At 44.9% G+C, this 71449-nt stretch overlaps 3 protein-coding genes and 1 long non-coding RNA gene across 5 annotated transcripts; 3 read left to right on the top strand and 1 right to left on the bottom strand.

Annotated features, from left to right (window-relative positions):
- Positions 1-40490: 40490 nt before the first annotated feature.
- On the top strand, positions 40491-42653 carry LOC123147566 (protein argonaute 4A-like). Its single transcript, XM_044566836.1, has 7 exons — positions 40491-40623; positions 40732-40817; positions 40901-40998; positions 41192-41327; positions 41409-41513; positions 41593-41700; positions 42488-42653. The coding sequence occupies exons 1-5, from the start codon at positions 40560-40562 to the stop codon at positions 41430-41432; spliced, it is 408 nt and encodes a 135-aa protein (XP_044422771.1). The 5' UTR covers positions 40491-40559; the 3' UTR covers positions 41433-41513; positions 41593-41700; positions 42488-42653.
- A 92-nt stretch (positions 42654-42745) lies between these two features.
- LOC123154469 (uncharacterized) lies at positions 42746-48216 on the top strand. 2 transcript variants are annotated; one of them, XM_044573198.1, is made up of 7 exons: positions 42746-42843; positions 45286-45740; positions 45955-46042; positions 46135-46403; positions 46510-47005; positions 47498-47664; positions 47810-48216. In XM_044573198.1, exons 1-6 carry the CDS (start codon positions 42756-42758, stop codon positions 47500-47502), a joined length of 1401 nt encoding a protein of 466 aa, XP_044429133.1. In that variant the 5' UTR covers positions 42746-42755; the 3' UTR covers positions 47503-47664; positions 47810-48216. The 2 variants fall into 2 exon arrangements, with proteins under 2 accessions (XP_044429133.1, XP_044429132.1); XM_044573197.1 differs by lacking the exons at positions 47498-47664; positions 47810-48216 and having other exon boundaries at positions 46510-47358.
- Positions 48217-50339: 2123 nt separating this feature from the next.
- On the top strand, positions 50340-53159 carry LOC123149120 (uncharacterized). The gene is made up of 3 exons (XM_044568654.1): positions 50340-51995; positions 52072-52318; positions 52689-53159. The coding sequence occupies exons 1-3, from the start codon at positions 50472-50474 to the stop codon at positions 52976-52978; spliced, it is 2061 nt and encodes a 686-aa protein (XP_044424589.1). The 5' UTR covers positions 50340-50471; the 3' UTR covers positions 52979-53159.
- A 2163-nt stretch (positions 53160-55322) lies between these two features.
- LOC123154471 (uncharacterized) lies at positions 55323-57612 on the bottom strand. Its single transcript, XR_006476859.1, has 3 exons — positions 57142-57612; positions 55997-57033; positions 55323-55874 (listed from the first exon to the last, which is right to left on the bottom strand). It is a non-coding gene; the product is annotated as an uncharacterized lncRNA (long non-coding RNA).
- Positions 57613-71449: the final 13837 nt, after the last annotated feature.

A 71449-nucleotide genomic window follows, 5' to 3' on the forward strand; every position in this document is an offset into this window, starting at 1 on the left:
GGCCGGGCATTCCTAGCCCTTGTCGTAAGTCCTCGAGACGGGGCAACGGGGTCACATCTTTCGTGAGTCTCTGCTTGTTACCGCGCGTTCCTAATCCACTACGATTTGGATATTTGATCCGAGGGGCCTCTGGCCCGATAGCACTAACCATCACGTGGGCATAGTATTGGCATTTTGCGTCGTATGCATCAGCCGAAGCTTAATAGACATCAGCGTCTGAGCGGCGCGCGCCGGGTTGGACTGCGTAAGCGCCTGCCTTGTTGAAGGAGGTAGCTAGGTCTGCTCACCGGCCGCGTACGCAACGTGCAGGAGTTCCCGGGGAGATGGCCCATGACCCCTGGGGGCATAGGTTTAGTCCAGCGTGCTGGCCTCTCTATTAAGCCTAGGTCGGGTTGCGGCGTATTGTTTGGCCGAGGCCGGGCATGACCCAGGAAAGTGTGTCCGGCCGGAGTTAAGCGAGCATGGTGGGTAAGTTGGTGCACCCCTGCAGGGAAGAAAACATCTATCGATAGCCTGTCCTACGATAACGGACACTTGGAGTTGTATCCCGATCGATACAACTAGAACTGGATACTTGTGATGAGAACTGGATGGTGATGAGCATTGGATTGTGATGATAACTGGATAGTATGGCTCTGGGATGCCTTTCTCGCAGGGGGTCGAGAAAGGATCTCTGGCCGAGGTTGATAACACTACTACTACTTTACTTTATGCTACTCTACTCCCTCCAGTTGCTGCAAGATGGTGGTTTCCAGAAGATGCTAGTCTTCGATAGGTTTAGGCCTTCTCTTTATTCTTGCATTTCTGCAGCCCAGTCCACATATACAGCCTTCCTTTGATAATGTTGCATATGTAGTGTAGATTCTTGCTTGCGAGTACTTTGGATGAGTACCCACGGTTGCTTTGCTCCCCCTTTTCCCCCTTTCTTCTTCTTTTCGGTTGATGCAACCAGATGTCGGAGCCCAGGAGCCAGATGCCACCGCCGATGCCTACTACTACATTGGAGGCCGCCGACGACCAGGAGTAGTTAGGAGGCTCCCAAGCAGGAGGCCTTGCCTTTTCGATCGTAGTTGCTTTTGTGCTAGCCTTCTTAAGACAAACTTGTCTAACTCATGTCTGTACTCAGATATTGTTGCTTCCGCCGACTCTTGTGTTTTCGAGCTTATGTATTCGAGCCCTCGAGGCCCCTGGCTTGTAATATAAAGCTTGTATTATTTTAATTTGTGTCTAGAGTTGTGTTGTGATATCTTCCCGTGAGTCCTTGATCTTGATCGTACACATTTGCGTGCATGATTAGTGTACGATTGAATCGAGGGCGTCACAGTTATGATAAGCGAGACTTTGTTGCTAGGAAACATGGTAAAGAAAGAGAACCATGGGTTCAGAAACCCATGCCTTTTCCTCCCAAACCATCCAAAAAAAGGATGATGAGGATTTTGAGCGCTTTGCTGAAATGATTAGACCTATCTTTTTGCGTATGCGATTAACTGATATGCTCAAAACGAATCCTTATGCTAAGTATATGAAAGAAATTGTTACTAATAAAAGGAAGATACCGGAAGCTGAAATTTCCATCATGCTTGCTAATTATACTTTTAAGGGTGGAATACCAAAGAAATTTGGAGATCCAGGAGTACCAACTATACCATGCTCCATTAAAAGAAACTATGTTAAAACTGCTTTATGTGATCTTGGAGCCGGTGTTAGTGTTATGCCTCTCTCTTTATATCGTAGACTTGATTTGAATAAGTTGACACCTACTGAAATATCTTTGTAAATGGCTGATAAATCAACTGCTATACCTGTCAGTATTTGTGAGGATGTGCCTGTTGTAGTTGCAAACGTTACTATTTTAACGGACTTTGTTATTCTTGATATTCCCGAGGACAATAGTATGTCTATTATTCTTGGAAGACCTTTTTTGAATACTGCAGGGGATGTTCTTGATTGCAACAAAGGCAATGTCACTTTTCATGTTAATGGTAATGAGCATATGGTACACTTTCCGAGAAAACAACCTCAAGTTCACAGTATCAATTCTATTGGAAAGATTCCATCGATTATTATTGGAGCTTTTGAATTTCCTCTTCCTACTGTCAAGAAGAAATATGATATTCTTATTATTGGGGATGTGCATATCCCCGTTGAGGTAACATAGTGTTATTCGAAATTTCTCCGGTTCCATGTTATTCGGAATGAGTTTGTTAACAAGACCCGATCAATCTTGTTAGTGGATTCCTTTTGATGAGCATGAGATGGATGAAATTAGAAGGCACAACCTTCTGTACCGTCTTTTTACTTTCTGTTATTTAGATGAAATAAAGTAAAAATAGTATTTTCTTGTCTGTTTTCTGATTTATCCGTGCAGTATAAAAATACCCCGAAAATAAAAGTTCTTCAAATGCCCTAAAATTGAAATATGATTTTTTCTGAAATATTTGAGAATATCTGGAACTGAGAACACAGCAGGGGGAGCTGGCACCTGTCCACGAGGGTGGAGGGCGCGCCCTACCCCTGGGCGCGCCCCCTGCCTCGTGGGCCCACGATGGCCCCCCTCCAGTTATTCCTGCACCCACACACTTCTTCTTCCTCCCAAAAAATCACTATCCAGCTCAAGCACGAGTTCTAGCTCACTTTGCTGCGATTTTCGATCTCCTTGCTCAAAGCACCTCTCACAAAACTACTTGGGGGGATTGTTCCTTGGTATGTGACTCCTCCATTGGTCCAATTAGTTTTAGTTCTAATGCATGATATAGGCTCTAGGCACTTGTAGGAGTAGTTGCGATCAATTTTGTTGAGCTTGGTTCACTTTTATTTGAAGTTACTAAAAATTTCAGAAATTTTTCAGAGGAAGAAATATGCTTAGGAAAATGTACCAAGGTGGTTCTTCAAGGAAGCAAGGACCCAGGCTTGCAATTGGTGATGCAGACGAGGAGCCACCAAGGGACGCTCCAGTGTGGCCTTGTGAATGGCCTTCAGAAAACTTTATGGATCGAGCGGGAATCAAGGAAGAATTTAACGCATATTTGCGTAACGCTGATCTTGTGAGCTTCGAGGCAGAAAAATGCTGCCAGTACCACTATCTCACTAGTTCCTTTGTGAGGAGGTTTGAATTTTCATCTTCACGTAATTCTCCAACTGTCCTGTTTGATCTTTATGAAAAATCTTATACGATGGACTTAGAGGATTTTACCACTGCTTGCAAACTTCCACAATGGGGTAGTGCTAGTGAACCTCGCAAATCTGAATTTAGAAAATTTCTTGCTAGTATAACTGTGGGGGAATCTAGAGATATAGCACAAGCTACCATAGGGAGCATTCATTTTCCTGCTATACATTATTTTGCTCTCTTCATAGGTAGGTGCATAAATGGTAAACATGAAGCATGTCATATGTGTGTCCCTGACCTCAGTATTTTTAGGAGTGCTGTGTTAGGAGACAAATCTTATAATTTGGGAGCCATTGTTGCACGTAGGTTGCATAATAGTAGATTTAATGGAGATTTCTTCGGAGGAATTTATGCAACCCGCTTAGCTGATTTTCTTGGTGTAACCATACGTAATGATGATATTGAATTGCCTCCCGCTTACCTAGACTTTAATGCTATGGTTCACCACCAGTTTGTTGAGAGGAATGAATCACCTCTCTAGTATCGCTTAATCTTTGACAGACGTCGTGCTGTCCGTATTACTCTCCCTGTTCCTGCCTTCTTTGATTATCAGGCAAAAACAAGATATGTTATTACTAGAGAGGAGGCAGATGAGTACGAAAGAAGGGCGGAGGCAGCTCGCCGCCACGCTGCAGCTCAGGAGGCGATAGCCGCTGCATCGCAGTACAACCCCGGCTACACCTATGGATATCCGCCAGGCCATCCGTGGCAATAAACCAACTTAGGCCAAAATCCTAAGCTTGGGGGAGTATGTATTTCCCACCGACATTACATTTATGTTCACACACACTCATTGCTAGATGTCGGTGCTCATACTCTTTCACTGTAATATACATGCTAGTTTATTTTATTTTTTCTTGCTTTCTTCTTGTGTGCTTGTTAAATCTTAAGAAAAAATTAGTAATAGCTTCTAGCTAGTTTACTTTCTTGCTGTAGTAGTAATAATTAAAAAGAAAGCCCAAAAATAATTCCCGTTCTTCTTTTGCTTGTTGGGAGCTTTCCCATGTAAATAGTTTTATTTCTTTTCTTTTCTTTGGGGGTCGATAGGAGAAGACCATAATTAAATTGTTGAAGTGGCTCTTATATGCATTATTGTTAATATAACCAAGAGCCCATATTGCCTTCCCTTCTCCTGTTTATTGAATGCTCGCAGATTCCAACTTAGTCCAATGCACGTGCACTCTTATTATTATTCACATCATTTTGTCGTGCAAGTGAAAGGCAATTATGACGATATATGATGGACTGACTGAGATGAGAAAAGCTGGTATGAACTCGACCTCTCTTGTTTTTGTAAATATGATTAGTTCATTGTTCCTGATGCAGCCTATTATGAATAAACATGTTTGCAATGAAAATTAGAGATCATAGTTACTCGTGCCATGCTTGATTAGATATGAGTTATAATGGTTTACCTTGCGTGCCAACATGCTATTAAAATGATTGTGATGTGGTATAGTGGGGTGGTATCCTCCTTTGAATGATTTAAGTGACTCGACTTGGCACATGTTCACACATGTAGTTGAAACAAATCAACATAGACTTCACGATATTTATGTTCATGGTGGATTATATCCTACTCATGCTTGTACTCAATGTCTATTAATTTTAATGCATGTTCATGACCGTTGTCGCTCTCTAGTTGGTCGCTTCCCAGTCTTTTGCTAGCCTTCACTTGTACTAAGCAAGAATACTGCTTGTGCATCCAATCCCTTAAACCCCAAAGTTATGCCATATGAGTCCACTATACCTTCCTATATGCGGTATCTACCTGCCGTTCCAAGTAAATTTGTATGTGCCAAACTCTAAACCTTCAAATGAAATCTGTTTTGTATGCTTGAATAGCTCATGTATCAACTAGGGTTGTCCGTATATTCCATGCTAGGCGGGTTATTCTCAAGAGGAGTGGACTCCGCTCCTCACTCACGAGAAAATGGCTGGTCACCGGGATGCCCAGTCCCATGCTTTATGCAAACTAAATCAAATTAATCGCAAACAAAACTCCCCCAGGGCTGTTGCTAGGTCGAGGCACTCGTTGTTTCGAGCAAGCCATGGATTGATGCTTGTTGGTGGAGGGGGAGTATAAACTTTACCATTCTGTTTGGGAACCGCCTATAATGTGTGTAGCATGGAAGATATCGCCATCTCTTGGTTGTTATGTTGACAATGAAAGTATGCCGCTCAAAATATTATTTATCTCTGCTTTAAAATCGAGCTCTGGCACCTCTACAAATCCCTGCTTCCCTCTGCGAAGGGCCTATCTATTTACTTTTATGTTGAGTCATCACCCTCTTATTGAAAAGCACTAGCTGGAGAGCATAGCCGTCATTTGCATCCATTACTATTAATTTATATTGGGTATGACTATGATTGGATCTCTTTTACCATGAATTACAATGTCTAGTCAGTCCTTGATCTTTAAAGGTGCTCTGCATTTATGTTTTGCGGTCTCAGAAAGGGCTAGCAAGATACCATCTTGTTATATCATATCATGATTATTTTGAAAAAGTGTTGTCATCCGAGATTTATTATTATTGCTCGCTAGCTGATTATGCCATTGATATGTGTAAACATGAGACCTAAATGTTATTGCGAATATGGTTAGTCATAATCTTTGCTGAAATCTTGAATGCTGGCTTTACATATTTACAACAACAAGAGTAAACAGAGTTTGTAAAAGTTTTTCTTTATCACTTTCAGTTTATCAACTGAATTGGTTGAGGAAAAGCAAAGGTTTAAGCTTGGGGGAGTTGATACGTCTCCGTCGTATCTACTTTTCCAAACACTTTTGCCCTTGTTTTGGACTCTAACTTGCATGATTTGAATGGAACTAACCCGGACTGACGCAGTTTTCAGCAGACTTTCCATGGTGTTATTTATGTGCAGAAACAAAAGTTCTCGGAATGACCTGAAACTCCATGGAACATCTTTTTGGAAAATATAAAAAATACTGGAAGAAAAATCCACGTTAGGGGGCCCACACCCTGTCCACGAGGGTGGAGGCGCGCCTGCCCCCCTGGGCGCGCCCCCTACCTCGTGGGCCCCCTGACGCTCCACCGACCTCAACTCCAACTCCATATATTCACTTTCAGGGAGAAAAAAAATCAGAGAGAAGGATTCATCGCATTTTACGATATGGAGCCGCCGCCAAGCCCTAAAACCTCTCGGGAGGGCTGATCTAGAGTCCATTCGGGGCTCCGGAGAGGGGGATTCGTCGCCGTCGTCATCATCAACCATCCTCCATCACCAATTTCATGATGCTCACCGCCGTGCGTGAGTAATTCCATCATAGGCTTGTTGGACGGTGATGGGTTGGATGAGATCTATCATGTAATCGAGTTAGTTTTGTTAGGGTTTGATCCCTAGTATCCACTATGTTCCGAGATTGATGTTGCTATGACTTTGCTATGCTTAATGCTTGTCACTAGGGCCCGAGTGCCATGATTTCAGATGTGAACCTATTATGTTTTCATGAATATATGTGAGTTCTTGATCCTATCTTGCAAGTCTATAGTCACCTACTATGTGTTATGATCCGGCAACCCCGAAGTGACAATAATCGGGACCACTCCCGGTGATGAGCGTAGTTTGAGGGGTTCATGTATTCACTATGTGTTAATGCTTTGTTCCGATACTCTATTAAAAGGAGGCCTTAATATCCCTTAATTTCCATTAGGACCCCGCTACTACGGGAGGGTAGGACAAAAGATGTCATGCAAATTCTTTTCCATAAGCACGTATGACTATATTCGGAATACATGCCTACATTACATTGATGAATTGGAGCTAGTTCTGTGTCACCCTATGTTATGACTGTTACATGATGAACCGCATCTGGCATAATTCTCCTTCACCGATCCAATGCCTACGAGCTTTTCACATAATGTTCTTCGCTTATTTACTTTTCCGTTGCTACTGTTACAATCACTACAAAACCCAAAAAAATTACTTTTGCTTCTGTTACCGTTACTTCCATATTACTTTGCTACTAAATACTTTGCTGCAGATACTAAGTTATCCAGGTGTGGTTGAATTGACAACTCAACTGCTAATACTTGAGAATATTCTTTGGCTCCCCTTGTGTCGAATCAACAAATTTGGGTTGAATACTTTACCCTCGAAAACTGTTGCGATCCCCTATACTTGTGGGTTATCATGGCATCCTCGAAAAGTTCAAAGAATTTCAGAGTGAAGTGGAAAATCATCGTAACAAGAAAATAAAGTTTCTACCATCTGATCGCAGAGGCGAATATTGGAGTTACAAGTTTGGTCTTCAATTAAAACAATGTGGAATAGTTTCACAAACTCATGCCACCTGGAACACCACAGCGTAATGGTGTGTCCGAACGTCATAACCATACTTTATTGGATATAGTGCAATCTATGATGTCTCTTACGGACTTACCACTATCGTTTTGGGGTTATGCATTAGAGACAGCTACATTCACGTTAATAGGGCACCGTCTAAATCCGTTGAGACGACACTGTATGAACTATGGTTTGGCAAGAAACCTAAGCTATCGTTTCTTAAAGTTTGGGGTTGCGATGCTTATGTGAAAAAGTTTCATCCTGATAAGCTCAAACCCAAATCAGAGAAGTATGTCTTCATAGGATACGCAAAAGTTACTATTGGGTACACCTTCTATCACAGATCCGAAGGCAAGATATTCGTTGCTAAGAATGGATCATTTCTAGAGGAGTTTCTCTCGAAAGAAGTGAGTGGGAGGAAAGTAGAACTTGATAAGGTAATTGTACCTTCTCCGGAATTGGAAAGTAGTTCATCACTGAAATCAGTTCCAGTGATGCTGACACCAATTAGTGAGGAAGTTAATGATGATGATCATGAAGCTTCGGATCAAGTTACTACCGAACCTCGTAGGTCAACCAGAGTACGATCCGCACCAGAGTGGTACGGTAATCCTATTCTGGAGTTCATGTTACTTGACCATGACGAACCTATGAACTATGAGGAAGCGATGATGAGCCTAGATTCCGCAAAATGGCTTGAGGCCATGAAATCTGAGATAGGATCCATGTATGAGAACAAAGTGTGGACTTTGGTTGACTTGCCCGATGATAGGAAAGTCATAGAAAATAAATGGATCTTCAAGAGGAAGACAGACGCTGATTGTAGTGTTACTATCTACAAAGCTAGACCTGTCGAAAAAAAGGTTTTGACTCATAGCGATGCTTAAGTCTGTCCGAATCATGTTAGCAAAATGCCACATTTTATGAAACCTGTCAAATGGATGTCAAAACTATATTCCTTAATGGATTTTGTAAGTGCATCTAGTGCCACCCCTAGTTGGTTTTGGAGTATTGACGACAAATTTGGTTGAGGGACTAATGTGTTTATGAGAATTGCAGGATAACACAGGTAGTGTCCCTCATTGATTCGGTTTACCTACCGGAGATGACCCCCAAAAATGTATGAAGACATTGATGATAATGGTGGTATGTGAAGATACTCATATTGAAGACTATGACATGAGAATACATTCAGTGAAGACTATGGAGCGCGAAGACTTAGTTGTTTCGTTGTTTCCTTTTCTTCTTTGTTGAGTCATAGGAACCACCGCACTGTTAAGTGGGGTCCAAGTGAACAAAGTCAGAATGACTGAAGTGATGCTCAACTCAAATCCTATGTCTTCGAGTGAAGACAATGAGAGAAAATCTTATCCAGAGCTGGATAAGTCAGCTTTGCTTGTAGCCCAAGTAAAGTTGCCGTGTGTGTTTGAAATCTGACCGTTGGAACACGCGTCAGTTCCTTAGTGACCCAGGGTCATTTCGGACATATCAGGTCGGGTTGCCTAGTGGCTATAAATAGCCCACCCCCTACACCATAAATTGGTGGCTGCTCAGAGTTAGTGCACGGCTTTTGTCGTTTGAGAGCAACCCACCTCGAAGCCTTTGAGAGAGAGAAATCCTTGCGAGGACAAAGCCCAAACACCCAAAGCCAAAGAGTGTTAGGCATCACTAAAGTCTTTCTGTCTGTGTGACCTGAAGACTTATTACACTTGAGGACTGTGAATCCTCCAGTCGGTTAGGCGTCGCGTTCTGAGCATCCAAGAGTCATTGTGGATCGCCGGTGAACGAAGTCTGTGAAGGTTTGGAAGTCTACCTTGAAGACTTACCAGAGTGATTGGGCGAGGACTGTGTGTCCTTAGCTCAAGGGGAATAAGGTGAAGACGCGGTCTTCTGAGTTGAATCTCAGCCTCCCTAACCAGACGTACAGTTGTCACAGCAACTGGAACTGGTCCAACAAATCACGTGTCTTCAACAAGTGACTGGTTCTATCCTCTTCCTCTCTTTACTTAGAGTTTATCTTCGTGAAGTCATTGCTTGTTTGTCATACCTGTTTGACTTCATTGCTTGACTACTATTGTTGTTTGGCTTCATACCATCTTCCATCCCGATCCTTACTATCTAGCTGCTATTAGTCTTCATACGTTCACACTATTGCTTACTTGACCATGGCTTGCTTAGTATAGTTTATCTTCCGCTGCATATCAATTGGTTCATTTCTACTGTTTGTCTTTGAAACTTCCATGTTTTGAAGACTTTCATAAAAATCGCCTATTCACCCCCCTCTAGTCGATAACTAGCACTTTCAATTGGTATCAGAGCAAGGTACTCCCTTGTTCTGTGTGATTCGGTTTAACCACCTGGAGTTTTAGCTATGTCGACTGCGGGGATAATCAAAGTCTCCGCTGCTTGCCCCGTCTTCGATGGAACTGAATATCCCTACTGGAAGAATAAGATGCGCATGCATCTTGAAGCCATTGATGTCGACCTCTGGTATGTCGTCAAGAACGACGTTCCCAAGACTGGTGAAGGTGTCACCCCTGCTGATGTCAAGAAGTTCATTCAACTGGACTACTGCCAAGAACATCATCTGTGGTCATCTGACCAAAGGACAGTATGGCCGTGTGAGTGCTCTGGAAACATCAAAGCTAGTCTGGGACTGGCTATCCAAGGTCAAGGCGTCTCAACTCAGAGAGATCAAAGGATCAGTGTTCTTCGCAACCTCTTCAACCGCTTCAAGAGAAACGACAATGAGAATGTCCAGCTCACGTTTGATCGCCTCACCGACATCACAAATGAGCTTCGTGCTCTTGGCGCCACTGAGATTACCAAGCATGAAATCGTCAAGACACTACTGAGATCACTTGACAGCTCCTTTGACACCCTTGCCCTCATGATACAAGAACGTCCTGATTTCAAGGCACTCAATCCGTCTGATATACTTGAGAGGCTCAACACACATGAGTTCCAGCTTTCTGAGAAAAGAGATATCTATGGTCCCAACTATGGCCGAACTCGCGCTTTGAAGTCAAAAGCTGTTTCCTCATCTCAAGAAGAATCTGACTGTAGTTCTGATGATCCTGAAGACATTGGAAAGGAACTTTCTATGCTTGTGAAGAAGTTCCAGAAGTTCACTAAGAAGAAGGGCTTCAGAAAGTCTTCACGATCCAGCTCAAGAAATGATGAAGCTTCCACTCATGACTACAAGAAGAGAACCTGTCACAAGTGCAAGAAACCTGGACACTATATCTCTGAGTGTCCACTGTGGGACAATGAGAAGAAGAAGAAGAAGAAGAGCAAGGAATATGATTCTGATGACAAGAAAAAGAAGAAATCTTCAAAGTCTTCTTCCAAGTCCTCATCAAAGTCTTCATCTCATAACAAGAGCTCATCTGGCAAGGCTCGTGCTTTTGTTGGCAAGGAGATGGATTCAGAGGAGGAGTCTGCTTCTGAGGAGGCGGAGGTGGAGTCTGAGGAGGAGTCCGACCCTGGCGTTGCAAGTCTGGCTCTAGCCACAGCCTATGTTGCCAAGTCCATCTTAAACACTGAAGACAATGACTTCCACACAAACGCTGAAGCTGATGACAAGGACGACCCTGCTCCCACCTACTGCTTCATGGCACGTGGTGCCAAGGTAAAATCACGCGATGCTTACTTTCAAATATCTAGTGAAGATGACTCTGATTGTGAATCCAAGCCCAGCTACAAAACACTTGCTAAAATTGCAACTGAACAACAAAAGGCTATGGAACATACTCAAAAACTGTTAGACAAAAGCGATAACCTGTTGGACGCGGAAATGACTCGTTCACAGTCCTTAGTTGAAGACATAAAAAATCTTCATGCTAAGTACCAAGAACTTGAAAGTCATCATGAAACGCTCTCAACCACTCATGAAAAGCTCTCCTATGATTATCTTCAAAGGAAGCAAGAGCTTGAGAAATTGAAAGCGGCTCATGAAGATCTTCAAAAAGAGAATGAGTCACTTCGCGCTCAACAGATCAGTCCCGCTCAGGATGGATTTGAACCACCATGTTTAAAATGCCTTGAGCGTGACAACGCTACCTCTGTTGCTGAATGTTCTACTGCTGCTGCTGCTGTTGCATTGTCTTCAACTACTGATGTGGTAACTAACCCCTCTGCGAAGGATACCACTACTATTGCTGATGAAAATGCTAGGTTGAAGACATTGCTTGAAACAGGGATGTATAAAAGTCTGAAAGGGCATCAGACACTTTGCGATGTCCTCAAAAAGCAGATTCTGAACCGAAACCCTAGGAAAGAGGGTGTTGGGTTCGAAAGGAAAATGAATGTTAATGGCTCCTACTGGAAGCCTGTGCAATATCCCAAAACCACATGGGTTGCTGCAAAGGGACCTTCAGTCGATCCATCCACCTTATCTGGCTTTACCTGTGCTAACCATGTTGTCAATGATGAATCCTTTGATGCAAACTATAAACTGTTCAAGAATCAGAATGGTGAAGTGTTTGCCAGATATATTGGTACTAACTGCAGGAATGGGCCACCTATGAAGAAGATCTGGGTTCCCAAAAGCTGTCTTGAGAATCTTCCAGTGAATGTCATCATGACACCACCTGGGAAGAAGACAAACCCCAGACCTAAGGCTTCATATGGTCCAAAGGCTTCATATAGACAGAGGACTCACCTGAGTCACCCTAACGCCAATGTTTTGCAGGGAAACCATACTCAAACTTATGAATATGAGCGTGTGTCTTCAAACCGCTATGTTCATAGAACTAAGAACTTTTCTACCTATTCATATGAGTATCATTCATCTCCTGGAAGGCTATTTGCTAGGGCTCCAAAGCCAAAGTTCTCAGATGCTGCACTTAGACTCATTGCTTCTAAGCCACCCTTGAAGATGTGGGTGGATAAGAAGAATTAACTTTCTCTTGCAGGGAAAGGTCTCCAGCCGAAAATCAAAGGCGTCTGATGCTATTGCTGGGGACCTAAAACATCTTGTAGGGCGCAAGATCAAATGCCCAAATGGTCTCACTATGTATTTTGTTCCTGAATCGTTTGCCATTCATCCTATCAGTCCTAATCTTGATCTGAGCTTCAATAATCCTCTTGCCCGTCAAATGTTTAGGCTTCACAATACTCTTGGTGAAGCATGTCCCCCTAACTGTACTGTAGGGTATGACACCTCATGCTTCAGAATGGATTATGGACAGCGGATGCACTAATCATATGACTGGTGATCGAAGTCTTCTCATGGACTCAACTTTACGTCCATCTGATAAGAGTCACATCACGTTTGCTGACACTGGTAAAAGCAAGGTATTGGGTCTAGGTAGAGTTGCAATCTCAAGGGATCAGCACATGGATAAAGTGATGCTTGTTGAATCCCTTGGTTTCAACTTAATGTCTGTCTCGATGCTTTGTGACCTGAACATGATTGTGATATTTGGAAAGTATCGTTGCCTTGTACTTATGGAATCTGACAAATCTCTAGTCTTTGAAGGGTACAGGAAAGATGATCTGTACATGGTAGATTTCTCAGCAGGACCACAGCTTGCAGTATGTCTTCTTACAAAAGCTTCAGAATGCTGGCTATGGCATCGGAGGCTGGGACATGCTGGCATGAGGAACTTACACACTCTCGCCAAGAAGAAGCATGTCATAGGCATTGAGGACGTCAAGTTTAAGAAGGGTCATTTGTGCGGTGCCTGCGAAGCTGGAAAGATGACAAGGGCCAAGCATCCCTCGAAGACAATCATGACTACTTCTCAACCCTTCGAGCTGCTACACATGGACTTATTTGGTCCTACTCACTACTCCACCCTCACAACAACTGCCTGTCTCTATTGCTTCGTCATTGTTGATGATTGCTCAAGATATACATGCGTGCACATAATTCTCTACAAAACCGAAGTGCAAGATGTCTTCAGACGCTTCGCAAATCGAGCCATGAACAACTATGGCGTCAAGATCAAGCATATCAGAAGTGACAACGGCACTGAATTCAAGAATACCAGACTTGATCTTTATCTGGATACAATGGGAATCACTCATGAGTTCTCTGCTCCATACACACCTTAGCAAAATGGCATCGTAGAGCGCAAGAATAGAACCCTCATTGAGATGGCTCGGACGATGCTCGACGAATACAAGACACCAAGAAAGTTCTGGCCTGAAGCTATTGATATAGCATGTCACTTCATCAACCGTGTTTACATCCATAAGCTTTTGAACAAAACATCCTATGAGCTCCTCACTGGCAAGAAGCCAAATGTCAGGTACTTCAGAGTATTCGGAGCTAGGTGCTGGATCAAGGATCCCCATCACAAGTCAAAATTTGCACCTAAAGCTCACGAAGGCTTCATGCTCGGTTACGGAAAGGATTCGTACTCTTACAGAGTCTTCAACCTCTATCTCTACAAAATCGTTGAAACTGTGGACGTGCGGTTTAATGAAACCAATGGTTCACAAATAGAGCTCCTGCCAAGTACACTAGAAGAAGCTCCACCCAGCGAATCTATCAAGCTAATGGGAACTGGTGAAATCATGCCTTCGGAAGCACAACCTGAAGAGGAACTTATCATTTCTGCTCCTAACCAACCTGAAGACAATGCTCAGCCTGAAGACAATCCTCCCAATGATGACAATGATCAGCAAGAGCAAAGTCTTCGTCCAGTTCATCCTCGTGTTGCAAGTGAAGTACAGATTGAGAAGATAATTGATAGTATCAATGCACCTGGTCCACTTACTCGCTCAAGAGCAACGCAGTTAGCAAATTTCTATGGGCATTTTTCTTTTGTGTCAATATCAGAACCCAAGAAAGTTGTTGAAGCCTTCATGGAACCTGAATGGATTCAAGCTATGCAAGAAGAGATTCAATAGTTCAAGCTGAACAATGTTTGGGAACTTGTCAAGCGTCCTGACCCTCGCAAGCATAACATTGTAGGCACAAAATGGATATATCGAAACAAGCAAGATGAGCATGGTCAAGTTGTCAGAAACAAAGCACGTCTCGTTGCTCAAGGATATACTCAAGTTGAAGGAATTGACTTCGATGAAACATTTGCTCATGTGGCTAGGCTTGAAGCTATTCGCATACTGCTAGCTTATGCTAACCACCACAACATCTTGCTATTTCAAATGGATGTGAAGAGTGCATTTCTCAACGGCAAGATTGAAGAAGAAGTATACGTCGCTCAACCACCTGGCTTTGAAGATCCGAAACATCCTGATATGGTGTACAAGCTAAACAAAGCACTGTATGGCCTCAAACAAGCTCCTCGCGCTTGGTATGATACGATCAAAGACTTCCTGAAGAGCAAGGGCTTCAAACCTTATCTTCTCACACTCTTCACGAAGACATATGATGGTGAACTGTTTGTGTGCCAAATATATGTCGATGACATTATCTTCGGCTGCACCAACCAGAAGTATAGTGATGAGTTTCGATATATGATGCAAGAGCAATATCAGATGTCCATGATGGGTGAGCTGAAGTTTTTCCTTGGTCTTCAAATTCGTCAGCAAAGGAATGGCATCTTCATATCTCAAGAGAAATACCTCAAAGATTGTCTGAAGAAGTTTGGAATGCAAGATTGCAAAGGTTACACGACGCCAATGTCAGCCAAACACCATTTGGGTCCCGACGACAATGGTAAAGAGTTCGATCAAAAGGTATACCGCTCCATGATTGGTTCTTTACTTTACCTATGTGCATCTAGGCCAGATATTATGCTTAGTGTTTGCATGTGTGCTCGATTCCAAGCGGCACCAAAGGAATCGCATCACTTAGCTGTGAAGCGAATTCTTTGATATTTGGCTCACACCCCAACACTAGGATTATGGTATCCAAAGGGCTCAGAATTTGATCTGGTTGGATTTTCGGATGCTGATTATGCTGGTGACAAGGTGGATCGCTAGTCCACATCAGGCACATGTCACTTTCTGGGACGATCACTTATCTGTTGGTCTTCAAAGAAGCAGAACTGTATATCACTCTCAACTGCTGAATCTAAATACATTGCTGCTGGATCTTGCTGCGCTCAGCTTCTATGGATGAAGCAAACTCTCAAGGACTATGGCATCAATCTGAAACAAGTACCTCTCTTCTGTGACAACGAAAGCTCCATCAAGATTGCCAACAACCCAGTCCAGCACTCAGAGATCATGTTATGAAGAAAGATATCGATATCATTCACGTCAACACTGAAGAGCAATTGGCAGATATCTTCACAAAGCCCTTGGACGAGAAAAGGTTTTGCAAGTTACCGTGTGAGCTAAATATCTTGGAATCCTCAAATGTCCTGTGATCAGGCACACATCCTAACACTTATGCATGTTGATGACTTAGATGTGCAACACACGAAGTAAAGTATATCTTCAATCAATGAAGACTTACATTCTGAGTGTGAATACATTAATGTGGAATTTGACTTCGGAGCACCACGATAATTGTGCGCCGTGTCTGGGTCTAATACTTCCTATACTATGGGTAACGCCACCACCACATTTCTCTGTTTGAAGTGTTTCACTCATGGCGTTACTTTTGCTATGTCTTTGCAATGTTCGCATTTGGTTTGTCTTCAATTTCAACTTGTCTTCATGATTATCTTCACTATGTTGATTTGATTGCTTTCTGATATATATATACTAGTATTTTTGTCCTCTACAACATTCACTCATAGCTATGTCTTCTAGTTGAATCTTTTGAACTAAGTGGATGTGATCGGACCCTAATCTCTCTATGCTTTCTATCTCTAACTCTTTCTGTCCAAATCATATGCATTCTATTGAAACTGTCGAATGTCTTCTATGCGTCCTTGTCAGCAGAAGATACAGAGACAAACATTAAGTATATTTTAAATGATTCATCCTTATTGCCTGAAATCCGGAGAAGCCGGAACGACCATCCGACAAACCTGGCGGGCGTGGGAACATGGGAAAACTCCAAGTATGTTGCATGCCTGCCATGTGTTCCTCAGATGTGAACCGCCAGGGGCACCTGCGTAATTGCGTTGTGCCGCACTCCTCCTTATAAATACATGTTCCCTGCGGTAAAGAAAACCTTCTTCCACCTCTTCACCTCGTCAAAACCCTAGCGCCACCGCCAGCTCTTGACGACGCCGGTGACGAAGCGCTTAGCTGCCGCGACGTCTCCGACGCCGTCCTCACGCCAGCCGCGGACATCGTCCTCTCCGCTGCCGCCGTAGGTGTCCTCCGTCGCCAAGTTAGGGCACGGTGGATTGAACTGCTTGGTCTCCTACTCTTCCCATCTAGCAGTTCTTCGTGTGGTAAATACAACTCTATTTTTACCGTCTTTTTGATCCTCAAAGATTCATCCTGTGTACCAAAATAGGTTTCTGCCTATACAATGTTAGATCTATCCTGTCTGCATCTCATACTGCCTAGTATATTCACTTAAGCTTCATATCTAGTTAGATTCCTCACTTGTACTTATTCACGGATTCGTACAAATCTGGAACCAACTCTCAACATATAAGTGAATGTCTTCGCATCATGAGGTCAATGTCTTCAAACTGATTTATCTTCAAAATCTTTTGAGAATGCATATGACCTCTTCCCCTTCCCTCGCATCTCTAATGCTGTCACAGGTACATGTCCGTGGGAGAATCCCTTGGTTCTCATAGTCTACATTCGTTTGCAGAATTCTTACAGCATCACATTAACTCTCCCGAAGCCAGTTCCTGTTTGTCCAGCAAGCGAAAGCCTTTGAAGCCTTTGAACGTGTTGAAGCCATTCATTTTGAAGTTCATGGCTGCAGAGAAATCAGTAAAGAAGGGTGGCAGACAGCGTCGTGGAGGAACATCAAGAGATTTGTCTGATGACCTCTCAGAGCTTTACAAGACAGATCCTGAAGAGGATTACAATCAGCGCAAGACACGAATCCAATGGATTCGAAGATATTGGGATGAACAATGGTTCAAGTACAACTTCATCACCCAAGAATACGCTGAGAAGAATTCTATCAAAAGTCCTTGGGGTGATATTCTCTTTCAGGCCTTCCACCCAAGAACAGAGCTGAAGCTATTGCACAGGGTTTCTATCCCTGTATGGTCCGTGGACCTCAGCCTAATAATGCCGACCCATCATCATTGCTCTGGTGTCGTGACGGCAATCTCTTCAAGCGCAACTTCCAGCACGCAAAGGCATCGGCCAAGGAAAACAAGAAGTCATTGGGATTAGACTTCAACCGTGGTCCCTCTGCTCCCCGTGCTGACGGCTCACGTGATGCAGAACCCAATGTCATCGGTCCCTTCTACAACCTTGATGGTCTCATCGCTCACATCACAGTCCAAGGTGCCAAAGTGGATCACTCTGATGATGATGCTGACACTGATGAAGCCCCAACTCCTACTCCAAAGCCGCAGAAGCCAAAGAAGGCTAAGGCTTCAAGGTCAGCTGCTCCTCCAAAAGCTTCACGTGCGAAGCCACTGGCCACTGCACCTCCTGAAGACAGTGTGCAGTCTGAAGATCTATCACGCATCTCCAAGAAGACGGAGAAGAAGAAGAAAATCGTCAAGAATACTGATCAGACATTGACTCCTGCTGCCATTCTGCGAGAAGAGCACATTGATCTGTCCAGCGATGAAGATCTTCAGATGACGCTCTTGAGCAACTGATCAAGAGCAAGGAAGAAGCAAAGATCTTCAATGATTTGCCTCTCTTTGATGTGGCAATCATCCATAACTTCATTGATGAGTGGTTTGACACCCCAAATCTCAGCTTTGAAGATCTGCAACTTCCCATTGGCCTTAGCGTCTCCTTCAATGGCGCCATTGCTTCTGAGCTAGCACTTGCTCAGCGCATCGTTGAGCTGAAGCACAAGATCGACTATGAGAAAGCTCAGTTCAAGAAGCATGTGGCAAAGCTCAGCGTGCAAGATGTCAAAAACTTCAAGATCATGCTGCATGAGCTCAAAGAAGCCTTTCTCAAGAAGCATGAAGAAGCTAAATGTTCTCGTGAGCGCATGAAGATCCTGGCTGACAAGTGTGTGCAAGGCTACAATGAGGCTGAGAAGCGCAAGGCTCTTGGTCGTCCTGGCATTGACCCCAGAATGGCTGCAAAGAAGAAGAACCATCAACTGACAAATCTGCACCTTCAAGGCGGGAGGAACCACGCATAGTCTTCCCAAGCAGCATGACTGGCTCGAAGCCAAAGGTCAAGTCAACCGCTTCAGATCTGAAGAAGACAAGGGCTGCCGAGGCTGAAGCCAGAAAAAGGAAAAATCCTGATGCTTCTGATGCAGCTCCCTCCAAGAAGAAGCGCAGAACCAAGAAGGATAGGGCTGCTCCCACAGAGCCCTTAGGTGTTGAACCAATCTCCATGGTTCGCCCTACATCTAAACACCAAGAACGATGATTGATTGTTCATGAGCCTGCTTCCACAGAGGCTCATGAAGCTGAAGACATTCCAGCAGTTGACCCCACCGCTGCTGAAGACATTGGTCATCATGACAATGTTAAAGATGATGAAGTTCTTCCTTAGATCGAACACAACTTGGTATCATCGCCCGTTCTCACGAACAGCGAACTCATCAGCATTGGTCGTCCTCTGACGCCAATTGCTCAGGATGCTTCGTGGGCTGATCACCCACAACAACAAAACACTCCAAGTACTCCCCAACAACAAGCTACCCCATCTGTGCAATAAGAAGATGATGACTTCGAGGCCCAGCCAACTCCATCTCCAAAGGCGTCGCCAGCGTTGCGCGGGCTTCGCAAAGGACCAAGGCCTCAAGTCCCTCTCTCGAGCAATCCAGAAGGAGAAGAGCACCACCAATCTGTTGCACGTCCAGTGTTTCCAGATGCCACTCCCACTGTGAATGTCTTCGAGTCTGAAGCTAAAGCAGCTGAAGACAATCCGGCTGCATCAGCCGATGACCAACAAGAAGAAGAACGTGTTCCTACTCCCCCCATTACTCAAGAAGTTGTTCCTGAAAGGAACATGCCAGTGCCATGTAACGCTCGGATAATCAAGCTAAAGTAATCCCCTACTAATGATGCCAAGTCATCACTATTACTGTTGCTAATCTCACGTTGATTCAAACCCAATTCAAATTCAGTTTTAAATTAAAGTCAGATAAATTATTTCTCCAAACAGTAAAACAAAAATGTTCGTTGGGTTGCAAATATTCACTAACTAAATGTCATGAGTGATTCAACATCATTTGTGGTAGCTAATTTCCCCTGGGAATTAAAGCAGTTCAAAATAAGCATTTTTAATGCTTTTCTGTTTGTGAAAAAATCCAAATCAATTCAAACTCCTCCCAAACCTTTTATGGCAGGTGCCAAATATTGTAATGTATTTATTTGGCCAAGTCCCACATTTTACAGAACTCCTTTTGGCAGCTCAAATATAGCATAACATTTATTCCTGTAAAAAAGAAAAGAGCAAAAGAAAGGAAAAGGGAAAAGAGAGAAGCCACCCCACCCCCTTTGCCACACCGGGCTTTAGCCCAACCCAACAAGCCAGCCCACTTTCCCCGCACGGTCGATCCCCTCCCTCACTGCTCCTCCGACCGGGGCGCATCCCCGCCGGACCAAGTGCGCCGCCCCGTACTGCCACGTCATCGGCGAAGGGATAAGGGCAGCCTCGACGACTCGCACTCCCTCCCCACTCACCTGCCCTCCACCCAGAACCATTCGCCCCCTCTCCTCGCAGCCCCCCCTCTCAGATCCCCTTCCTGGCCTCTCCCTCTCGCTCGGATGCCCGCCCAACATAGTCGTCGCCGCCGTCCTTCATCATCTCCGCGGCCACTGTGCCTTCGAAGTGGCCTGGCCGTGCTCGTCGGCATCACCGTGAGCTGCCGCGTCTTCTAGAGCCACTGGAAGGAGCCGAGGAGCTCTGCATCTCCGACCACGTCGTCGTCTTCCTCGGGTCGTCGGCGATCCCTTTCTTCCCCGACGATGTTCTGCAGCTCCTAAACCGTCACGGGCCTACGTGTGAGCCGCGCGGTGAGCCTCTCCATCTCCTGCCATCGTTAGCCTCTTCGCGCGCCGTAGCTACCTCGTCGCCGTTGCCCTCGAGCCCGACCAGCCACGCCTTCTGTTGCCACCGGTCCTCGTCGTTATGGTCATCTCCGGCCACCATCGCGCCCGCCTGCGCTCACCACTGCCCCGACTGCCACCTGCCGCTTCTGCTCCGCTCCGCTGCCCCGCGCCGCGACCCCCTGTGCTTTCCTCCGCGTCACTGGCCGCCCTAGTTCGCCCCCTCGCGCGTGTGCATCTGCCCGGGGCACGCCCCCCTGCTCTGCGTGCTTGCTCCGCAGCCGCCCGCTACCGTCTTACCCGCTCGCCTCTGCTGCTCCACTGTCGTTGTCGCCTTGCTCGTCGCGCGCCTGCACCTAGCTGCTTGCCGCCGTGCCTCGTCGCTCATGGCCGGGCCCGACTCCGTGACGATGTTGATGCCCCTGTGATCGACTACGTCACCGATGACCCCTCCTTCTCGTCTGAGCAACCAGGCAAGCCCCCCCCCTTTGACCATCCCGATATCGCCCATTCCATTCTCTCATGCTTGCATTAGATTTTGCTACTGTTATTGTTTGCTCCTATTCTGATGCATAGCCTGCTTTTGTATCTACTGTTGTACCTTGCCTGCTTATCCTAAACTGCTTAGTATAGGTTGGTTAGAGATCCATTAGTGACCCCCACTTGTCCTTGTTTCCCCTTCTTCATCATCGATGACTCGATCTATGTGATCGAAGACCAGGCCCTGACACCGCACATCACTTCCCCTTAGTTGCTCGACACTACTGGGTTACTATCGAGTACCGAGGGTGAACCTCTTCAGCACTTCTGATGTTAACCCTGTAGTGTAGTCATTCGGTCGTGGTCATCGAGGGTGATTTCCTCCTTAACCACTTTCAATACGACTCTGTCGTGCAACCCCTCAAGTGTGAACCTCGGGGGTGATTCCTCTTACGTTCACCTTGATGATTACATCTAGTGGAATTCATCGGGGGTGATTCCTCGAGTTTTCCCCTTGATGTTTGGACACATGGATACTTGGACTTTACCACTGTTACTTGGAAAGATGGGTCGACCCTGAGGGGTACCCACGCGAGCTTAATTGCAAGTGATGTGGAGTCGGGCGGACCTGGAAGGTGCCCGCGAGATAATTACGAGACGTGGCCGGGCATTCCTAGCCCTTGCCGCAAGTCCTCGAGACGGGGCAATGGGGTCACATCTTTCGTGAGTCGCTCCTTGTTACCGCGCGTTCCTAATCCACTACGATTTGGATATTTGATCCGAGGGGCCTCTAGCCTGATAGCACTAACCATCACGTGGGCATAGTATGGGCGTTCTGCGTCGTATACATCAGCCGAAGCTTAATAGACGTCAGCGACTGAGCGGCGCGCGCCGGGTTGGACTGCGTAAGCGCCTGCCTTGTTGAAGGAGGTAGCTAGGTCTGCTCACCGGCCGCGTACGCAATGTGCAGGAGTTCCCGGGGAGATGGCCCATGACCCTTGGGGGCATAGGTTTAGTCCGGCGTCCTGGCCTCTCTATTAAGCCTAGGTCGGGTTGCGGCGTATTGTTTGGCCGAGGCCGGGCATGACCCAGGAAAGTGTGTCCGGCCAGAGTTAAGCAAGCGTGGTGGGTAAGTTGGTGCACCCCTGCAGGGAAGAAAACATCTATCGATAGCCTGTCCTACGGTAACGGACACTTGGAGTTGTATCCCGATCAATACAACGAGAACTGGATACTTGTGATGAGAACTAGATGGTGATGAGCATTGGATTGTGATGATAACTGGATAGTATGGCTCTGGGATGCCTTTCTCGCAGGGGGTTGAGAAAGGATCTCTGGCCGAGGTTGATAACACTGCTACTACTTTACTTTATGCTACTCTACTCCCTCCTGTTGCTGCAAGATGGTGGTTTCCAGAAGATGCTAGTCTTTGATAGGACTAGGCCTTCTCTCTATTCTGGCATTTCTGCAGCCCAGTCCACATATACAGCCTTCCTTTGATAATGTTGCATATGTAGTGTAGATCCTTGCTTGCGAGTACTTTGGATGAGTACGCACGGTTGCTTTGCTCCCCTTTTCCCTCTTTCTTCTTCTTTTCGGTTGATGCAACCAGATGTCGGAGCCCATGAGCTAGATGCCACCGCCGATGCCTACTACTACGTGGAGACCGACGATGACCAGGAGTAGTTAGGAGGCTCCCAGGCAGGAGGCCTTGCCTTTTCGATCGTAGATGCTTTTGTGCTAGCCTTCTTAAGGCAAACTTGTCTAACTTATGTCTGTACTCAGATATTGTTGCTTCCGCTGACTCTTGTGTTTTCGAGCTTATGTATTCGAGCCCTCGAGGCCCCTGGCTTGTAATATAAGGCTGGTATTTTTTTAATTTGTGTCTAGAGTTGTGTTGTCATATCTTCCCGTGAGTCCTTGATCTTGATCGTACACATTTGCGTGTATGATTAGTGTAAGATTGAATCGAGGGCGTCACAAGTTGGTATCAGAGCCGACTGCCTGTAGGTAGCCCCCTTTCCAACTCCTTGGCCGAAGTTGAGTCTAGTCACTGAAAAACTTTTACTAACATTGGTCGTGTGTCTTACGGGCCCACGTCGCCATTGGGTGGTATTAGGATCTTTTACTCCTCGTCTATGCTCTGGGATTCTGATCTCTCTTCTATTCAGATTAAAGATTTTACTAACTCTGACTCTAGGATCTTGTACCCACTTTCTCCCGGAGAGCCCCTTCAGTCCAGATGGTCGCTTGCTACTTCAGAAGATTTCGAAGATACTCTCCGATGTTTCCCGAAACCCTTGTGCCCTTCGCCATTGCAATTCATTATCATCCATAAACCCCCTCTGGATAACTACATACACCTGTCATTCATGTTGTCATCCCAAGTTGATCTTGTTATTACAAGATGCCTAGTAATACTTTCAGGTATTTCGGAAATCCACTATGCCTGCTACGTTGTAGCTCCTTTTCCGCCTGAATACATGTACAAATAATTCCTCACAATTATCGAGGATTCGTTCATCCCCAATTGTTTAGGTATTTCACAAAAGTCTTCGAAATACCATTCGATCTTCCGAAAATCCTCAGCAGCCTATTTGTTGTTGAAATTCTTGTTTGCTTGCATTATGGTTAATTCCATATTTCTAGTAATCTTCATTCACATCCTCTGTCACTATTGTTCTGAGTCCCTTGATCCAGTATGTCGCGAATGCTCATAATCCTTAATCAGATCCTAGCATTCATCCTTCCGGCTCAGACGTCACTCCAAACATGAGCTTGTTCTTGTCAAATCAAACCTTGATTGATTGTCGATCTGTATCGATTCAACTCAATTATCTTTTGATCAGAGCCTCTGCTTCAGATCTTCTGATTTGAAAATCGTAATTCCTTTGTATTCAAGCTTGGAAGTTATCTAGTTATATCTATAACCCGATGCCTTTGCATTCATTCTTCTTCTGGATGAGTATCAATTCTCACCTCAGATCTTTTTGGACCGCCATATCCTTGGTTGGATTATTATCCAACAATGTCCTTCATATTCATTAAACTGGTGAGTTTTTCCCTGACACATAATGCCTTTGGTAATTTCTATCATCTGCTTTTGTCAACCATGCTCTGCTTTCGAGCTGGTATATTTTAATCCTGAAGTTAGTGGTATATGTTCCAAAGATACCCCTACGGGTTGAACCTTTGCCTTTCCTAATACGTGTGAACTCGAAAGAGATGTGAGTCATACTCTTCTAGTGCTTCACCAGATAAATCTTCCGCACTACAAATTCTTCGAAAACAAGGAGTGAATGAAAGGTTATGCATTGAAGAAGTGGGAGTCGACCTTGAACCTTTGTGTTCATGCCCATGGACCTAATGTGGATCTTATCATGGAAGCTTCTTGTGATATAATAATCCCCTTATTATAAGTTCATATGGTATCTATGTTTGGTCCTCTTCAACTGTGGTTCTCACCATGATTGTTCCCCTTTGATTCCATTTCTCGGACAAGTTAAAGCACTTGTCTTCTGCAGATCAATGCATCTCCGCAACCTTTATTTTGATCTTCCTTCGAGTATTACCCTTCGGTACCTCGAGAATAACAAAGAACCGTGTTGCTTCCTACGAGTCTTCATTTGGTATTGCTTCTCATCGATTTCAGATTTCCCCGGGTTTTGAGTTGTTAGTCACTCGAGAACGCCGATAAGTGAATCGATTCCACACTCGGATTCTATAACTCTTAAGTAATTTTTGTTGCTTACGAGTTTAATAATCCTTTAAGTCATTCCTAGCCTGATCGGCTGTATCATTACCGTGCTAAATTTTAACTGTGCTACCTGGTCCATCTTCCCGGAGCACAATTTTCGATGATGAGCTAAGCCTACGTCGATCTTCCTCGTCATATCATTTCGCCTTGAACAGCAAACTTGATTTCAAGTTTGTGTTGTACCCGTGGTTCCAATAACCTTTCGCTTCATCATTCCTTTGACTTGATGTCATCGCCGATCGATTACATCTTCATGAAATCTCTCGACAAATGTGTCATGATCATCATCAGCATTCTAAGCTCTTCCAGGATATTAGTTGAATTCATGATGAGAAATACAATCCTTGCCCCTCGATGATTTGTGTTATCATCGACAACATTCTTACCTTCCCCAACACAAACTTGTTCATATAATTTTGGAAATACATCCTTTTTGGCATGTCGATGGGTTGTTGCTGAGCCCGTCGGCCACACCCTCATCTTTTCCTTGCTGAAATTGTATGACTTATTTTTCTAAGTTGTTTCCGATGGATCCTTTGTGTTCCCAAGGTCTGACCTTTACCTGATGACCATGCCAATGCTATCCAAAAGTATGACTGTGTTACTCCGAACATCATTAAGAACATTGAAGGCGCAATGATAAATGTTTCTTAATCAATTATCCAAACACCGTTGTATGGGTAAACATCATGATTCTCCTTGCCCCATTAACTAAATGGATAAGTACTTGATGTCCTGTCATGTATATCATGCTCTATTTGTTCTTGGGAAGCATATACTCTAATACTTTTGTATAAGCCCCCTTTTCATTTCCATTGGTCTGGTTAAAATAATAACCACATTTCCCTTTCCATTGTTTTGTTTAACCTTTCTTGTGATCTATATGATCTAAGCAGTAACAGTTCCAATTTGTCAGTAAGACCTTGTTATCATTGCTGTTGACATTCCGGTAACCACCGATGGACGAGAACTTTGCCTATTGGTCCGCCTCGTTCAACGAGAAGGAAAATAGTTCTCTTCGTCCCTCGCCCTTGGTACCAACATTGTTGACAACATGACTGATAGTCTATCATGTGACATGCCTTTCTATCGGCCCCCTTTCTACTTTTAACCCACATGGTGGGGTCATAACCCACAGTTCCGCAGGATGGAACCTAACTCTCATGTATATCCTTTATTCCGAAGTATCATTTGCTCTTGGCCTTGTGTGTTGTCACGAGCCACCGTCCGAGAGATGATCTATTCCCGATGCTCTGAACCCCCTTCTCACACTCTGTTCAGGTATCGATCGTTTTTCCATTCGCTTGAAACTTCCTATTGCACCTTCGTACTTTGCTCTTGGTGTTTATTAAGTTTCAACTCGAGAGATACTTCTGCCTCATTCCCTGAATTGTTCACCGGATAATTAACCCTATAAGGGTCCGTTCTCCCGCAGTTACCCCTTACTCCACCGCTAAAATCTCGGGACGAGATTTCTTGTAGTGGAGGAGATTTGTAACGCCCGGATAATCAAGCTACAGTAATCCCCTACTAATGATGCCAAGTCATCACTGTTACTGTTGCTAATCTCACGTTGATTCAAAACCAATTCAAATTCAATTTTAAATTAAAGTCAGATAAATTATTTCTCCAAACAGTAAAACAAAAATGTTCATTGGGTCGCAAATATTCACTAACTAAATGTCATGAGTGATTCAACATCATTTGAGGTAGCTAATTTCCCCTGGAAATTAAAGCAGTTCAAAATAAGCATTTTTAATGCTTTTCTGTTTGTGAAAAATCCAAATCAATTCAAACTCCTCCCAAACCTTTTATGGCAGGTGCCAAATATTGTAATGTATTTATTTGGCCAAGTCCCACATTTTACAGAACTCCTTTTGGCAGCTCAAATATTGCATAACATTTATTCCTGTAAAAAAGAAAAGAGCAAAAGAAAGGAAAAGGGAAAAGAGAGAAGCCACCCCACCCCCTTTGCCACACCGGGCTTTAGCCCAACCCAACAAGAAGGCCCACTTTCCCCGCGCGGTCGATCCCCTCCCTCACTGCTCCTCCGACCGGGGCGCGTCCCCGCCGGACCAAGCGCGCCGCCCCGTACTGCCACGTCGCCGGCGAAGGGATAAGGGCAGCCCTGACGACTCGCACTCCCTCCCCACTCACCTGCCCCCCGCCCAGATCCATTCGCCCCCTCTCCTCGCAGCCCCCCCTCTCAGATCCCCTTCCTGGCCTCTCCCTCTCGCTCGGATGCCCACCCAACATAGCCGTCGCTGCCGTCCTTCGTCGTCTCCACGGCCACCGTGCCTTCGAAGCGGCCTGGTCGTGCTCGTCGGCATCACCGTGAGCTGCCGCGTCTTCTGGAGCCACTAGAAGGAGCCGAGGAGCTCTGCATCTCCGACCACGTCGTCGTCTTCCTTGGGTCGCCGGCGATCCCTTTCTTCCCCGACGATGTTCTGCAGCTCCTAAACCTTCACGGGCCTACGTGTGAGCCGCGTGGTGAGCCTCTCCGTCTCCTGCTCCCCTCCGTTAGCCTCTTCGCGCGCCGTAGCTACCTCGTCGCCGTTGCCCTCGAGCCCAACCAGCCACGCCTTCTGTTGCCACCAGTCCTCGTCGTTATGGTCATCTCCGGCCACCACCGCGCCCGCTTGCGCTCACCACTGCCCCGACTGCCACCTGCTGCTTCTGCTCTGCTCCGCTGCCCCGCGCCGCGACCCCCCAGTGCTTTCCTCCGCGTCGCTGGCCGCCCCAGTTCGCCCCCTCGCGCGTGTGCGTCTGCCCGGGGCACACCCCCTGCTCTGCGTGCTTGCTCCGCAGCCGCCCACTACCGTCTTACCCGCTCGCCTCTGCTGCTCCGCTGTCGTCGTCGCCTTGCTCGTCGCGCGCCTGCACCTAGCTGCTTGCTGCCGTTCCTCGTCGCTCGTGGCCGGGCCCGACTCCGGCCGCCGCCGCTGCCTAGCGCCGGCCAGGCCCCACGAGCCCCCCCCCCCACAAGTCGCAGCCCCAGCCGGCCGGCCGCGCCCATGGCCGCCGGTGCCCACGCGCTGTGTGCGGGTGTGTTTGGGGACGACCCCCCCCCCCTTTGCTTATTAGTACTAATGTTGATTAGTGCTAACCCCCCTCTTCTAAATCTCCACTTAAAAAGATATACTAAATCTATGAGAATGACACCTGGGTCCCACTACCCAGGTTTGACCAGTCAACAGTTGACTAGTCAACTATGACTGGACTAATTGACTGGGTCAACCAAGCCCCCGGCCCCACGTTCATTGGCTGTGGCTAGCCCGTGCTGTGTATAAAATGTATATTCTGTTTCTAATTCTATTTAATAATAAATCTAGGATCTTCAAAAAATGCTAAAATCTCTAGAAATTCGTAGTAAATAAACTGTAACTCGGATGAAAATATTTTCTACATGAAAGTTGCTCAGAAAAATCCAACGAATCCGAATATGTGGTCTGTTCATCTGTCACATGCCCCTAGCATGCTGAACATGGAGCTTTCCTCCTCCGGTTATCTGTCCGACACAGGTCCGGAACCGGGAAAACATTCCCGGTTGACTTCCCCCTTCGCCGGTATCGTGTAGCACCGCATTAGAACACGTCTAGCTTTGTCTGTTGTCCTATTATGCACTTGCTTGCTATGTATTTACTGTTTCCCCCTCTTCCCTTCGATAGACCCCGTGATGATGTTGATGCCCCTGTGATCGACTACGTCACCGATGACCCCTCCTTCTCGTCTGAGCAACCAGGCAAGCCCCCCCTTTAACCATCCCGATATCGCTCATTCCATTCTCTCATGCTTGCATTAGATTTTGCTACTATTATTGTTTGCTCCTATTCTGATGCATAGCCTGCTTTTGTATCTACCGTTGTACCTTGCCTGCTTATCCTAAACTGCTTAGTATAGGTTGGTTAGAGATCCATCAGTGACCCCCACTTGTCCTTGTTGCCCCTGCTTCATCATCGACGACTCGATCTACGTGATCGAAGACCAGGCCCCGACACCGCACATCACTTCCCCTTAGTTGCTCGACACTACTGGGTTACTATCGAGTACCGAGGGTGAACCTCTTCAGCACTTCTGATGTTAACCCTGTAGTGTAGTCATTCGGTCGTGGTCATCGAGGGTGATTTCCTCCTTAACCACTTTCGATACGACTCTGTCGTGCAACCCCTCAAGTGTGAACCTCGGGGGTGATTCCTCTTACGTTCACCTTGATGATTACATCTAGTGGAATTCATCGGGGGTGATTCCTCGGGTTTTCCCCTTGATGTTTGGACACACTGATACTTGGACTTTATCACTGTTACTTGGAAAGACGGGTCGACCCTGAGGGGTACCCGCGCGAGCTTAATTGCGAGTGATGTGGAGTCGGGCGGACCTAGAAGGTGCCCGCGAGATAATTACGAGGCGTGGCTGGGCATTCCTAGCCCTTGCCGCAAGTCCTCGAGACGGGGCAACGGGGTCACATTTTTCATGAGTCTCTGCTTGTTACCGCGCGTTCCTAATCCACTACGATTTGGATATTTGATCCGAGGGGCCTCTGGCCTGATAGCACTAACCATCATGTGGGCATAGTATGGGCGTTCTGCGTCGTATACATCAGCCAAAGCTTAATAGACGTCAGCGACTGAGCGGCGCACGCCGGGTTGGACTGCGTAAGCGCCTGCCTTGTTGAAGGAGGTAGCTAGGTCTGCTCACCGGCCGCGTACGCAACGTGCAGGAGTTCCCGGGGAGATGGCCCATGACCCCTGGGGGCATAGGTTTAGTCCAGCGTGCTGGCCTCTCTATTAAGCCTAGGTCGGGTTGCGGCGTATTGTTTGGCCGAGGCCGGGCATGACCCAGGAAAGTGTGTCCGGCCGGAGTTAAGCGAGCGTGGTGGGTAAGTTGGTGCACCCCTGCAGGGAAGAAAACATCTATCGATAGCCTGTCATACGATAACGGACACTTGGAGTTGTATCCCGATCGATACAACTAGAACTGGATACTTGTGATGAGAACTGGATGGTGATGAGCATTGGATTGTGATGATAACTGGATAGTATGGCTCTGGGATGCCTTTCTCGCAGGGGGTTGAGAAAGGATCTCTGGCCGAGGTTGATAACACTGCTACTACTTTACTTTATGCTACTCTACTCCCTCCTGTTGCTGCAAGATGGTGGTTTCCAGAAGATGCTAGTCTTCGATAGGACTAGGCCTTCTCTCTATTCTGGCATTTTTGCAGCCCAGTCCACATATACAGCCTTCCTTTGATAATGTTGCATATGTAGTGTAGATGCTTGCTTGCGAGTACTTTGGATGAGTACTCACGGTTGCTTTGCTCCCCTTTTCCCTCTTTCTTCTTCTTTCCGGTTGATGCAACCAGATGTCGGAGCCCAGGAGCCAGATGCCACCGCTGATGCCTACTACTACGTGGAGACCGACGATGACTAGGAGTAGTTAGGAGGCTCCCAGGCAGGAGGCCTTGCCTTTTCGATCGTAGATGCTTTTGTGCTAGCCTTCTTAAGGCAAACTTGTCTAACTTATGTCTGTACTCAAATATTGTTGCTTCCGCTGACTCTTGTGTTTTCGAGCTTATGTATTCGAGCCCTCGAGGCCCCTGGCTTGTAATATAAGGCTGGTATTTTTTTAATTTGTGTCTAGAGTTGTGTTGTGATACCTTCCCATGAGTCATTGATCTTGATCGTACACACTTGCGTGTATGATTAGTGTACGATTGAATCGAGGGAGTCACATGCCAGACCCTCCAGCTCATCAAGTGGAGGTTGAAAATATTAAGGCTGCCACCACCAACACTGATGAAGCCAATGACGTAGTCATGGCTGAAATAAATGTGGAGCCTGCACCAACTAGTGTGCCAGAAGTGAATGAAGCCAATGATGCGTCTCACCTGAAGCCTCTGTTGTGCAGCCTGAAGCCACTGTTGATGCCACTGCTCCTGTTCCACCGCCAAGGCCACACACTATCGAGCAAGCATTCAACTATGGCCAGCTTATCACTGTCAAATGGCCTGTTCTGACTCCTCCGCCTGCTGCTGGTCCTCAGTTTGATTACCACGTTGAGCACAGGCCTCGAGTTCGGAAGCCAAAGCCAAGGTTGCCCAGGTTTCCAGGTACAGCATCAGCACCCGGATCTTTTAATATCAATGGATTCAAGGCACACAACACTTTCTTTAACAGAGCCAAGAACCCCTACTCAAGGGCAAGAATTTCTTCTGATCGGTTCTGGAGTTATCAGCAGTGAAGTTATTACTCATGCATTCTGTACAATCAAGGTCGCATTTTCCCACATATGCGTCTTGATACTGAAGCCATAACTGGTCTACCCTGTTTGGAAGAAGCTCTGGACTGCTTCAGAGAGTCTGGCTTGCTGCAGTTCGTCACAGATAAGGAGCACTGGAATGAAGAATTACTGCTCCAATTCTATGCCACTCTGCATATTCGTGGCTACTACAGGGATACAAAGACATGGGTTCTCGAGTGGATGACAGGCAATGTTCATCATGAAGCCAAAGCCTTTGATGTCATTGAGCTTACTGGCCTGCCCACTCCAGGTGAACTTTATGAACCTGGTTGTCAGCTTCACAATGATGCTATGGAGAGCATCTTCCACAAGCCTGAGCCCAATATGAGTCAGATGCTCAGCATGATGAAGCCTTTGCCTCCAGATGCTGAATATCCTAAGGAGTTCTTTGTTGAAGACCTTGAGTATCTGCCACGTACTATCTATCACATCATAAGGCAAACTCTCTGGCCCATCAAAGGATATTCTCCTAATGCAAAGCTGGAAGGCGCAATGAAGACTTTGGTCTTTCATATTCTTCATGGCAAAAGCTTCAATGCACAAGATTTATTTATCCGCCAACTTGCTGCATCAGGGTCTGACATATTTGGTCTGAAGTTCTATGCTCCCTGGATCATGCGTCTGATCAAGCTCCACTCTGCCTTCAACTATCAACCCTCTGCACGCAATCATATCATCTTTTTGCCAGAAGTTGATTTGTCTGTTGAAGCCATATACCCAGAGCCTGCAAAGGAGCCCCTTAGTCTTTAGAATGCTGACCATCAAAGCTTCACCCAAAACATTGAAGGAATTCAAGCTGTTGCTCGAGTCTATCCATTGGCTGGGATTACTCGCTTGCCTCACCGAGCACAAACTGAAGCTACTAAGAGCACAATTGCCCAAAGGCCTAAGAAGCGCTCCCGCGTTCTCAATAACCGAGAGCTTCTGGTTGCCCTTCATCAGAAACAAGATAAGCATCATGACTGGCTGAAGCGCCAAATGCAAAGCCTCTTGGTGGACGTCAATCGCATTCGCAATCTTGTCACTAAGAATGCTTTTGTCACTCACGAGACCTGTCGGTGATCATGGAAGAGTTTGACACTGCTCAGTGCTGAAGCAGATCTTCAAGACGATGGCTTCACTGAAAGATTCAAGTTTGACTCCACTCCTCCATGGAATGTTGTCCTACGTCGAACTCCATCTCTTGAAGACTCTGACTATTCTTCCTCTGCTGCAACTGTGAATGCCAAAGTGATCGATGAGGAAGACGATGCTACTTCACCGCCCCCTACTTCTGCAAGAATCAACACTGCACCAAGCTCGTCTGCACCGCCAAACAACAACGACAACCCTGCTGCTTCACCTACTCCTCATGGGGACGAGTAGACGCTTTGTGTCTTCAAACCTTTTTGGTCATTACTGACAAAAGGGGGACAAGCATATGAGTTTGATAGTCTTCAAGCGGGTTCATATGGGCGGTTGCTTTATATTTTGCCTAGTGTTTACAACTCTCGTTTTTGATACATTTGGTTCTTTGAGTTGTAACACTTAAACTCGATGGTCGTCTGCTACTTATTTGCTATTCTGTGATGTGATGATAAATTCCGCATGTGTGATGATAACTTCCGCACTTAGGTCATTCTATAGACGTCCATTTTTCATTATCCATGTCATTATCTTCGTTATATCTTATCATGCATGATGAAGTGTCGTCATAAGTTGAAGAGGATCTCCACAAGTACAACCTGCCATGTGCATTTGCATTCCAAAAGCAAATTACTTATATGCACATCTTCAGGGGGAGCCTTTGTAACTTATGAAGACAATGCTCTATCCTTTACAATTTCACACACTTTATCCCCGTTGAAAACTTCCACCAGTTTGTCATCAATCACCAAAAAGGGGGAGATTGTAAGTGCATCTAGTGCCACCCCTAGTTGGTTTTGGAGTATTGACGACAAATTTGGTTGAGGGACTAATGTGTTTATGAGAATTGCAGGATAACACAGGTAGTGTCCCTCATTGATTCGGTTTACCTACCGGAGATGACCACCAAAAATGTATGAAGACATTGACGACAATGGTGGTATGTGAAGATACTCATATTGAAGACTATGACATGAGAAGACATTCAGTGAAGACTATGGAGCGCAAAGACTGAGTTGTTTCGTTGTTTCCTTTTCTTCTTGGTTGAGTCATAGGAACCACCGCACTGTTAAGTGGGGTCCAAGTGAAACAAGTCAGAATGACTGAAGTGATGCTCAACCCAAATCCTATGTCTTCGAGCGAAGACAATGAGAGAAAATCTTATCTAGAGTTGGATATGTCAGCTTTGCTTGTAGCCCAAGTAAAGTTGTCGTGTGTGTTTGAAATCTGACCGTTGGAACACGTGTCAGTTCCTTAGTGACCCAGGGTCATTTCGGACATATCAGGTCGGGTTGCCTAGTGGCTATAAATAGCCCACCCCCTACACCATAAATTGGTGGCTGCTCAGAGTTAGTGCACGGCTTTTGTCGTTTGAGAGCAACCCACCTCGAAGCCTTTGAGAGAGAGAAATCCTTGCGAGGACAAAGCCCAAACACCCAGAGCCAAAGAGTGTTAGGCATCACTGAAGTCTTTCTGTCTGTGTGACCTGAAGACTTATTACACTTGAGGACTGTGAATCCTCCAGCCGGTTAGGCGTCGCGTTCTGAGCATCCAAGAGTCATTGTGGATCGCTGGTGAACGAAGTCTGTGAAGGTTTGGAAGTCTACCTTGAAGACTTACCAGAGTGATTGGGCGAGGACTATGTGTCCTTAGCTCAAGTGGAATAAGGTGAAGACGCGGTCTTCTGAGTTGTATCTCAGCCTCCCTAACCAGACATACAGTTGTCACAGCAACTGGAACTGGTCCAACAAATCCCGTGTCTTCAACAAGTGACTGGTTCTATCCTCTTCCTCTCTTTACTTAGAGTTTGTCTTCGTGAAGTCATTGCCTGTTTGTCGTACCTGTTTGACTTCATTGCTTGACTACTATTGTTGTTTGGCTTCATACCATCTTCCATCCTGATCCTTACTACCTAGCTGCTATTAGTCTTCGTACGTTCACGCTATTGCTTACTTGACCATGGCTTGCTTAGTGTAGTTTATCTTCCGCTGCATATCAATTGGTTCATTTCTACTGTTTGTCTTCGAAACTTCCATGTTTTGAAGACTTTCATAAAAATTGCCTATTCACCCCCCCTCTAGTCGATAACTAGCACTTTCAGATTTCTTAAAGAAGAGTCGTATATGATGCAAACCAGAAGGTTTTGTCGATCCTAAATGTACTAACAAAATGTGCAAGCTCCAGCGATCCATCTATGGACTGGTGCAAGCATCTCGGAGTTGGAATATACGCTTTGATTGATGAGTTGATCAAAGCATATAGTTTTATATAGACTTGCGGTGAAGCCTGTATTTACAAGAAAGTGAGTGGGAGCACTACAACATTTCTGATAAATATATGTGAATGGCATATTGTTGATCGGAAATAATTTAGAATTTTCTGGAAAGCATAAAGGAGTATTTGAAAGGAGTTTTTCAAAGAAAGACCTCGGTGAAGCTGCTTACATATTGAGCATCAAGATCTATAGAGATAGATCAAGACGCTTGATAAGTTTTTTCAATGAGTACATACCTTGACAAGATTTTGAAGTAGTTCAAAATGGAACAGTCAAAGAAAGAGTTCTTGCCTGTGTTACAAGGTGTGAAATTGAGTAAGACTCAAAGCCCGACCACGGCAGAAGATAGAAAGAGAATGAAAGTCATTCCCTATGCCTCAGCCATAGGTTCTATAAAGTATGCCATGATGTGTACCAGATCTATTGTGTCCCCTACACTGAGTTTGGCAAGGGAGTACAATAGTGATCTATGAGTAGATCACTGGATGGTGGTCAAAATTATCCATAGTGGAATAAGGATATGTTTCTCGATTTATGGAGGTGACAAAAGGTTCATCGTAAAGGGTTATGTCAATGCAAGTTTTGACACTGATCCAGATGACTTGCATCGACATATTGAAAGTAGGAGCAATTAGCTAAAGTCTCAATCTGGATACATATTGAAAGTGGGAGCAATTAGCTAAAGTAGCTCCGTGCAGAGCATTGTAGACATAGAAATTTGCAAAATACATACTGATCTGAATTTGGCAGACCCATTGACTAAACTTCTCTCACAAGCAAAACATGATCACACCTTAGTACTGTTTGGGTGTTAATCACATGGCGATGTGAACTAGATTACTGACTCTAGTAAACCCTTTGAGTATTGGTCACATGCCGATGTGAACTATGGATATTAATCACATGGTGATGTGAACTATTGGTGTTAAATCACATGGCGATGTGAACTAGATTATTGACTCTAGTGTAAGTGGGAGACTGAAAGGAAATATGCCCTAGATGCAATAATAAAGTTGTTATTTATATTTCCTTCTATCATGATAAATGTTTATTATTCATGCTAGAATTGTATTAACCGGAAACTTAGTACATGTGTGAATACATAGACAAACATAGTGTCACTAGTATGCCTCTACTTGACTAGCTCGTTGAATCAAAGATGGTTAAGTTTCCTAGCCATAGACATGAGTTGTCATTTGATTAACGGGATCACATCATTAGAGAATGATGTGATTGACCTGACCCATTCCGTTAGCTTAGCACTTGATCGTTTAGTATGTTGCTATGCTTTCTTCATGACTTATACATGTTCCTGTGACTATGAGATTATGCAACTCCCGAATACCGGAGGAACACTTTGTGTGCTACCAAACGTCACAACGTAACTGGGTGATCACAAAGGTGCTCTACAGGTATTTGTTGAGTTGGCATAGATCAAGATTAGGATTTGTCACTCCGATTGTCGGAGAGGTATCTTTGGGCCCTCTCGGTAATGCACATCACTATAAGCCTTGCAAGCAATGTAACTAATGAGTTAGTTGCGGGATGATGCATTACGGAACGAGTAAAGAGACTTGCCGGTAACGAGATTGAACTAGGTATTGGGATACCGACGATCGGATCTCGGGCAAGTAACATACCGATGACAAAGGGAACAATGTATGTTGTTATGCGGTTTGACCGATAAAGATCTTCGTAGAATATGTAGGAGCCAATATGAGCATCTAGGTTCCGCTATTGGTTATTGACCGGAGATGTGTCTCGGTCATGTCTACATAGTTCTTGAACCCGTAGGGTCCGCACGCTTAACGTTCTGTGACGATTTGTATTATGAGTTATGTGATTTAATGACCTAAGTTTGTTCGGAGTCCCGGATGAGATCGGGACATGACGAGGAGTCTTGAAATGGTCGAGACATAAATATCGATATATTGGAAGGCTATATTCGGACATTGGAAAGGTTTTGAGTGGTTCGGGTATTTATCGGAGAGTTACGGGAATTCGCCAGGGAGTATATGGGCCTTATTGGGCTTTAGGGGAGAGAGAGAGAGGCAGGCCGCGCGCCCCCCAAGGCCTAATCCGAATTGGACTAGGGGGAGGGCGGCGCCCCCTCCTTCCTTCTCTTCTCTCTTCCCCTTCCTTCTCTCCTACTCCTACTACTTGGAAGGGGGGGAATCCTACTCCCGGTGGGAGTAGGACTCCCCAGGGCGCGCCATAGAGAGGGCCGGCCCCTCCCCTCCTCCACTCCTTTATATACGGAGGAGGGGGCACCCCATGAAAACACAAGTTGATCAGTTGATCTTTTAGCCGTGTGCGGTGCCCCCCTCCACCATAATCCACCTCGGTCATATCGTAGCGGTGCTTAGGCGAAGCCCTGCGTCGATAGCATCACCATCACCGTCATCACGCCGTCGTGCTGAAGGAACTCTCCCTCAAAGCTCTACTGGATCGGATTTCGTGGGACGTCACCGAGCTGAACGTGTGCTGAACTCGGAGGTGCCGTGCGTTCGGTACTTGGATCGGTCGGATCGTGAAGACGTACGACTACATCAACCGCGTTCTCATAACGCTTCCGCTTACGGTCTACGAGGGTACGTGGACGACACTCTCCTCTCTCGTTGCTATGCATCACCATGATCTTGCCTGTGCATAGGATTATTTTTTAAATTACTACGTTCCCCAACAAAACCTATGGCCCCCGGGTCTATTTTCCATCATATAAGTTTCTAACCTATTTTACTTTGCAATCTTTACTTTCCAATCTATAACATAAAAATACCAAAAATATTTATATTATTATCTCTATCAGATCTCACTTTTGCAAGTGGCCGTGAAGGGATTGACAACCCCTTTATTGTGTTAGTTGCAAGGTTCTTATTTGTTTGTGCAGGTACAAGGTGACTTGCGTGTAGTCTCCTACTAGATTGATATCTTGGTTCTCAAAAACTGAGGGAAATACTTACGCTACTTTGCTGCATCACCCTTTTCTCTTCAAGATAAAATCAACGCAGTGCTCAAGAGGTAGCAGTGGGTTGTGCTCTCCTCGAAGCACCCCCGGACGCTACCTTTGCCCATTAGGTGTCTTCTGGTCCATAAAAAATCTCCGTAAAATTTCGCTGCATTTGGAATCCGTTTGGTATTGATTTTCTGCGATGTAAAAAAAATACAAAAAACAGCAACTGGCACTTGGCACTATGTCAATAGGTTAGTACCAAAAAATGATATAAGATGACTATAAAACATCCAAGATTGATAATATAACAGCATGGAACAATAAAAAAAATATAGATACATTGGAGACGTATCACCATACTACAGGCAGGGTCCTCTTGCCCAAGTTGATCACCAGCTACCGGCAACCTGGACTGCCTACCTCAATATGTTAGGAGATCCGAGACCTAAAGGTGCATCAACAACTACAGCAGGATCTGGTGGAGCACCTATGGAGGCTCAAGGGCAACGCCTAGCTCGACGCGTGATGAAATATGAGTTTTTATTTGTTGAACTATATAATTTGTATTGAACTATTTGATTTCTATTGATTTTCTGTGATGAACTATGTGATAAAAAATACTTCTGTTGAATTCAAGCAGAACCACGACAAATATGGGCCGCTTCGCATCGATACCGAGCCATTTTTCGCCGAAAGTGGGTCGAAAAGCGGGCACATTTGCGCCAAAAAGGGCCGATATCAGCGTCTGGGTGTGACCTGGGGGCGATGGCTGGGTGCCCAACCGCCCCAGAGCCGATTATACCGCCGGCTCGCCCCAGGTGGCGCTTTTTGTGCCTCCGGGGGGGGGGGGGGGCAACGGCTGGAGATGCTATTAGGAGAGCCAGCGATGGGTGGATCCATGGGGCATGTGCCGTGCGGAGGTGGCGGTTTAAGAGAGAGAGAAAATCAGTCGGTTGTTTTAAATGGTTTCCCCTGTTTTAAGGCACGAAAAAGCACCCGGAATAAATCTCAGGGCATGAAAAAACATTTTTTTTTGGGCATGAAAAAGTGATGGCTCCAACAAATGTCATAAAATAGGACACAACTACTCGAATAGCTACCCTACAATAGGCAGCACTTCTTTCTTCTACATGTATCATCAAACACATGCAAGGCTCAACTGGCTCGTTCTTTTACTGATTCAGACACAAGTTCATATGTTTGACACAAACACAAAATATTGGTGGATAGTTGAGTAGCCTAGTAGTATTTCCTCCTAACTAGCGGGCGAAGGTGCGGCAGCACGCCGTGCCCGTGCAAGTGCCGAGCCACACCAAGACCAGCGACACTCCTCCAACAACGCGACCAGATCGCCGTAGAGGGGACCACTATCCCCTCTCGCCCAGGCCGAGGGCGTCGATGAGACAAATTTGCTAATGAAAAAGGAAAAAGTACAATTATGGGAATACATTGTATTGGCCAGGTGAGACAAATTTGCTAATGAAAAAGGAAAATCCAGTGAAGTGCAATTGTTTCTTTACAAATAAGCTATCATAAGAAAATGTGAAAATAGAAGATTGACAGGCTAAAACAATTAGATCTTCCAGTAACACGGATGGTTTGACTCTCCAGTTGTGATAGTACATTTTCCGAATGCATAGATTTTTCTGAATTCACAAAGATTTTTCCAACTTGCGAACACTTTTCATATTCGCGATTAGTTTTTCAATTCATGGACACTTTTTGAACTTGCGAATATTTTCTGAATCATAAACATTTTTTAATTTTGCCCTATTTCCCAATGTACGATCATTTCATAAATTCATGAACACTTTTTTTAATTCATGCACAATTTTTCCTAAATCATGAACAATTATTGAATTGGCGACCAATTTTGAAATCATAAACATTTTTCAATAATCACCATTTTCCCAATTTGCTTATATTTTTCGAATTCGTAGACATTTTTCTGATTCGGAGATATTTTCTGAATTCAGGAACAATTTTCAAAGTCAGAACATTTGTGGAAGTAGTGCACATTTGTTGAATCCACAAGCATTTTATTACTTCATAATATTTTGGAAAATAGTAGAATTTTTTTTAAAAAATCCATGTGCACGTTTTGAATTCATGTTTTTTTCCCCAAATCTATAAAATACGGAGCATTTTTTGTTTTCACGAAAAGAGAAACAGGGCCAGCCCAACTGCGGACGAGTTTGCTCACATTCCATCGCGTAGGGCGCGGATTAAGAGCTCCCCGTGGGGGAAGGCACAGTGGCGTGACACCGATACCACTGTTTGCCACCACTTGCATCTCCTCGCGCCCGCACGGTTACCAAGGATCCAAACCCCTCATAGACTCGTAGTCATCAAAGCAAACCCCTCCATAATCCACTCCCACCGCCGCAGCATCGCCGTACCTCCTCCTCTTCTCCCCAAGGATCGATCCTTCCAGAACCTGCTGCGTCGGAGAAACCCTAGCCCGACGCGGCGCGATGGGGGCGGCGGAAGGTGCGCTCGGCGTCGAGGAGGCCGCCGGCGGTCCGCCTCGCCTCGCCACGCTCGCGCTGGCCCGCGCTGGGAGCGGGACCGGCCGCAGGGGCGCCCCCGGCATCCGCCGCGAGGCATTCGAGGAGCTCGTCGCCGACGGCCACGTGGCGGCGGCGGCTGCATGCTTCCCGCGCCGGGCGCAGACGGAGGTGAGGCTCTCGATCTTTTTCCCTCCCAAGGTGAATAGCATTTCTGTTCCGGGTCGTGGGCACTTGGCATGCTTGTCCGAATGGTGAATCGCTTAAATTCGGCGTTGGATTCGTATGCGTCGTTGGCATGTTGATTTGCAAATGCCGGCGCCGATTGCTGATCCACGTGTACTGTTTCAGTCCACATGAATTTGGTTGTTGATGATGCTGGCATGTTTACATCGCAATGGCAGGAGGTGCATATAAGGAACCGAAGCAGATGAGTAGAAAGTATGTACAATGTAGGAAAACAGGAACTGTTGATGAGATCTTATAAGCTGCATTGGGCTGGTTGTCGTAGCTTTCATAAGCGTTAGCACATTAAGGTTTTTGCATATGAATTCAGCTTTTCATTTTCTGCGTTGGTGCCATGGCCCCTCTATCTAATTCGTTCTGTATATTTCTTTTTATGCTTTCAGGGGCTGCCCGTTATTCCATCAATCAATTTTTCACAGCAACCCTTTGAACATCGTGGACTTGGGTGTGGGTGTGATGGGCTGTAGAGGGTTTCACTCGAGCTTTCAAGCCGCACAGAGTGGACTTTCTCTAAATACTGGTAGATATGCTATGTTGTGGATAGCCCAATTTGCCATAATCTTGTGAGCTGGGATCGCATTTAAAAGTAGGTGACGATTCATATTCATACTACTGCTTGCTTGTGCAGATATTTTCATAACAAATACTGTGAAGCCTGATTTTCCACTTGCCAACCAGATGGTTGGTAACCTGAACAAAACTCATTGGGCTAAGGTAAGATTTCTCTTCAGCTTGCTTTTGAAAACCTTTGATCATGCTTCTAATTACGTACAACTGAACCCTGGTCGCTTTTGTAGGCCGAGAATGAAGTGAATAATTCAAGGATAAAAACAAGCCCAGCAAATGCAGAATACAAGATGGTCTGTTTGAGTGAAAGGAACTGTTCTGAACAAATGTAAGTGGGCTTACTGATATTTGTTGTTTAATGATGCTTAATTAAAATTGTTTGGACTGGATGCATGGCATCTTTAGATTTCCGTGAGAGAGCTAATTAGATGTTTTTTAGTGTTCTGAGCAGTTTTAGTTATTGTTTGAAAGTACTTCAATAAATGAGCTATTGTTAACCAGGTGTTTTTATGCCTATCTAGGTTTTCCCTGAAGCAATTAGAAATACCAGTTTATGCTTACTTTGTGAAGAACCGTGGCATGGAGCTGAGATACTCTGGTGATTTCCCTTGTATTAATGTGGGGAAACCAAAGCGGCCAGCATATCTTCCTATTGAGGTTTGACTATTCTTCTAATTCAAATGTAGTTTCTTGGTTGTGCCTTATTTGTGCAATTCCTGATAAGTGTTTCTCTGCCAGCTCTGCTCGCTTGCGCCTTTGTAATCTTTGACTACCTTAGAAAGATCACCATTTGTCGAGAAGTCCAGGCAGATACTTCTAAAAAGGATGTCAGTTTTGTCTGATGTGAGTGGCTTCTTTATTCTAGCTCAGTAGCTGTACACGTCTGTTTTTAACTGTACCGTCGTCAATGTCAATTTGCCAGGTAATGAGATGCAGCAGCTACGGTACAGAATCTATGCTGAGCGCATGTAGAATTCCAATATTCCAAGGCTTTACGCAAGTGGCTGGTAGGATACTGCAGCCCCCCAAGGTCAGTCAGAGCAGACTGCTCTATGTTTATTTAGTCATCATTTACATTGCGTTTCAAATATCTTGTCACCTCTTTGGTTTCCAGTATGTGCATCTTAAATGTTATTTGTTTCAGCATTGGCTGATTGTTGAATTTCCTTATTCATGTATTTTTACTAATAACTGCTTGACAACTGCTCAATATATCACATTTAATTTCATTACTATGTGATTTGCTCAATTATCCGGGTGACAAAATTGCGGAACCGGTTTATAGATGTTTACACTCGGTCAAATCTGTTGCTGTGATGTGATTATTTATTTTAAAAACATATCTGCAACAATCCTAAGAATTCCAATTTTGGTGACAAGTGATGTGGTTCAATGATGCATTGTTTCCTATATTGCATTGGTAATTAGGTCTCTAGTGTTGTCTTAACTAGATGATACCCCACGCGTTGCTGCGGAGATATCATCTAGTTGCCTCTCGGATTTTTCAGTTCCAGTTTAAGGAAAAATAAATAAATTCTGTGAATTTATACTAGAAATGCCCCAGTCATTTGAATTGCGCCCACTAAATTTCTCCATTAATACTATCAAGAGTTCAATGTTGACTATCTCGGTAGTTAATATTATCAAGAGTTCGAATAGTTTTAACTATCTGCTGGAAAATTTAGATCTTAGCTGTTAATACTATCAAGAGTTCAATGTTGACTATATGGTTATATTTATTGCATGTAGGTACCAGGATCAAAGCTGCTTGATTTTTGTCTTGCTTCTGAAATTCTGATGTATCTACATATTATTAGGTCTACAGTTGGATCAATCAAAATCATTCATTGAAGGAGGGTATCATATTGATAATGACCTGGTGTTTCTACCACAAGAATATCCTAGGAGCTCACCATGGTCTCATTTCTACTTATGCATTGGCAACCCTGGTTCTGTATATTTTTGATGTGGTCAACAGTTGTTTTACTAGGCCAGAGGTGACTTTTCTATCTTGCATTTTACTACCCTGACATGAAAAACAGTTCTTATTTGTTGCTTTTGCATTTTCAGGTGTTGCACATATTCATGGAGTTTTTCAGCAAGTTTGATTGCGAGATAAAAAAGTCTAGCTTGTGGGAACCAGTTTCTACCAGTTACCTTCCAAATGTGACTGGTAATCTATGTCTCCTTGGCCTACTCTTATTTGAGTGTTAGTTAGATTGGTAGTGAGCAAGTCCTTCTTGGATAAAATGCAGCTATGTATATGCAATTATACCTCATATCCGGGATATCCAGGGTGAGTCAACAATTTGTTCCGAAGCACCTACATGTGGTAGATCGTTTACTAACAAGCATTAACTGCGTTTTGCCCCAGCCTAGTGCCTATCTTACCTAAGGCACGGCTAGTGTGATTAAGTGCTAGGCATTATGTTGCCACCTAGCGCCTAGGCGAGCACCCCCCCCCCCCCCCCCCCCTAGTAAAGGCCTACATATACAAGTCTAAAAACATGTATGCCCGTATGCTCTGAAGGGTTCTTATTCTAGCTACAGTTGCTCAATTAGCTCATCTTGGCCGTTCCTGGTGTGGATGCTTTTTGGATTGCTGCATATGATTGCATTAAGAAGAAATGTACAGAGTACAAACACACACCACTAAAAAGCTATAAATTGACGTGACACAAGCAAGAAAAAAAGACAACCCACACTCAAACCATGATCAAACTAAGACTTCCCCATGATCAGTCTGTCCAAGCCTTTAGCCCCAGCCAAGGACCAAAGTTGTGCTTTGTCTTTTATGACCAGCAACACCCTTTGGATATTAGGCGAACTCCTGTTGAAGACAGGTCATTTTGATGCTTCCAAATCATCCAAGCACAAAGAGTGATTAAGGAGTTTCAACCAGCCTGCATAGAACCTGCCATCATAGAGATAGTTCTGACTACCAATCAAAGAAACGAGCAGAAGCTGATTGGCAAGATGTCTAAACAGGAGGGACCAGGTCTCTTTTGCAAACACACAAGAGGCAAGGATGTCATGAATCATTTGCTCTTCCTTATCGCAAACGGGCAACATTCTGGATGTGGCAAACCCCTCCGAGAAAGGCGGTCAGCCATCCAACATCTATTATAGCCTTATGGTCAACATAGGAAGAAATAACATTTCTTAGGGGGCCATGGTTTCCAAATCAACTTCCGATGTTCCAGACCAACTGAACCAATAAAGAACGCCTCATAAGCCGTTTTTGTCGAATACTGACCATCTCCAGCAAATATCCAAGAATGCTTATCTTGTACTCCCTCCGTCCGGAATTACTTGTCGCTCAAATAGATCTATCTAACACTATTTTAGTGCTAGATACATCCATTTGAGCGTCAAGTAATTCCGGACGGATGGAGTATGTCATTATGGAGCTCCACTTCGGACATAAGGTCCCATTATGTACCCAGCAACGTCCAACCAGCGCACCATGAACCGTACGCCTATTTGCCTGGCACTTAGGTTCGAGGGCAAAAAGGTGCGGAGCAAGGTCAGCAATGGACTGCAACTCCAACCATCTATCCGTCCAAAAAAGGGTGTTATGACTTACGATCATCACCCATCACCGAGATTAGTGGTGGAGAAGAGAGCCTTGACAAACTTTGGGCCAGGTTCACTACACAAGTTCATCCTTGTGTCAAGGTTCTCTTCTCCACCGCTATAATCTCTGGGTGTTATGCAGCCATAGCCATCGCATTGGTGGGGCCCAACCATAAGTTTTTAAATCAAGAGTACCGAGACCTCCAAGCTCCTTGGATTGGCAAACCTTCGGCTATGCAATCAAACAATGACCACATGTTGCCTCTTAACTTCCTCTCCACAAGAAACCCCTTCTGGTTTTATCAATTGCCCTCAAAGCCCAAGGATGTCTTGTTCTCCAAGAAGTGCTGGCTTTTGATAGTAAATGAGGTTTGAAGCAGTATATTTTGGTATTTTTGTTGATTTATATATGAATTTGGAGTTTGCTAACCACATGTGCCATGCAGTTGGGTATTTGGAAGCAGTTGGGAATTTGGCTAGTTTGTCCCCAAATGGCGAAATCTTGTAGCTATATAAGCCCAACTATGTTGGCATTTGGAAGCAGCAGGGATCCAATCCTTGTAGCTATTGCTGAAAAATTCTTATTCAGCTGTTAAGAGAGATGCTGCCACTCTGGACATTGTGTTTTTGTTATTAGTTATTACTATTTTGAATTTCATTTGACCCCCTTTTATACCACTTATGTCAGTAGGAGACTTAAGTCTCGTAGTCTTGGTACCAGCCTATAATAGAACTGCCTAAAGAAGTAAGGTAATAAGCATACTTGTACTACTTTTATTCATTGTTACAGGCATTGTTCTGAAAATGTATTTGGTTGACTAAGTAGAGTATCCATCTTATCGATTATCTAGCAATTCAACATCATAATAGAGTCCTTGCTGTAATGCTTATTTCTCAATATCTTGTCTTGTGATGATTTCAATACTGTGATTATTTTGCTGTGTCCTTGTACAGGCAGTGAATTCTTCATTTTGCTGTGTTCACAGGAAGTTCCATTTCTGCAAGAAGACTAAAAGCATAATATGTGTTTGTTTTGCAGGCAATTTCTTCAGAATTCCTAGTGCCTATTCTTTTGGGGTGCAAATGCTGTCAAATGCTCAGTCTAGTTCCAAACTTATAGATCTTGAAGGATATCGTACTAAGTCCGCCTCCTTGATGAAGATGGAAGGGATAACAAGTGGGAAGAAGAGGAAGAAAACGTCAATTGAGCAGCCGCTGGACCCTCCTGCAGAGAAAATTCATATAAGAGGTGATGAGAAAGTGGAAGAGGCAATGTTGCCTGATGCTCGTGAGAAGAAGAAATTTACTCCTATTCGCAGGCGAATAAAGATACAGGATCTCCGGAGGCAAATTAAATTGGGGACCCAAAGCAGATTTGATGCCAAGGAGTGGATTTGTGAAAATTGCACTTGGACCAATAAGCCCCAGAAGCATTTAATTGCGTATCTTCCTCCTTTCTTTTGCGAAAATTGCCAATATGATCTTCTTAAAATGGTAAGCACATATGTCCTTGTAAATTAATTTATGGTATTGAGCTTCATATGTGCTGAGGATATGTAGTGGACGCAGTTTTCTGTAATTTCTAGTTTGGTAATAGTGATTAGTGCAAGTAAGTATGTAGTTCTATTATGGCTGTTTCCTTTTTGCCCTTGGACATTTTTTTTTCATGCGAGTCCCTACTGTCATCTAATTTTCCAAAGTATTTTAGGGTAATTATGAATTTTCATTTTCAATGGCTGATGTCACTGTAAACGGCTTTTCACCAATTGGCAATATCAAGGATCAAGGAAATACAGGTGTCTTCCTGGATTGCATTTGTCTGATTTATGTTCTTTATTTTATGACTGTTTGCTTCTAGTTTGCTTATGATGTTTTCTATTTGATTTAGATCATTGCACAGTGTATTCAACCAATCAGTGTCTTGAGATAACAGATAGGATGTCAAAGATTCTAGTTGGTAAAGAACCTGAAGGGGTATGCAATGAAGGGCCTATTCTTTCTACAAAGGATCTTTTAGCAAAGACCGAAGATATGATGATAAGGTGTAACATCAATCAGAGGAAGGGGGATCATAAATTTAACCGCAAAACCTTAGTCGTAGCATTTGAGGTTGCTGAAGCTGAAGGCGTGAACGTAGTATTGACAAAAGTCGAACAAGTACGTGATGCGTTCTTGTTGCTTGTTTTACATGTTTGGTCTTGGTTCTTTTTTTAGTTTCTGTTTTGATATATATTGTGATGTGATTTCAATGATTCTATCTCAGGATAATGAGATGAAACCAAGGACTGTCAAAGCTTTGGGTAAACAGTTTGTGCCCTGCGATTTTGCTAGCATAGCCCAGAAACTTGCAGATGGTATCCCTCAGGTTGGCAGCTTTCTTTCGGGAAAGAAGTTGTACAACCTTAAGCATGGTCAGATATACAAGGCCCCAGGGATGCCAGAAGACGAGAATCACAAAAAAAAGGTGGTATGGCATGCTGTTGTTCTTATTGGGGCAGGCAAAAGAAGAAAGAAATATTTTTATCATTTTGTGAACTCACTAGGTGTTAAGTTTTGCCTGAGGATACCTATAAATCCATCTCCAAGACCTAAATCCACATGGGTTGGAGGAGTCCAGTGTGGAAAGTCTAAACAGTTTCCGGGTGGATTTGGGAAGGTTCGCGCCAGTGATGTCATGCTGGATACATTGCAATTTGTTAGATATCCAGACTCCAACACACAGAAACAGCCTTGGCTCTCGTTTAATTACTGTGCTGTCCGTAAGTTTTGATTGAGCTTTGCTCCTTTTGTTTGATCATATTGGTTTCCTTGTGTGATACTTCATATTTGTTTTCATAATTTAAGCCTGCTGAAGGATTAGCATATGCCCAACGATTGAAGTTGGAGTTAGTATTGGAGTTGCTCCCATGTACTGTTTTGCTTTGCATGTTAGTTGGTAGACTAGTGTTACACATGCATGTGGACTGGCCGTACATCTTTCATGAATACTATAATGATATATCTTGGCAACAGAAAGACAACACCAGAATAAGAAGCCCATATTATGAATATGTTTTGTTTTTCCATTCAACTTTCACTTTTGGCATGAATGTAATTTTGAACATAAGCTGGAAAAAAACCCATATCAGTTGAAATATTCTAGTTAGTATGTGGCTTCTCTGTTCTTCAGAGAGAGCGATAAAATGCCTTATATGATTTTGGTAGTGTATTTTGGCTGAATGTTTGAATAGTATGTGGCTTTTATGAAGCAGGTTGAAGTAGGCAGCCAGAAAGCTTCAGTTAGTGGTTCCCAGATTTCGGATGCTGGACCTTCTGAAATGGATTTACCAAGAGTTATCTGACTTCACATGAACAACCAGCAATATCTGTATCCGAGGCCAAACGCGGCACTTCATTATTTCTTGCACTTCGCACAAAGGTAACCTCATGGGAATACTTTATTGTCTCTTTATTTTATTGGAGAGGTAGTAAAATCATTTTGCCTTGTTCCAGAGACCCACTCTTCTCCAACAGCTGTTCAATGTTTATGAATACCTCATATGTCATCTGATTTACTTGTGCAGTGACCATGCTAATGCTGCAACATTTGCAATATTGTTTTGATGAAATGGTGGGGCAAAATTGCGAAGGATTCAATTCCGAGGAGAAAAAAGCTTGACTGCCAGCATGAAGATGAGCGATTACCTCAGAGCAGCCCTAGGAGAAGGAATCCATGTCTGGTTTTGAAAACAGAACAAGCAGAAGAAAAAAAAGGTGGTGTACAGTCTTGTTGCTTGATTGTTTGATCAAGTCTATCCGGAGTACTGAGTACGTGGCCTCTATAATTCTCGAATGCTTGTTATGTGTCCTTGGGCATCTTAATATTTGATATGGCGTCGAGCCAAGTCGCGGAGCAGTAGCTAGATTTCTTGTTTTCAGAAAGTGACTGGACTTCTCATTGCTCAAATATAATCTATTTCATTATGTCTTACCTGAGATCTCACGTTGTAGTGAAACGTATATGATGGTCAAATGTCAAAGCCTAATATGTTTAGGAAGTATGCGACCATCCGCATCATTCAAAACCCTGGCGTGTGTGCAAGTACACTGATGCAGTGACTCGTGTGACACATTAGCAATGCTGCCCCCTCTGTGCAAGTACACTACTTTTTAAGATTTCAATGTGAATTACATATGAAGCAAAATGAGTGAATTTTAAAAGTTTTAAAGTATGTCTATATACATTCGTATATAGTCTGTATTAAAATCTTTAAAAAGGACAATATTTAGTCACCGAGAGAGTACAAGCCAAATGCGTCAACCAATGTTTGGCAAGCCTGTTGGTTTTGCTTAATGTGCAAAGGTGGGTGGTTGACAATATATAGTACTAGTACCAAAAAAAAAGTAGTACCAAAAGTACAATCCAACCAGTATGTTTGCTAGGAATATTATATTGGATTTCTCAATATAAAAAATATGGGTAAGTCTCAAGCCGCTTATATGACATTTAGGTGTCTTTTTAGAGAAAGCCTTGATGACGCACTTTATTATTTGGCAAGAATAGTTAGATCATTTGCAAGAACATCAGGGATATAACTTTTGGGACAATTGACAGATCTCCCTTGGCACGACTAGCTAAAGTGTGTACCACAGTGTTACCTTTTTAGGATTAAACTCAAAGAATACATGATAAAAAAAAACCCGAGCCAAAAAAGTACATTCTTCATAGGTTGCTACTTGACTTGCTCAGTTCCCTCCTACCTGCATCGTGGCGACGTCCTTCATGTAGTAGCTATTAATAATGATTTTGTTGTATCCCCCCCCCCCCCCCCCGTCTTGCTAAGAGTAGACCGCCACGAAGTACAAGAGCTTTCCCTGTTGGCGCATCCCAACAATGGTCAATACCACAAGAACCTACAACTATGAACCCCCACCCCCCGCGCGCGAATCACTGCTCTGGTAGCTCATGTACCCCTATCTGCTATTAATTATCTTCTAATGAAATTTGCATACAAACTTCTTCAGAGCCCTGACCTATCTTGGATATATTGGTACCATTATCGCTACTCGACTACTATTGCCAACAAAACCTCAAAACCTTCTTTCATTTGGAAGACAATTAACACCAAACTACATACTCTACAAAATATCTCCTTTGTGTTCACTAATAACGACCTTTCTACTTTTTTTTGGCTTGATAGAATTGTCTTACCACTTCTGCCTCCATCGAGCTTGTTGTTGTGTTGTTTTTGTTGTACGATTTCGAGCATAGTGACATTGATGCTGAGAGGCACCTCACCCATGGGCTTCCGTTCTCAACCAAGAATGCCTATCGCTTGTCCCGTGCCTCTCATGTTTGGACGCGTTGGGCCTCCACTCCTACCTCCATCGACAACGTGCCCTCCCTGCTTGGCCTCGACAACGACATTTGCCCCCGGTTGCCCTCTTCATCCTTCGGAAGATTTGGGACTTTAGGAACGCAAATGTCTTTCATAGTGAGTCTCACTCGTCTGATGTAACTATTCGAAACATTGTTAGTGACTTTACACTTTGGATATCTAGATTTAGGGATTCGAAGAAGAAGGTTTGACATGTCATGGTGGCAATACCTTGCCTCGCGCTCTATCACATCTCTGTAAGTTGGCCGTTTTTGGCCCTTTTGAGTAATAACCAACATGTGGTTGGATGGTTAGAAGGAGAGTAGTATCCCCAACCTACCAGGGTTCAAGTCCTAAACTTGGCACCATCGATCGCATTTCCTGGATTTATTTCAGAGTGACGATGTGCGTTCAGTGGGAGGAGATGTTCCGATCGACTAGGAAGGCGACTTTGTCAATCTAAAGATGATGTGCCAGCTCACTTTCTCGGAGGTGCTCATAAGGGTAGGGTGCGCGTTCATTCTTTAGGATGACTATATGTGCATATGTATGAGTGTGTGAGTTTGGACTGAGTTAAAAAAAAGCGAGGACCCTCCCCTCCCCCAGGGTAATTGTTCAAAAAAAAACTTTTTCTATAAATCAAATAGGCCGTAAAACAGTGAGGCCAGCCCAATACTGAAGATCCACCAAGGAAGTGGACAGGCCCGCATAGTCCACTTCATCCTTGGTTCCGTCCGAAGTGCGCAGCGGTATAGCGTTCATATCCTCCTAACAAACCCTAGACCCACACCCTCTCACGGCGATCCCGCCGGCGCCGCCGTCGTCGTCGCAGCCGCCGCCGCGCCTGCGAAAGAAAGAAGTCGCTCCGATGGACGACAAGGTGAGCAGTCCGCAACAGCGCTCCAGCGACGCGTCCGAGGTTCTGGGCCACATCCGTGGGTACTACAAGGAGGCGCTCGGCCGGCTACCGGTGAAGGAGATGCCGGAGCTCATCCCCTCGCTCCTCGGCACCGGCTTCTGCTTCGGGCTCCTCGACCCCGTCTCCAACATCATCTTCAACACCGTGTCCAGCAGCAAGGACGACGGCCCCACCAAGAAGATGTCCAAGAAGAGGAAGAGAAGGTCGCAGATCGAGGCAGACCTGCTCGAAGACTCCAGCGACGGCGACGGCGATCTGTTCGAAGATTCCGGCGACGGCGTCGTCCAGCGGTCGCTCAGCGGCCTCGTCACCTTCCTCGTCTGCCGCTTCCGCTACCTACACAGGCGGGAAGCTCTGCGCTACCTGCGGCTGGCCAAGGCTGATCTCGATTTGGCCGCCCGCCTCGTCCAGCTCGACCGTGGGATTACATCGGCCATCTGCTCCTCCCCCCTTACCACCAAGATAGCCCCCTTGACCACCGCCGTCACGGTGGCCCTCAAGTGCGCCGCCACCACTGCGAAGCACCCCTGCCCTTCCACATTCACGGCCACCTGGTCATCCATGTCATCCCCTCCGACTTCAGCACCAGACACCACCGATCGTCTTCAGAAGCTGCTCCCCACTTTACCTCAGCCGGGGCTCGGGCTTGGCCACCTCGATGCGTCTCAGATTCGAACTCTAAGATCGCATCTCACTAGGTGGATGAAATGCAAGAAGGGGATGAAGGTTCCCCTTGAACTAAGAGCATCAATCAGCTCTGTGCTTCTGGATAAAATCCACAGTATCTACCTCGAGGCAATTGCAAACCTTCCAAGGGACGCCTTGTGCGAGCGCCACCATCGCGGCCTCCTCAAGGCTGGTTACTGCTTCGGCCCCATTGATGACCCTGTCTCCAACGTCCTACTCAACACCATTTGGTATGACACTGCATTCCCAGCTCAAGATGAGTTTCTGATAGACATGCTCTGCACTAAAAGCCTTGCACGCTTGGAACAACGGTCAATGGCTGGCCTTGTGACATTTGTTCGTGCCCTATTCCCTGAACTCGCCGAGAATGTCGCCATGTTATATCTACTTAAGGCCAATGCCAACCTTCGTGAAGCCATTTCAAAACTGCAGCTAGAAGATCATCATTTGTCTGGATCCTATAAGAAAGCGTACAAGATGGCCGCTCAGGTAGCATGTCATCCCAACCCAAAAGCGCTACGAGAGTTTGCCCTGTCAACTGCGCCATCAATCATGTCCTCCGTACGATCACTTGTGAAAACCACTGCACACACGTTATCCTCCAGAGAAGTCGGTGACATCTCTGCCCTGTTGGCATCTCTAAGGCCGTCAGTCCAGAAAGTTCCCAAATTGACGCCCTGTGCGTCTAGTTTTGTCTCACGCCGCCAGGCAAGGTTCGAGGATGATCAAATTTTCTTTCGTGACACGGTTGAAGCTGCACTGAGAGAATTTTCAAAGCAATCTGTGGTGGGTTCATTTTCCAATCGATCTTCACTACTGCTAATATGCTCACTGATTTATTACACTGTCTGCCTTGTTGTAGGAGGAGATTGAGTATCAGCTTCATGTTATATGTGGTGTGGATGCACAAGTAACAGAGAATGGGGAGTACGGTTTCTACGACCTCGTAGATGGATACCCATACTGTCATATCAACTTCTATGCAGCACCAAAGGGTTCACCTTCTGAAGCTGGCACAGCCCCAACTCTGTTTTTCGTTGAATGTAGCAATGTTGATGAAGATGAAAATGTGCTGCGTTGTTTTGTGGTAGATCCATCAACTGATGATGGTAAACTTTTCTTGTGCCTGCTTAAGCTTTCTGCATTTATAGATGCTGCTTTACTAGTTTTGCACGCATTCATAAACCAAAACACAAACACTAGGCACTGGTTTTTATGTTTGCTACACCCTCTGTGGATTAAACTACCTAAGAATGAAATGATTGAATGAAATGATTGATTGAAATGGATTGTTAGGCTGTTGTTGTCCTGAAATACCCCTTTTGTGCTATGTGCAGTGGTAGATGCTGAAACTGTTTTATCTATAAGCAAAAGATTTACTTGACTGTTAACGCGAGACACTTTGTCATTTAGAAGGTGGTTTTGGTAAGTTGTGTTGACTTGCAGCTAATTATCGTTTCTTGTTTTGCTCTGTAAAAGGCCGTTGTTACCACTGTGAGTATAGAGGGACCAGACTTGTGCATCCTTCTTCTGGAACATACCATGGGTGTGATGCAGAGTTTGAAGAAATTGCTTCTGATGGATATGGACTCACCATTGATGAACTTATCTACCATGGGATGCGCAGAAGTGAGTTTATGGGCTGGTTGCCTGAAGAGGATTCAATCTATTTTGATCCACGATGGGACGTAAAATTTGCCCATTATATAAATGATGCTGCTAAGCCAGGGAGAACACCTGTTCAGTCAAACGGGCTGATCGCACCATAATACTTTTTTTGGGGGTTGTGCTGTCAAACTTCAAAATGTACATTTAGTATTTTGAAGTATGTATGCTGTGGATGCATGTTATATATAGTAATGTCGATATGTTCTTGTTATTGTCATATAATTGTTGCTGAACTTGAAACATTCAGACTTTTTAACGATGTGTCATCATCTTGTTTTGCTATAGCAGAAGTGATAACTGGTTAGCAGATTGCAGGAACACAAAGAGTTCTTTTATGCACTGTGTTGTGAGAACAGTAATCCCACCTGGTGATCCTATTTAGCCCATCAAAGCATACACTAAGGCCCAAGAACATAAGTTGTCTCCGTGATCTATGAACTCTTCCCTCTACTAGTTCACTGTGGGCCTATGGACCAAAGATTTTATCCTGCATCTACTGCCTTAATGGCAGTTCTTTTTTTTTTTTTTGTCATTTGTCAAGGATCCATAGCCTATATAAACCCTCCATCAGAATAGGAGAAGTTTGGAGAGGGTGTCGAGGTACAACTTACCCTACTACCAAACCTCCCTCCATGCCTTTTAAACATTGGACTAGGTAGTACTCTATCGAGAAGTCTGAATCTATGTTCTAAGAGTGTCGAATTTGCTAGTGCATGACAAACTTCGCTCTAAGGTTGTTTGTTTAGTTGGCTAAGGCCGTTATACATACGCCCAATTAGTCTTTGTTGCGATCATGTTACCAATGATACTGCCTTGAGCCCTAATCTGTAGTTGTTTCCACAACAACAACAATGATGCCTTGGCCAACCATTGTGTGAAGGCGCAATTGCCGAAGCTACATAGCCCCACACAAGCAAGTTTAGGCTGAAGGCGAATCACCGCTCACAAAATAAAAGTGTCGCCACCAGAGTATTAGAGATAAAAGGCGAATCATCATCCAAGTAACATTGGATGCATATGAGCATTGGTGAAGCCTCCCCAAGCCACACCGGGTGGCACTGAAGTGCCGCCACACAAATACAAGCTTCAAATGTCTCCGGCGAGGGGACACCCGGCCATTCAACCAATTTTGGATGAATCACATGGCTTAAAGGGAGTCTGGACCCGTCGAGCCCAAACCTTTGACATTGCTTACTCCCCGAACATGGCACCAAAGCCCCCCCCCCCCCCCCCCCCCCGGTCGCCATGCCTGGAAGCCCATGGTTCAATCCAACTTTGGGACTCCTCTTCATTGTACTCCCCTCCAAACCCGATGATGACTCAAGATCACTCGCTCACTCCTCCTGGAGAGCTTAGGAGAAATCAAGGACACTCGCAGGAGGCCAACTCTCCAGAAGCACAAAGTGAGCCGACAAGGAGCATGCCCCATAGAGGTTGCACCCTGCTACTTGATGAGAGTATTGTTTGGCCACAAAGAGCAAGAGGTTGGTAGCGAGCAGCAAAATTACCAGTTCAAAGAAGGAAAAATATATCAATCTACCATAGCAAAGGTTGCCAGTTATCAATCTATCATTGCAACGAGGGAAAATGTATCCATCAATCATCGTCAGCCCAAATTTCTAAGAAATACCCAAACCACCCTCGATTTGGAATATACCGTGGTGATGTAAAAGCCTCAATTTTCACTTACAAAAAATTCTGCATAAACAGTGAGCCGAGAATCAATGCGCAAATTTTACTAGTCAGAGGATCCAATGGACAACTGTCAATGGTGGCTTCAGGTAAGAATATGACAACACATCAGAAATCCCCTCTAGCTCATTGACGGAATGCAAATTTCGAAGGCCAAATGAATTTTTCAAATAAAGTGAAAAGCACATCAAATATGTCAAATCATTTTTCAACTTGAAATTTTCAGCACGTGTAGTTATTCCAAGAAACAGTCAGACTATGCCACTAGAGCCTTTCAAGTTGGTAGATAAAACTGGGAGATGTCCAATTGTCCAGGGTCATCTGTTGACAGCACTTCATTTAAGTTTGCAGTCTCAAATATCTTTACTCATTATCTAAATAACACTAGCAAGGAGGCAAACAGACAAACAGAATTGATGCTCTATTTTATTCAGGCAAGCTGCAATAAGCAATAGCAACATTCAGAGAATTAAGTGCACCCAGAGCTGCAAAAACCAGTGAATAGATCAAACTAGAATATTTTGCACAGCGGAAATATGCTAGCAACAGAGAACTAGTGGTGTTATATCCCATCCCAAACAGCAGAAAACTAATGTGAGAAGGGGGAAATCACAGTAAGCCACTCAAGATCCTGCTAGAAATGACCTAACACATGTTTGACGTGAATCAAACAATCAATGATCTAGATGGTTTAATGGATTTCACTGATCATTCTCATTTAGAAGCATGATACCACGTGATTAGCCCGTCCAGAAGTCCTAGATACTCAAACAGCAAGAAATAGACAGAAGGCAAAAGAACTAAATGTATGCAAGCTCTGAATTACTGGAGCTCAAAACCAAACATGGTATCGAGATCACACAACATAGAAGCCGCTACGGTGTTGAAGCCTGAACTATGGTAAGAACGGCTAACAAAGGATTAAAGTTAGAAGTTTGGAGTTCCAGACCTAAGGCAATTGCAACATCATTCAAATTGCACTAATATTTTGGCAATGCCGATAAAGATGCTAACCACTAGTGCGTCCCGTACCCCCTCTTCTTCCTCCTCGGATTCTGTTAGCCCCTCGTCCTCCTCCTCCCCGGGTTCTGTTGCCCCCTCGCCCTCCTCCTCCTCCTCGGGTTCTATTGCCTCCTCGTCCTCCTCCTCGGGTTCTGTTGCTTGGCGCTCGTTGAGGTGCGTCACTCTCGGAATCGTCACTCTCAGAATCACTCTCACTCACAAGGGTATCAGTGGAAATGGAGTTTGTTTCTTCAACTGCATCTATATAATCATTGTCCACAATGTCCACAACTAGCTTCTCTTCTGAAAAATTAAAACGAACAATTATGATCGAAATATACAGTACATGTCAAAAGAGAATGAAAATAGTATTGTGTTAGTACAGTAGGACGCATAGTCAACTCTTGGGAGAGGAAGCTTATTACCTGTTTCATTCTTATGCTCTTCTGTGTTCTCCTTGCCCTTCCCGTTCTTTGCCGGTTCCATCTGAGGGTGGTTTCTGCAAAATGTGATGGAATCTGAGACAATATTTTGGTACAAAAATGTTGCACGTGAGCACATACGGATTTCATGTCTTGGAAATTCTAGAAGCATTATATGTGTATAAAGTATAAACGGTCCGTTAAGCGATAGGCGTTAGACAACTGTTTTGCCTCTGCCTAGCACCTAGCTCGCCTAAGCGCTCTTTGCGTGGACACGGCAGCAGAGGCGGCCGGGTGCAATTTTCAGAGCATACAAGCCGGAATTTTTCATGCAATTCCGTTATGTCAAAGTAATGGCAGGGCCGTACCCGAGGATCCGGGGGCCCGGTGCAAAATAGGATGCAATTAGGCTCTTTATATGAAGAAAATCGTATTTCCTCTGTTCGAAAATACTTGTCGGAGAAATGGATAAAAATGGATATAACTAGACCTAAAATACGTCTAGATACATCCATTTTTCCGACAAGTATTTCTGGACGGAGGGAGTACTTATTTAGCATACTATAAACATAATCTTCGTAATAATAATAATACAAGAGAGGTGGATGTTGAGAAGAAAATCTATAGATGAGAGTGGAGCATATGAATCCATGCCACCCTCAAATTTCTTTGAAGAATTTGTGAAGTCATTTGGTTCAAGGATAACGGAAAAACTGGAGAAGAATAGTAGCAGAACAGACTGTACTAGTTCCGGATATGATGCTTGAGGAATTTACTAATCCAACTAAGTGGTAATTTATACTAGTATTAAATGTCATTTAAATGGAGAGAGAGGTCAAGAGAAAGGCGTGCGCTTGTGTACTGGCCTTGGAATCTGAAACTCGTTGGCATTGGAGGTTGGAACCTTGCACAGCAGATGAACGTTGCTTGGATATTCCCGTGATTAATACTACTAACTGCCATTTAAGTTATTTTTTGGGGCCCCAAAATTTTAGGGGCCCTGTGCCACCGCACATGCTGCACCTGCTTCCCATACGGGCCTGAGTAATGGAAAGGGGTCATATGCCCGGTTCAAAAAAGAGAAAAAACAGCAATTTTGACATGCTTAACAACACGAGTAGCAGCAGGCACAAGGAGTAGCAACAGACCAATAGCAGCAGCAGCAGCAGCCAAGAGACAGCAGCATCCCAAGCAATCAAGCCGCGTGCAGATTCCATGGAGCCAGCGGGAGGCGCAGGCCGCAGAGGAGCGGAACCCACAGAGACGGCACGAATAAAGAGCATGGGAATTAAGCACCGAGGCACAACTCTACAGCAGGGGAGGTTGGGACCGGGTCACCTGAGGGGGGAGAGGATGAGAAGAGCTGCCGTTGGTGTCGGGGGCTCGGCGGCGAGGTCGATCTGTCGAGGTCAAAGGGTGCGCGGCGGCCGGCGTGACGAGGAGTAGGAGAAGCTCGAGGTCGGGGTTGGGGACGAGGAGCGACGAGCCGATGAGACGAGGAGGAGCTCGACGTTCGCCCGCCGAGGCGCCGACCCTCGCAGAGGGCGTGGAGGAGAGGGAAGATTCGGGACTGGGAAAGAGAGACTGCAGGCGACGAAGAAGAGAAAGGTGATGGGAGGGGTGAACCACGCCCAACCCGCCCTGCTGCCAGTGCCCTGTGGAACTCCGCCAGCTGGGGAGTAACTGGCACGTGGGTCCCTGTACTATCGTCCCCCTATTGGGTATACTGATCCGATAAACCGCGGCACCGCAAAATTCGTTTATGGGATACTGTTAATTCATTTTGCTGTAATGTGGACTGCACGGCAGAGCAGATAATGTAAAACGTACTGCATAATTTATACTCCCTTCGTTCCTAAATATTTGTCTTTTTAGAGATTTCAAATGGACTATCATATATGGATGTATATAGACATATTTTAAAGTGTAGATTCACTAATTTTGCTCTGTATGTAGTCATTTGTTGAAATCTCTAAAAAAACAAATATTTAGGAACGGAGGGAGTACCATACTAGTTCCAACCATTATACTTCGCAAGAATTTAAATATAGTTCATCACAAACTTGAAACATACTCCCTCCATTCCAAAATATAGTGTGCCCGCGTTTTCCGAGGTCTAACTTTGACCATAAATTTAACCAACGAGACCAACTGCGGCGGGAGAAAAAATTATATATTAAAAACTTCTTTCGAATACGAATTCATTGATATAATTTTTGCTCCCGCCGCAATCGGTCTTGATAGTTAAATTTACGGTCAAAGTTGGAGCACGAGGATAGAGGAAGCACTACATTATGAAATGGAGGGAGTACAAGATTTAAAACATAAATTCTAACTAGCCATCCTTCTTGACATGGAGATGAAACTCCATCGCGGAGCCGGGCAGGGCGAACGCGAAATCGTACTGTTCCTTGGCCACCTCTAGCCGCGCGGCGACCACTTCTTCTTTGGCGGCAACCGCCTTCTTCGCCTCGAAGAACTCATGCCCCACCCCCCAGAGGCGCTTGGTCGTCGCCCAGAGGATCTTGTGGAGGCGGTCGAACTCCCGCCAGGCCCACCGGCCACCGTTGTGGGAGAGGGCATCGCGCTCCCGCGCCTCCACCGGCGGGCGGATGGCGGAGACCCTGACCTCGTCGTCATGGCGGGGCCGCTTGTGGGGCGGCGAGCAGACGTGCCCCCCACGGCCACCCCGTCCGTGTCCAGCGCTCGACATCGGGACGGTCCTTTTTGGCCGTGCGCGCGGGAAAGTGCGGCCAGAGATAGAAGAATTTGTCGTCGAAGAGGGAGAGAATGCGGTGGAGGAGGATTGTGGATTTGCTAGGTACAAACCCTAAAACGCGGCCGCTCCGGTATATATAGCGGATACGCTGGCGTTTTATGGGCTGGGCCAGGCCGGTTTAACGGTATTTTGCTCGAGCCGGTTTTTTCCCCGGATACTATAAATCTGCCGAAATTTTACGGGCCGGCAAGCTTATACGGGGTCTGCTAGAGATGCTCTTACCTGGTTCCGATTAGGTCTTTGTGAGAGGCTGGATCGGGTTGTCTCTAATTCAAAGTGGATGCAGCTTCTAGAGTGGATTTTTGGAACCCGGGTGTATTGGAGGACTTTATTTTAAATACTTTGAAAATCACATTTAAGGTTTCAAAAAATTCTGAAAAAAATTCTATGTGATCATAAGGATGTATATTACACATGTGTAAAGTTTGGTAATGAAATAAGTAAATATGCGACCTATACAAAAATGACAAAATGGTGATTTCCAAATAGTGAATAATGCATGCACTGTTCATCTTTCCAAAATCACGATTTTGTCATTTTTGTGTAACTCACATGGTTACTTATTTCAGCATCAAAATTTACACATGTGTAATATACATTCATATAAACATGTTGATTTGTTTTCGGAATTTTTTGAAACTTCAAAATAGCATTTTGGCAAAGTTCACAAAATAGGGCTCCAATGCACCTGGGTTCCAAAGTGACTTTTTGATGCAGCTTCACCCACTCGTTATACTTTGTAATCTTGAGATGGGCCAGTCAGATGTCTTACTATCTGTGAGAAGCTTGATGCGGTCCACAAGGACTTGCACCATTGGGAGTGGCAGAGCTACATAAAAATAGTTGGACGGGCCAGAGACCACAAATTTTTCCATGTATCCCGCTAACAACTGTCTCACTAATATTCAAAATAGTATCGAGAGGATCCGAAAGTCTTTCGGAGTCACGGGAAGGGTTTCGGTGAATATCGGGTAATGCCGGGTATTACCGATACATATACATAGGTGGAAAATGTTTCCGGTGATGTAAAATTATATATATAATGGTTTGAAAGTATTTAGAATAATTTTATATTTAATTTAATATCAACGGGCCTAATAAGGCCAAGAGGTGAAAGACAACTTGGCCACAAAGGCTTCATCGACGGCCTAATTACTGCTTATGAATGTCTGCATTTTACATTTAATTTATTTTAATTTAATATCAACGGGCCTAATTACTGCTTATGAATTTCTACATTTTATGAAGAGGAACAGGGCAAAGAAGCACCAATCTTGTGCCTTGAAGCTGGACATGATGAAGGCATATGACAGGGTTGAGTGGGCGTACCTCCATGCCATAATGCTTAAACTGGGATTCAATAGTAAATGGGTGGACATTGTGATGAGCCTGGTTACTTTGGTACAGTTCTCAGTCATGTTTAATGGGAAAAAGCTCCAATAGTTTAAGCCATCGCGTGGGATCCAGCAAGGGGGCCCGATATCTCCATACTTGTTTTTGTTAGTAGCAGAGGGCCTTTTGTGCCTCTTAAAATCAAAAAGTGAGTCATCCAACTTGAGTGGGTACAGGTGGCGCCTACGGCACCACCAGTGAACCATCTCCTATTCGCTGATGACATCCTGCTGTTCTTCAAGGCAAACGGTGTGGGTGCTACCGAGGTGAACCAGCTACTGGAAATTTATAGCCAGGCAACAGGTCAGCGAATAAATTATGCAAAATCTTCCATATTCTTTAGAAAAGGAGTTCCTGACAGTGTTTGAGCTGATATAACGGGCCTCTTGAATGTCCCAAATGAAACTTTGAGTGAGAAATATTTGGGTATGCCATCTGACGTTGGAAGCTCAAAAAATGGTGCATTCAGATATCTAAAAGATAGGCTGTGGAGCAAAATTCAGGGTTGGATAGAGAGGACCATGTCAACAGCAAGGAAGAAAGTTCTTCTCAAAGCGGTGGCGCAGGCAGTGCCCGTGTTTTCCATGTCATGTTTTAAGCTACCCAAGGGCCTTTGTGAGCACCTAAATATGCTAATAAGGAAATTTTGGTGGGGGAGCACAAATGGGCAACGCAAGCCCCATTGGGTATCGTGGAAGGCAATGATACAACCAAAAAGTATGGGAGGACTAGGTTTCAAAGATTTCAAGCTCTTTAACTTGGCAATGTTGGCTAGAAAAGCATGGTGCTTGCTACAGGATCCCGGTTCGCTAAGTGCCCGAATATTGAAAAGTGTTTACTTCCCACATACATCAATCCTGCAGGCGACTTTAGGGAATCACCCAAGCCAGATATGGAGGGCCATTATTGAAGGACGGGATAGTTTGAAACAAGGGATGATTAGGCGTATTGGTAATGGTAATAGCACAAAAATCTGGGAGGATAACTGGCTACCTCGTGAGGAGGATGAGGCTATAATGATGCATATCTGCCCACCCCCCGGTTATGGTTTTAGAACTCATGTACGCAACAAATGCCACATGGAATATACCGCCGCTGAACGCCACTTTCATGCCTTTTGATGCGAAGGTAGTTTCAGGCATTCCACTCTATACTATGAACATGCACTAGTAGAAAAAGGGCCTATAGTCCCGGTTCATAAGGGCCTTTAGTCCCGGTTCCTGAACCGGGACTAAAGTGTCGGTACTAATGCCCCGACCCTTTAGTCCCGGTTCAATCCAGAACCGGGACTGATGGGCCTCCACGTGGGCAGTGCGCAGAGCCCAGGCAGGAGACCCTTTGGTCTCGGTTGGTGGCACCAACCGGGACCAATAGGCATCCACGCATCAGCATTTCTGTGGCTGGGGTTTTTGTTTTTTAAGGGGGGGGGGTTGGGGGTTTTGGGGGGTTAATTTAGGTGTTTCATATATTGTGTTAGCTAGCTATAATTAATAGAGAGAAGTGTCCTCTCTTATGTCCGTGCTTGGTCGACGCTACGTACTATACATACGTATAGAGAGGACTAGACACGCTAGCTAGCTAGTAAGCAAACGAAGGAAACAGAAGATCGTCATGAACATATATGCATACAGAGAGAAGTGATATCGACCACCTCTCCTTCTCCGAGAGATTGGTCGAACAACAAGTTCTCGTATATCTATCTGACACTACCGGCTACATATATACAATAATTATCTCTTACAAATATAATCATACGGACTCAGGGTCCACATAAAATTCTCCGTCTTCAGGGATCGCGTGGTCAAGAAAGAATGCCGCCAATTCCTCTTGAATTGCTCGCATGCGAGCTGGTGCTAGGAGTTCATCCCGCTTCCGAAACATCTAATTTAAAGAAGAGGGTCAATACATATATATATATGAATGAATGAAACTCAACACAAATGATGGTAATAAAATAAAATTATGAATGTTGTTATTTACGTACTTCATATTGTTCGTCAGTGTAGCCCCGCTCACAGGTCGTGTGGCGGATGGACTCGCAAATGTAGTATCCACAGAAATCATTCCCTTGTTCCTGCCACAACCACTTTACAAGAAATAGAGGTTAAACTGATAAGCAAGAATGCCAAATGGTATTGATGAAACTAGCGCTTGAATGACTAGTAGATGCGCTTAAAATGCTGCTATAGTACTTACTTTCGGGTGTCTAAATTGCAGCTCCTTCGGCAGTCCCGGAGCTTTTCTGGTGAATTTTCTCCAAACCCTGCCGGACAAAGAAAACAATTACTTGATATATCAGGAAATAAACAAAGTTGCTGATATGGTGGATAATGATCGATTTAACTTACTTCTCGAGTATTTGAGTCATGTCTGCATAGTCCTGGGGATCTTTTCGTTTTGAGTCTAAGACGGTTACTAGTCCCTGCTCAAGCTTAATCTCTAGGAGAATATAGTGGAAACTGCACACGCATGCATAACTCATCAATTACATTACTATAACCTTGACTAATATATAAGGGAAACCGAATACGCACAAGACAGTAACACTCACTTGAAGTTGTAAGGAAAGAGTATTATATCTTTGTTTTCATTTATTACGAACGATCGTAGCAAGTTGGCCTCGGTAGCTGCGGCATGAAATTTAACTTGAGTTGCATCTATGAGATATGTGTTAATGAACCCAATATCACCGACTTGTCTTTTCTTCAATTCGGCGATCTTCAATCTGCATAATATAGTGAGGATGATTATAAATACATGCAATGAAAGAGCTAAGCTATATAGAGAAACTTAATGATAGAAGTAGTACTACTTACAGACAGTAGCAGGCGACCGTTGTTTTATCGAGGGCCAATTGATTGAAAAACTGATAGAACTCCTCAAATGGAACAGGCAACAGTTCAATTCCAACGAGGTCATGCTCCTTTTTAACTTTCACATACAAAGTACTCCTCCCCCCAGAGTCTCTGCAGATTTTCAAGTACCAATCATGCAATCTTCGCATCATCATTGATAGAGATCTTTCATCTTTGACGAGAGGCTTCCCGTACTCGTATCTTTGTATCTGCACGTCCATGGGTTCATAATGTACATCATCGGGCAGGTAATCTGCAAGATTGCTATTACCGGGCACCATCCTCGGATCATTAGTGACGTTGTGGCTAGGCACCTTGAGCGGGGGGCACGATTGCTTCGCTTGTTCGCCGAGCTGGGCAATTTGTTTCCCAGCTCGTCGTTCTTTCAGCCTTTGATCATTGACAGTACTTCCCGACCGCTCCGCTTCGACAAATTCCTTTCCAATAATGCGCTCATAGTTTCCTTTGGGCGGAGACTTCGGTGGTTTTGTCAGGGCAGCCAGAGTGCGCTTCACTTTCACCGGATCTACCTTCTCCTCCGGAGGTGGATGTCTCTTTGCTCTCAACCCTTGAAACCAGTCATCCACTTCGGTTCGCATGATCTCGGCGTTCTCCTCCGGGGTCCTCTCATATGGTAACTTCTCTGAAGTCTTCAGAGAAGGACCGAATCTGTATGTCCTCCTGCCTCTGGTTGTACTGCTAGACGCCGACCGAGCAGACGGAGCGATTTTCTTCTTTACTTTCTTACGAGGCGGAGGAGAAGGACTACGACACGCCGGAGCAGCTGGAGCGGCGGCAGGTCTCTTCCGCCCTTGCTGACGAGGCGGAGAAGGAGGAGGCTGGCTGCTCGGGCGCGTCGGCGCAGGCGGAGAAGGAGGCGGAGTTCCGCCACGCGCCGGAGAAGGAGCCGGCCGAGGGCCCTGATCGTCACTCGCCGGAGGAGGAGGCGGTGGAGGAGGCGGAGTGCCCTGACTTGCCGGAGGAGGAGGAGGAGGCGGAGGCGTCCAGTTCGGAAGGTTGATGAGCTCCTTCCGCCATAGGCATGGAGTCTTCAGAGCAGACCCCAACCGAGTCTCCCCTTCACCGGTAGGGTGGTCAAGCTGGAGGTCCTCAAATCCCTCCGTTATTTCATCCACCATCACCCTAGCATATCCTTATGGAATCGGCCGGCAATGAAAAGTTGCGCCGGGTTCAGTAGGATAAACAGAGCCAACAGCCGCCTTGACCTTCAAATTCATCCATTGCGTCATAAGGTGGCAATTTTGAGACTCCGTTATAGCATCCACGGGATAGCTGGCAGGAGCCATCAAGGCATGCTCCGGCTGAAGCAGCTCGGTGGAAGCCACGCTGCTTCTGCGCTGAGATGGCGGGGTAGCTTCGGGGGAGGCTTTGGCAGTACGTTTGCTGCGATTTGTTTCTCGTTCCTCTATCGCGTCTACCCTTGCTTGCAGCGCCTACATTTGGGTCTGCTGCACTTTTTTCCTCCTCTCATGGGATTTGTAACCGTCTGCGTTCGGAAACCCAACCTTCCATGGAATGGAGCCTGGCATGCCTCGTCTCCGTCCAGGGTGCTCAGGATTTCCGAGGGCCATTGTGAGCTCGTCGTTCTCTCTGTCTGGAAAGAACTTCCCTTGCTGCGCTGCTTTGATATACTGCTTAAGCTTCCTGACTGGTATGTCCATTTGATCGTTCATCCAAATGCACTTCCCTGTTACAGGGTCCAAGATTCCGCCAGCCCCGAAGAACCAAGTCCGGCAACGGTCTGGCCAGCTAATTGTCTCTGGTTCGATCCCTTTATGAACCAGATCATTCTCAGTCTTGGCCCACTTAGGCCGGGCTACGAGGTAGCCACCTGACCCCGTGCGATGGTGAAGCATCTTCTTTGCAGCATTTTGCTTGTTTGTCACCGACATCTTCTTACTCTTTTCCGATGTCTTGTGGGCCACAAATGCGGGCCAGTGATCTCTGATCTTCTCATATCTGCCCTTGAATTCTGGTGTCTCATTATTTTCGACAAACTTATTCAGCTCTTTCTTCCACCTCCGGAATAGTTCTGCCATCCTCTTAAGAGCAAAAGACTTGATTAATTTCTCTTTAATTGGGTTCTCTGGATTATCCTCTGGCGGTAGGGTGAAATTTGACTTCAGCTCAGTCCAAAGATCATTTTTCTGCATATCATTGACATAAGACACCTCAGGGTCTTCTGTAGCCGGCTTAAACCATTGCTGGATGCTTATCGGGATCTTGTCCCTAACCAGAACCCCGCACTGAGCAACAAATGCGCTCTTTGTCCGGAGGGGTTCAATTGGTTGGCCGTCGGGCGCGATTGCGATGATCTCAAACTTTTCATCCGAGCTCAACTTTTTCTTCGGGCCTCGTCTCTTTACCGAAGTTGAGTTGTGCTCGATCCGGAGGGCTAGAAAAAAGAACAAAGACTTAATTAATATGTGTACATACCAAAACAATGAATGCATCAATCAGCTAGTCAGCACAGGCTTAACTAATATATATACCTGGCCGGACTCGCTTCGGTCACCGGAGCCGTCATCACGGTCTCCTTCTTGCACCGGCATTGGGTCACCGAAGCCGTCTGAAGGAAATATGCCCTAGAGGCAATAATAAAGTTATTATTTATTTCCTTATATCATGATAAAAAGTTTATTATTCATGCTAGAATTGTATTAACCGGAAACATAATACATGTGTGAATACATAGACAAACAGAGTGTCACTAGTATGCCTCTACTTGACTAGCTCGTTAATCAAAGATGGTTATGTTTCCTAACCATGGACAAAGAGTTGTCATTTGATTAACGGGATCACATCATTAGTTGAATGATCTGATTGACATGACCCATTCCATTAGCTTAGCACCCGATCGTTTAGTATGTTGCTATTGCTTTCTTCATGATTTATACATGTTCCTATGACTATGAGATTATGTAACTCCCGTGTGCCGGAGGAACACTTTGTGTGCTACCAAACGTCACAACGTAACTGGGTGATTATAAAGGTGCTCTACAGGTGTCTCCAAAGGTACATGTTGGGTTGACGTATTTCGAGATTAGGATTTGTCACTCCGATCGTCGGAGAGGTATCTCTGGGCCCTCTCGGTAATGCACATCACTTAAGCCTTGCAAGCATTGCAACTAATGAGTTAGTTGCGGGGTGATGTATTACGGAACGAGTAAAGAGACTTGCCGGTAACGAGATTGAACTAGGTATTGGATACCGACGATCGAATCTCGGGCAAGTAACATGCCGATGACAAAGGGAACAACGTATGTTGTTATGCGGTCTGACCGATAAAGATCTTCGTAGAATATGTAGGAGCCAATATGGGCATCCAGGTCCCGCTATTGGTTATTGACCGGAGACGTGTCTCGGTCATGTCTACATTGTTCTCGAACCCGTAGGGTCCGCACGCTTAAGGTTTAGATGACAGTTATATTATGAGTTTATACGTTTTGATGTACCGAAGGTTGTTTGGAGTCCCGGATGTGATCACGGACATGACGAGGAGTCTCGAAATGGTCGAGACATAAAGATTGATATATTGGAAGCCTATGTTTGGATATCGGAAGTGTTCCGGGTGAAATCGGGATTTTACCGGAGTACCGGGAGGTTACCGGAACCCCCCGGGAGATATATGGGCCTTAGTGGGCCTTAGTGGAAAAGAGAAGAGGCAACCAGAGATGGGCCGCGCGCCCCTCCCCTCCCTTGGTCCGAGTAGGACAAGGAGAGGGGGCCGGCCCCCCTTCCTCTTTTCCCCCCTCCGCGAATCCTATTCCAACTAGGAAAGGGGGGAATCCTACTCCCGGAGGGAGTAGGACTCTTCCTGGCGCGCCACATCTAGGCCGGCCGCACCCTCCCTTTTGAACCTTTATATACGGAGGCAGGGGCAACCCCTAGAGACACAAGTTGATCCACATGATCATATTCTTAGCCGTGTGCGGCGCCCCCTGCCACCATAGTCCTCGATAATATTGTAGCGGTGCTTAGGCGAAGCCCTGCGACAGTAGTACATTAAGATCGTCACCACGCCGTCGTGCTGACGGAACTCTTCCCCGACACTTTGCTGGATCGGAGTCCGGGGATCGTCATCGAGCTGAACGTGTGCTAGAACTCGGAGGTGCCGTAGTTTCGGTGCTTGATCGGTCGGGCCGTGGAGACGTACGACTACATCAACCAAACGCTTCCGTTGTCGATCTACAAGGGTACGTAGATCACACTCTCCCCTCTCGTTGCTATGCATCACCATGATCTTGCGTGTGCGTAGGAATTTTTTTGAAATTACTACGTTCCCCAACAGTGGCATCAGAGCCTAGGTTTTATGTGTTGATGTTATATGCACGAGTAGAACACAAGTGAGTTGTGGGCGATATAAGTCATACTGCTTACCAGCATGTCATACTTTGGTTCGGCGGTATTGTTGGATGAAGCGGCCCGGACCGACATTACGCGTACGCTTACGCGAGACCGGTTCTCCCGACGTGCTTTGCACATAGGTGGCTTGCGGGTGACAGTTTCTCCAACTTTAGTTGAACCGAGTGTGGCTACGCCCGGTCCTTGCGAAGGTTAAAACAGCACCAACTTGACAAACTATCGTTGTGGTTTTGATGCGTAGGTAAGATTGGTTCTTGCTTAAGCCCGTAGCAGCCACGTAAAACTTGCAACAACAAAGTAGAGGACGTCTAACTTGTTTTTGCAGGGCATGTTGTGATGTGATATGGTCAAGACATGATGCTAAATTTTATTGTATGAGATGATCATGTTTTGTAACCGAGTTATCGGCAACTGGCAGGAGCCATATGGTTGTCGCTTTATTGTATGCAATGCAATCGCGCTGTAATGCTTTACTTTATCACTAAGCGGTAGCGATAGTCGTGGAAGCATAAGATTGGCGAGACGACAACGATGCTACGATGGAGATCAAGGTGTCGCGCCGGTGACGATGGTGATCATGACGGTGCTTCGGAGATGGAGATCACAGGCACAAGATGATGATGGCCATATCATATCACTTATATTGATTGCATGTGATGTTTATCTTTTATGCATCTTATCTTGCTTTGATTGACGGTAGCATTATAAGATGATCTCTCACTAAATTATCAAGATAAAAGTGTTCTCCCTGAGTATGCACCGTTGCCAAAGTTCGTCGTGCCCAGACACCACGTGATGATCGGGTGTGATAAGCTCTACGTCCATCTACAACGGGTGCAAGCCAGTTTGCACACGCAGAATACTCAGGTTAAACTTGACGAGCCTAGCATATGCAGATATGGCCTCGGAACACTGAGATCGAAAGATCGAGCGTGAATCATATAGTAGATATGATCAACATAGTGATGTTCACCATTGAAAACTACTCCATTTCACGTGATGATCGGTTATGGTTTAGTTGATTTGGATCACGTGATCACTTAGAGGATTAGAGGGATGTCTATCTAAGTGGGAGTTCTTTAAGTAATATGATTAATTGAACTTAAATTTATCATGAACTTAGTACCTGATAGTATCTTGCTTATGTATGTTTGATTGTAGATAGATGGCCCGTGCTGTTGTTCCGTTGAATTTTAATGCGTTCCTTGAGAAAGCAAAGTTGAAAGATGATGGTAGCAATTACATGGACTAGGTCCGTAACTTGAGGATTATCCTCATTGCTGCACAGAAGAATTACGTCCTGGAAGCACCGCTGGGTGCCAGGCCTGCTGCTGGAGCAACACCAGATGTTATGAACGTCTGGCAGAGCAAAGCTGATGACTACTCGATAGTTCAGTGTGCCATGCTTTACGGCTTAGAATCGGGACTTCAACGACGTTTTGAACGTCATGGAGCATATGAGATGTTCCAGGAGTTGAAGTTAATATTTCAAGCAAATGCCCAGATTGAGAGATATGAAGTCTCCAATAAGTTCTATAGCTGCAAGATGGAGGAGAACAGTTCTGTCAGTGAGCATATACTCAAAATGTCTGGGTATAATAATCACTTGATTCAGATGGGAGTTAATCTTCCAGATGATTGCGTCATTGACAGAATTCTCCAATCACTGCCACCAAGCTACAAGAGCTTCGTGATGAACTATAATATGCAAGGGATGAATAAGACTATTCCCGAGCTCTTCGCAATGCTGAAAGCTGCGGAGGTAGAAATCAAAAAGGAGCATCAAGTGTTGATGGTCAACAAGACCACTAGTTTCAAGAAAAAGGGCAAAGGGAAGAAGAAGGGGAACTTCAAGAAGAACAGCAAGCAAGTTGCTGCTCAAGAGAAGAAACCCAAGTCTGGACCTAAGCCTGAAACTGAGTGCTTCTACTGCAAGCAGACTGGTCACTGGAAGCGGAACTGCCCCAAGTATTTGGCGGATAAGAAGGATGGCAAGGTGAACAAAGGTATATGTGATATACATGTTATTGATGTGTACCTTACTAGAGCTCGCAGTAGCACCTGGGTATTTGATACTGGTTCTGTTGCTAATATTTGCAACTCGAAACAGGGACTACGGATTAAGCGAACACTGGCAAAGGACGAGGTGACGATGCGCGTAGGAAATGGTTCCAAAGTCGATGTGATCGCGGTCGGCACGCTACCTCTACATCTACCTTCGGGATTAGTATTAGACCTAAATAATTGTTATTTGGTGCCAGCGTTGAGCATGAACATTATATCTGGATCTTGTTTAATGCGAGACGGTTATTCATTTAAATCAGAGAATAATGGTTGTTCTATTTATATGAGTAATATCTTTTATGGTCATGCACCTTTGAAGAGTGGTCTATTTTTGATGAATCTCGATAGTAGTAACACACATATTCATAATGTTGAAGCCAAAAGATGCAGAGTTGATAATGATAGTGCAACTTATTTGTGGCACTGCCGTTTAGGTCATATCGGTATAAAGCGCATGAAGAAACTCCATACTGATGGACTTTTGGAACCACTTGATTATGAATCACTTGGTACTTGCGAACCGTGCCTCATGGGCAAGATGACTAAAACACCGTTCTCCGGTACTATGGAGAGAGCAACAGATTTGTTGGAAATCATACATACAGATGTATGTGGTCCGATGAATATTGAGGCTCGTGGCGGATATCGTTATTTTCTCACCTTCACAGATGACTTAAGCAGATATGGGTATATCTACTTAATGAAACATAAGTCTGAAACATTTGAAAAGTTCAAAGAATTTCAGAGTGAAGTTGAAAATCATCGTAACAAGAAAATAAAGTTTCTACGATCTGATCGTGGAGGAGAATATTTGAGTTACGAGTTTGGTGTACATTTGAAACAATGCGGAATAGTTTCGCAACTCACGCCACCCGGAACACCACAGCGTAATGGTGTGTCCGAACGTCGTAATCGTACTTTACTAGATATGGTGCGATCTATGATGTCTCTTACTGATTTACCGCTATCGTTTTGGGGTTATGCTTTAGAGACGGCCGCATTCACGTTAAATAGGGCACCATCAAAATCCGTTGAGACGACGCCTTATGAACTATGGTTTGGCAAGAAACCAAAGTTGTCGTTTCTTAAAGTTTGGGGCTGCGATGCTTATGTGAAAAAGCTTCAACCTGATAAGCTCGAACCCAAATCGGAGAAATGTGTCTTCATAGGATACCCAAAGGAGACTGTTGGGTACACCTTCTATCACAGATCCGAAGGCAAGACATTCGTTGCTAAGAATGGATCCTTTCTAGAGAAGGAGTTTCTCTCGAAAGAAGTGAGTGGGAGGAAATTAGAACTTGACGAGGTAACTGTACCTGCTCCCTTATTGGAAAGTAGTACATCACAGAAACCTGTTTCTGCGACAACTACACCAATTAGTGAGGAAGCTAATGATAATGATCATGAAACTTCAGGACAAGATACTACTGAACCTCGTAGATCAACTAGAGTAAGATCCGCGCCAGAGTGGTACGGTAATCCTGTTCTGGAAATCATGCTACTAGATCATGATGAACCTACGAACTATGAAGAAGCGATGGTGAGCCCAGATTCTGCAAAATGGCTTGAAGCCATGAAATCTGAGATGGGATCCATGTATGAGAACAAAGTATGGACTTTGGTTGACTTGCCCAATGATCGGCAAGCAATTGAGAATAAATGGATCTTCAAGAAGAAGACTGACGCTGACGGTAATATTACTGTCTACAAAGTTCGACTTGTCGCAAAAGGTTTTCGACAAGTTCAAGGGGTTGACTACGATGAGACCTTCTCACCCGTAGCGATGCTTTGTTCTGTCCGAATCATGTTAGCAATTGCCGCATTTTATGATTATGAAATTTGGCAGATGGATGTCAAAACTGCATTCCTGAATGGATTTCTGGAAGAAGAGTTGTATATGATGCAACCGGAAGGTTTTGTCGATCCAAAGGGAGCTAACAAAGTGTGCAAGCTCCAGCGATCCATGTATGGACTGGTGCA

This window comes from Triticum aestivum, chromosome 7A, assembly GCF_018294505.1.
Source record: "Triticum aestivum cultivar Chinese Spring chromosome 7A, IWGSC CS RefSeq v2.1, whole genome shotgun sequence".
Classification (NCBI taxonomy): domain Eukaryota; kingdom Viridiplantae; phylum Streptophyta; class Magnoliopsida; order Poales; family Poaceae; genus Triticum; species Triticum aestivum.

Excerpts from the sequence above, each read along its gene's own strand:
- LOC123149120 (XM_044568654.1), top strand. The coding sequence starts at position 50,472 with ATGGACGACAAGGTGAGCAGTCCGCAACAGCGCTCCAGCGACGCGTCC. Across the intron at positions 51,996-52,071 it reads AATTTTCAAAGCAATCTGTG|GAGGAGATTGAGTATCAGCT; the intron begins GTGGGTTCATTT and ends GCCTTGTTGTAG. Across the intron at positions 52,319-52,688 it reads AGATCCATCAACTGATGATG|GCCGTTGTTACCACTGTGAG; the intron begins GTAAACTTTTCT and ends GCTCTGTAAAAG.
- LOC123147566 (XM_044566836.1), top strand. The coding sequence starts at position 40,560 with ATGGGCTGTAGAGGGTTTCACTCGAGCTTTCAAGCCGCACAGAGTGGA. Across the intron at positions 40,624-40,731 it reads TGGACTTTCTCTAAATACTG|ATATTTTCATAACAAATACT; the intron begins GTAGATATGCTA and ends TTGCTTGTGCAG. Across the intron at positions 40,999-41,191 it reads AGGAACTGTTCTGAACAAAT|GTTTTCCCTGAAGCAATTAG; the intron begins GTAAGTGGGCTT and ends ATGCCTATCTAG.
- LOC123154469 (XM_044573197.1), top strand. The coding sequence starts at position 42,756 with ATGGAGTTTTTCAGCAAGTTTGATTGCGAGATAAAAAAGTCTAGCTTG. Across the intron at positions 42,844-45,285 it reads TTACCTTCCAAATGTGACTG|GCAATTTCTTCAGAATTCCT; the intron begins GTAATCTATGTC and ends TTTGTTTTGCAG. Across the intron at positions 46,043-46,134 it reads CAAGGATCAAGGAAATACAG|ATCATTGCACAGTGTATTCA; the intron begins GTGTCTTCCTGG and ends TATTTGATTTAG.